This window comes from Oncorhynchus mykiss, chromosome 6 (assembly GCF_013265735.2).
Source record: "Oncorhynchus mykiss isolate Arlee chromosome 6, USDA_OmykA_1.1, whole genome shotgun sequence".
Lineage (NCBI taxonomy): Eukaryota > Metazoa > Chordata > Actinopteri > Salmoniformes > Salmonidae > Oncorhynchus > Oncorhynchus mykiss.
The window spans coordinates 49,523,834-49,595,922 of record NC_048570.1 but is presented as its reverse complement, the minus strand read 5'-3'; the positions used below and the strand labels follow the sequence as shown (position 1 = coordinate 49,595,922).

At 45.4% G+C, this 72,089-nt stretch overlaps 3 protein-coding genes and 1 long non-coding RNA gene across 6 annotated transcripts in view; 3 read left to right on the top strand and 1 right to left on the bottom strand.

Moving 5' to 3' along the window:
- Positions 1 to 1,559, top strand: part of LOC118964905 — a 4,407-nt gene extending 2,848 nt beyond the window's left edge. For all 3 annotated transcript variants that reach the window (XM_036980374.1, XM_036980373.1, XM_036980372.1), the window contains exon 3: positions 1 to 1,559. This exon is cut by the window's left edge. In XM_036980374.1, the coding sequence (XP_036836269.1) occupies positions 1 to 1,401 (1,401 nt within the window). In that variant the 3' untranslated portion in view covers positions 1,402 to 1,559.
- Positions 1,560 to 1,737: 178 nt separating this feature from the next.
- Positions 1,738 to 3,598, top strand: LOC118964906. Its single transcript, XR_005052149.1, has 3 exons — positions 1,738 to 2,396; positions 2,589 to 2,667; positions 2,912 to 3,598. It is a non-coding gene; the product is annotated as an uncharacterized LOC118964906 (long non-coding RNA).
- A 21,191-nt stretch (positions 3,599 to 24,789) lies between these two features.
- Positions 24,790 to 26,851, top strand: LOC118965034. The gene is made up of 4 exons (XM_036981759.1): positions 24,790 to 25,070; positions 25,603 to 26,122; positions 26,327 to 26,405; positions 26,650 to 26,851. The coding sequence occupies exons 1-4, from the start codon at positions 24,790 to 24,792 to the stop codon at positions 26,811 to 26,813; spliced, it is 1,044 nt and encodes a 347-aa protein (XP_036837654.1). The 3' UTR covers positions 26,814 to 26,851.
- A 2,432-nt stretch (positions 26,852 to 29,283) lies between these two features.
- Positions 29,284 to 42,894, bottom strand: LOC118965033. Its single transcript, XM_036981758.1, has 4 exons — positions 42,565 to 42,894; positions 39,614 to 42,139; positions 34,831 to 34,893; positions 29,284 to 29,296 (listed from the first exon to the last, which is right to left on the bottom strand). Exons 1-4 carry the CDS (start codon positions 42,852 to 42,854, stop codon positions 29,284 to 29,286), a joined length of 2,892 nt encoding a protein of 963 aa, XP_036837653.1. The 5' UTR covers positions 42,855 to 42,894.
- Between the last annotated feature and the right edge of the window lie 29,195 nt (positions 42,895 to 72,089).

Sequence of the window (72,089 nt, the reverse complement as noted above, 5' to 3'; positions counted from 1 at the left end):
TCTGGTGTAGCTCAAAACATTGTCAGGGACGATATGTCAACCAGCCCAGACATGGTCAAAGATGTCACACTTCCAACCCCATCCTCTGATAACTTGGGCAGTGATGATGACTTCACCGGCCTCATCAGCATGTTAGTAATGAGAATTCTAACAGAAATCCAAACCCCAGCAGAAGATTACCCAGTTGACGTCACACGCAAGTCACAAGACCTGATCCCTAAAGTTATGGAGGTCTTCTGTGCATGGTCAGGCTGCTCTGAGACACAAGCCTATCCAGAGAACTTGAGGATTCATAAAGTCTACAGAGTAGTCTATAAAAATCTGTTGGAGGAGTTTGACTTGGAGAAAATCCTCCAACAGGCCGTGTCGACTCAGGACTCTTCATTTGATAGGATTCTTGTCAAGTCTTTGAGTGAAGCGCTTCTCCACAGATGTAATGAGGCATTGAGGGCAGCCTCAAGAACGGAGCGACGCCTGGTGAAGAATCCTGAGCTTGCAGAAGTTCATAACCGAGAGATTCATAACCTTGTGAAGGCAGGCTTGTCCCAACCAGAGAACGAGTGGCCGACAGCCCCCAGGCGTACGGCCCCTCCGCAACCAACTGAAGCTTATGAGTTAAGGAGGTCCGCCCAATGCTACAGCATTTCTACGGAACCAACAACGGCTCTCCCTGACCTAACACAATCCCAAACACTGCCGGATCTGATCACTGCCACAAACCAGACCTCAGATGGGGTGGCTTCTATACCTACCTCCCTCGCGGCAGAGACACTACTCCAGCAAGCACAAGCAGTTAGCTTCCCTGAGGAGTTAAAAGCTCTGAAAGCCGGTAGGGAAGTGGCTAAGGACAGCCGTCTTCTCTCTCTTGCCCCAGAATATGATCCAATCCTTGGAGTGATCAGAGTCGGAGGGAGGCTGCGCCAAGCAGAGGTTTTGGACCCAGATGCTATCCACCCAATTATCATTGACTCCAAACCCTTGGGATATCTCTCTGCAGACATCGCTGACCCCGATCCGGTTACACCGAATATGCTCTTGATGGGACGCCGAGATGCGTCACTTCCTCAAGCCATGTATGCTGATACCAACCTCGTAGGCAGACGCCGGTGGCGACACAGCAAAATCTTAGCTGACCATTTTTGGGCCCGATTCATTCGGGATTACCTACCAAGTCTACAGCACAGAGGGAAATGGCGGAGAGAAATGGCCAGCCTGGAAACTGGCCAAGTAGTAATGATGGTGGACCCTCAGCTGCCTCGAGCCTCCTGGCCGGTGGGCCGTATAACTAAGACTATGCCTGGGACCGATGGTCGTGTTAGATCAGTGAAGAACCGGACATATATCCGGCCAGTTGCCCGACTAATTCCTCTCCCTGAGATGACAGAGGACGGGGAGCAATGAGCCTTTTTTGAGGAGTGTGGAATTTAACAAATTTCCGGGGTGGCTGTAGAAAAGGCCCATTGCCATTTACTCAGCTGGACCAGGGGCGCTCTAATTAGGTCAGGTGGAAATGTCCGACAGATCTCAACTCCATAAAAGGAGGAAATTGCCATCGCCTGATCTCGCTGCTTTCTCTTCCTTAACTCCATCTGATCCAGAAGTTCTGTGCGTCCATGAATCCACGTAAGTCCACCGACTATGTTACCTTTCATCTGAATTATCTGTGGCGATCGGGAGAGTGGGCCATTCAGTTATTGTTTATAGGTTTTACCGCGGAGCGCGGCTTGGAGCGCACGCTTCAAACATATTGTGTAATGTGAATTGTCAATGATCACGGCCCTACGGATCCTCATAGGCCAATTATGCAACCGATATGGTTCATATGTATTGAAATTGATTATATGTACACATGAAGATAATTGAAAGAGTGAAATGAGAAACGTCATTGTTTGCTAACTGATAGACTTTGATCATGGGGATTATAGATTGTATAACCATTCCCTGTTTGTATTCTTTCATGATTTATGATAAATAGTTACGAGCCTAAATGTCTCGCGGATGATTACTATTGACTTAATGAACTGAACTGTTGACCTCCCTAACTTGTGTTAATAATGAATGATATGATTTGATCTTTGATTATGAATCTGATTGGATACATGTTATTTGTTTCCTTTGTGATGCAGCACAGACTACTCAGTAAATATACCACTTTATGGTTAAAGGAATTCCTGCCTCAGTCTCATCCATTCCTCTGTCACCTGACACGTGACCACCTGTTCACCTTCACTGTCAGTCATCCTACCTGTCCAGCTACTCACACAGATTCCACTAATCTTTCAACATCAGTCAAAACCACCGGGCCTAAGGCTCTTCCACTGGCTGAGGATGTGAGGGCTAGCAGCGGGAAACTATCTTTTCTACAAAGGCTGGTCAGGCTGACAAGCAACTTAAAGGTACAGCAAACGTATTTAAATGAACAGTTGTGAGTAAACAATGCTATTCAGTGTAAAAATATAAAACCATCCGTTCATTCCAAAACCAATCATAAATGTTGTTGTGCTGGTGTGGTAGTTGTGATTGTTATCATCATGAGGTTGGTCAGCTGTGACATTTTTTAAAACATGTTTTTCTCTTTAAATACTTAGCTATTCAAGAAGGGGAACAAGAAGGATTCCCACCGCTCTGAATCAGAACAAGTACAGACCACTGCTGAAGATGGCATGCGTAAGTTCACACAACAGGACAACAGTCTGTTTGAGATATTGGTGTACAAATAAATGCTATTTCAAAATAACCTTACAAAGGTTATATACGCAATCAGTAGTCATCTCTTATGTAAAAGTAATTATATTCTCCAAAACTCAAGCTGTTGGTTCTCATTTATCAGTGTCAGTTATGTTGAGTTGTAACATACATTACATCATTTCTGAATTAAAGTGCATGTAAACGCTCTCTCTCTCTTCTGTAGTGCCCAGCATAGTGCCACATGCTGCCATGTCTGCACTGCCAAAGGATCTCCCCGCCAGCTCCCAACAGGAGACGCCTCACAAACGTCCACTTCTCGTCAGGATGTTTTCTGCCATCTCCAAAGGCCTGTTCAAGCCCTTCAAACAGTCCTTAAAGACCAAGTAACTTCAGACAATTAATTCAACGTCATTCATTGCATTAAATTGGCCTTTGTCTTCTTATGTGCTCCCGTTAACAGACCAGATTACAATACTGGTCTTTTAAATGTTAGCAGTGATAGCAACATTAACTATAGTGGTGTGTGTATAGCCCTTCTACACAGTCTGACCCTTCTGACACTGTGTGACATGCCCTCTGATCCAGTGATCTAGGATCTTCTGAGTGGCTTTAGGCCTGAATCTCTGCCCTCCTGCCCAAATAAATGTTTTCTCTTCTGATATATCTGCCACTGTCAGCAGCCAGCAGGGGAAAACAGACAACGCTGTTGAGAGCTTTCTTTTCTCCCTCATGACTAAAACACTGAGCAAGGCTTTTATCTATTGCAGCATATTCCATCTTTTGATTTAACCTATTATACGGTAGAAGTACCCATTATTTCCCAACGGTTATATCACAGGAAATGTGTTATAAAAAGTAAACTTACAGTGCATCCGGAAAGTATTCAGACCACTTGACTTTTTCTACATTGTTACATTACAGCCTTATTCTAAAATTGATACAATTATTTTTTCCTCATTAAGCTACACAAAACACCTCATGACAAAGCGAAAAGTGTAGAACATTTTAGCAAATTTATTAAGAATAAAAACAGAATTACCTTGTTTAAATAATTATTGAGACCTGAAATTGAGCTCGGGTGCGTCCTGTTTCCATTGATCATCCTTGAGATGTTTCTACAACTTGTTTGGAGTCCTGTGGTAAATTCAATTGATTGGACATGATTTGGAAAGAAACACAGACCTGGGGGAAGGGTATGAGAAACAATATTCTCTGATCTGATGATACCGAGATTGAACTCTTTGGCCTGAATCAGGATCCTGGGAAAGATGAACGGAGCAAAGTACAGAGATCCTTGATGAAAACCTGCTCCAGAGGTTCACCTTCCAACAGGACAACAACCTTAAGCACACAGCCAAGACAATGCAGCAGTGGATTCGGGACAAGTCTCGGAGCCCGGACTTGAACCCGATCGAACATCTCTGGAGAGACCTGAAAAAACAGTGCAGCGACGCTCCCCATCCAATCTGACAGAACTTGAGAGGATCTGCAGAGAAAAATGGGAGAAACTCCCCAAATACAGGTGTACCAAGCTTGTAGCGTCATACCCAAGAAGACTCGAGGCTGTAATCGCTGCCAAAGGTGCTTCAACAAAGTACTGAGTAAAGGGTCTGAATATTTGTAAATGTGATATCAGTATTTTATTTTTAGTACATTGTTTTATATATTTTTTAATCAAAAACCTGTTTTTGCTTTCTTTTTATGGGTTATTATCTGTAGAGGGGGGGTGGGGAACGATTGAATCAACTTTAGAGTAAGGCTGCAACGTAACAATGTGGAAAAGGTCAAGGGGTCTGAATACTTTCCGAATGCACTTTATGTAATGAAAATATTAGCTGGTTGCCACTATAGATAGCTAGGTTATCCAGTGCAGTGGTAATACTGCCTGCCTTGGGAGATAACGTAGGATGCGTGCTTATCCGGGTGCCAGAGACACAATCACAAGCTTTCTTCAGACTACATAGCTCAAACTTACAACGTAAAGATATGATTATCACTACATAGGTTTTTTTTAACAAGAAGGGTGTTTTCCATATCTACCAACTATGAAATTACAGACATCATAAACGGTAAGCATGAGAATAATATCATCAAGGCGGACAGGGACAATGTATGAATACACAAAACATTATTCAAATGGACATTCCCCAAATGAGCTATGCACCAGCCCATAGCCACAGGATATCTATGGAGTAACATTAATATATTCATCAATTTAAAAAAAGGCATGAATATTGTTTTTCTGCTTTTCTGATCTTAAACCTCCCCCTGGATGTTGGTCCAGGTTTCCTCCAGGGGAGACCTTCTGAAACAGTCGCGAAGGAAACAGCCGACAGTTACAGTACTGTGTTGAAGATAGATGATGACACTCTTAAAAGACAGGTCATTCCTTTACATGGAGCAGTTCCTTAAACCAGGTTAGATTCAACACAGCCACCTCAAACTGGACTCCACCACTCCTTCATAACGCTGGATCTCTTCATAATGCTGCTCCTCAGTCACTGAGTGCATTTACACTGATGAGATGTCCTGCTTAGCCTAGCTGAAAGGGGAGCTCTAACTAGTCCTGTGGGCACCTAGCTGCTGGGCTTGGACTGGGTCTTGCCCCTCATGGCCCCTCCGCGAGCCTGGCCCTTGGCTGGCTGCTGCTGTACTGGGGACTCTGCTGCAGCGGAAACTGGGGCCTGTTGGGCCGGGCTGTGAGGAGGGGCAGTCTGTATCTGAAGCGAGGCAGCTGCAGTCACCACCTGCTGCTGGAGGAGCTTCTGCTGAACCACCTAGGCTGTGCCTGCTGGAATCATCTGGACCTGGGGATGTAGTCTGGGTCAGGGCAACCGTCAGGGGCTGGATCTGTTACGAGACAGGAAGAGGATCACATTAAATCAACTATGACAGACAAAATGAGAAATTGTAGGATTTTTAATGAATTTATTTGAAATTATGGTGAAAAATAAGTATTTGGTCAATAACAAAAGTGTATCTCAATACTTTTGCAATGAGAGGTCAAACGTTTTCTGTAAGTCTTCACAAGGTTTTCACACACTGTTGCTGGTATTTTGGCCCATTCCTCCTTGCAGATCTCCTCTAGAGCAGTGATGTTTTGGGGCTGTTGCTGGGCAACACGGACTTTCAACTCCCTCCAAAGATTTTCTATGGGGTTGAGATCTGGAGACTGGCTAAGCCACTCCAGGACCTTGAAATGCTTCTTACGAAGCCACTCCTTTGTTGCCCGGGCGGTGTGTTTGAGATCATTGTCATACTGAAAGACCCAGCCACGTTTCATCTTCAATGCCCTTGCTGATGGTAGGTTTTGTTACTTTGGTCCCAGCTCTCTGCAGGTCATTCACTAGGTCCCCCCGTGTGGTTCTGGGATTTTTGCTCACCGTTCTTGTGAGATCGGGGTGAGATCTTGCATGGAGCCCCAGATCAGTGGTTTTGTATGCCTTCCATTTCCTAATATTTGCTCCCACTGTTGATTTCTTCAAACCAAGCTGCTTACCTATTGCAGATTCAGTCTTCCCAGCCTGGTGCAGGTCTACAATTTTGTTTCTGGTGTCCTTTGACAGCTCTTTGGTCTTGGCCATAGTGGAGTTTGGAGTGTGACTGTTTGAGGTTGTGGACAGGTGTCTTTTATACTGATAACAAGTTCAAACAGGTGCCATTAATACAGGTAATGAGTGGAGGACAGAGGAGCCTCTTAAAGAAGAAGTTGCAGGTCTGTGAGAGCCAGAAATCTTGCTTGTTTGTAGGTGACCAAATACTTATTTTCCACCATAATTTGCAAATAAATTCATTAAAAACAATGTGATTTTTCTGGATTTTCTTTTCTCATTTTGTCTGTCATAGTTGAAGTGTACCTATGATTTAAATTACAGGCCTCTCTCATCTTTTTAAGTGGGAGAACTTGCACAATTGGTGGCTGACTAAATACTTTTTTGCCCCACTGTATGTATGTATGAATGTATGTATGTATGTACACTGCTCAAAAAAAGAAAGGGAACACTAAAATAACACATCCTAGATCTGAATGAATGAAATATTCTTATTAAATACTTTTTTCTTTACATAGTTGAATGTGGTGACAACAAAATCACACAAAAAGTATCAATGGAAATCAAATGTATCAACCCATGGAGGTCTGGATTTGGAGTCACACTCAAAATTAAAGTGGAAAACCACACTACAGGCTGATCCAACTTTGATGTAATGTCCTTAAAACAAGTCAAAATGAGGCTCAGTTGTGTGTGTGGCCTCCACGTGCCTGTATGACCTCCCTACAACGCCTGGGCATGCTCCTGATGAGGTGGCGGATGGTCTCCAGAGGGATCTCCTCCCAGACCTGGACTAAAGCATCCGCCAACTCCTGGATAGTCTGTGGTGCAACGTGGCGTTGGTGGATGGAGCGAGACATGATGTCCCAGATGTGCTCAATTGGATTCAGGTCTGGGGAACGGGCGGGCCAGTCCATAGCATCAATGCCTTCCTATTGCAGGAACTGCTGACACACTCCAGCCACATGAGGTCTAGCATTGTCTTGCATTAGGAGGAACCCAGGGCCAACCGCACCAGCATATGGTCTCACAAGGGGTCTGAGGATCTCATCTCGGTACCTAATGGCAGTCAAGCTACCTCTGGTGAGCACATGGAGGGCTGTGCGCCCCCCCAAAGAAATGCCACCCCACACCATGACTGACCCATCGCCAAACCGGTCATGCTAGAGGATGTTGCAGGCAGCAGAACGTTCTCCACGGCGTCTCCAGACTCTGTCACGTCTGTCACGTGCTCAGTGTGAACTTGCTTTCATCTGTGAAGAGCACAGGGCGCCAGTGGCGAATTTGCCAATCTTGGTGTTCTCTGGCATATGCCAAACGTCCTGCACGGTGTTGGGCTGTAAGCACAACCCCCACCTGTGGACATCGGGCCCTCATACCACCCTCATGGAGTCTGTTTCTGACCGCTTGAGCAGACACATGCACATTTGTTGCCTGCTGGAGGTCATTTTGCAGAGCTCTGGCAGTGCTCCTCCTTGCACAAAGGCGGTGGTAGCGGTCCTGCTGCTGGGTTGTTGCCCTCCTACGGCCTCCTCCACGTCTCGTGATGTACTGGCCTGTCTCCTGGTAGCGCATCCATGCTCTGGACACTACGCTGACAGACACAGCAAACCTTCTTGCCACAGCTCGCATAGATTTTTCCATCCTGGATGAGCTGCACTACCTGAGCCACTTGTGTGGGTTGTAGACTCCGTCTCATGCTACCACTAGAGTGAAAGCACCGCCAGCATTCAAAAGTGACCAAAACATCAGCCAGGAAGCATAGGAACATGTGTGTGTGTGTGTGTTTGTGTGTGTGTGTGTGTGTGTGTGTGTGTGTGTGTGTGTGTGTGTGTGTTCTCTCACTGTCAACTGCAATTATTTTCAGCAAACGTAACACGTGTAAATATTTGTACGAACATAAGATTCAAAAACTGAGACAAACTGAATAAGTTCCACAGATATGTGACGAACAGAAATTGAATAATGTGTCCCTGAACGAAAGGAGAAGGGCAAAATCAAAAGTAACAGTCAGTATCTGGTGTGGCTACCATCAGCATTAAGTACTGCAGTGCATCTCCTCCTCATGGACTGCACCAGACTTGCCAGTTATTCCTGTGAGATGTTACCCCACTCTTCCACCAAGGCACCTGCAAGATCCCAGACATTTCTAGGGGGGAATGGCCCTGTCCTCTCCATCCGATCCAACAGGTCCTAGACATGCTCAATGGGATTGAGACCTGGGCTCTTTGCTGGCCATGGCAAAACACTGACATTTCTGTCTTGTAGGAAATCAGCCATACTGTTCGTTCTGTGCGTGGTGGCATTGTCATGCTGCAGGGTCATGTCAGGATGAGCCTGCAGGAAGGGTACCACATGAGGGAGGAGGATGTCTTCCCTGTAACACACAGCATTGAGATTGCCTGCAATGACAACAAGCTCAGTCCAATGATTCCGTGACACACCGCCCCAGCCCATGACGGACCCTCCAACTCCAAATCGATCCAGCTCCAGAGTACAGGCCTCTGTAACGCTCATTCTTTCGACGATAAACGCAAATCCGACCATCACCCCTGGTGAGACAAAACCGTGACTCGCAGTGAAGAACACTTTTTGCCAGTCCTGTCTGGTCCGGCGACGGTGGGTTTGTGCCCATAGGTGACGTTGTTGCTGGTGATGTCTGGTGAGGACCTTCCTTACAACAGGCCTACAAGCCCCCAGTCCAACCTCTCTCAGCCTATTATTCAGTCTATTAAGTCTGAGCACTGATGGAGGGATTGTGCTTTCCTGGTGTAACTCGGGCAGTTGTTGTTGCCATCCTGTACCTGTCCCGCAGGTGTGATGTTCGCATGTACCGATGCGGGTGTTGTTACACGTGGTCTGTGCAGGTGTTACACGTGGTCTGCCACTGCGAGGACCATCAGCTGTCCGTCCTGTCTCCCTGTAGCGCTGTCTTTGGCGTCTCACACTACGAACATTGCAATTTATTGCCCTGGCCACATCTGCAGTACTCATGCCTCCTTGCAGCATGCCTAAGGCATGTTCACGCAGATGAGCAGGGACCCTGGGCATCTTTCTTTTGGTGATTTTCAGAGTCAGTAGAAAGGCCTCTTTAGTGTCCTAAGTTTTCATAACTGTGACCTGAATTGCCTACCATCTGTAAGCTGTTAGTGTCTTAACGACCATTCTACAGGTGCATGTTCATTGTTTTGCGCCCCGGATAAACCTCCGGTAGTAGTTGGCAAACTCAAAAAATCACTGCACCTCCTTTACCGTGGTGGGAGTCGGCTAATTACGCACGGCTGCAACCCATACGGCATGACGAGGTACTCATAATGCCCTGAGGTGGTATTAAATGCGTCTTATGCTCTTCTCCCTTCCGAATACGCACCAGATTGTACGCACTCCTGAGATCCAGTTTATTGAAGAAGCGAGCCCTGTGCATTGACTCAATCGCCATAGCAATAAGAGGTAGCGGGGTAACTATACCTCACCGTGATTTTATTGAGACCTCGATAATCAATGCACAGGCACAAACCTCCATCCTTCTTCTTCACAAAAAATAAACTTGAGGAGACAGGTGAAATGGAGGGCTGAATGTACCCCTGACGCAGGGAATCGGAGATATATGTCTCCATAGCCACCGTCTCTGCTTGCGACAGGGGATACACGTGACTCCTGGGAAGTGCAGCGTCTACCAGGAGATCTATCGCACAATCCCCCCGTCGATGGGGTGGTAATTGAGTCGCCTTCCCTTTACAGGAGGCGAGAACCAAATCGGCATATTCTGGGGGAATGCGCACGGTGGAGACCTGGTCTGGACTTTCCACCGTAGTAGCACCAACGGAAACCCCTAAACACCTACCTGAGCACTCTCTTGACCACCCCGTGAGAGCCCTCTGTGGCCAAGAAACAGTGGGGTTATGACAAGCTAACCAGGGTAGGCCAAGCACCACGGAATACGCAGGAGAACATATAAGAAAAAGACTCATCTTTTCCCTGTGACCCCCTTGCGTTATCATACTCAAAGGAGCGGTTGCCTCCCTGATAAACCCTGACCCTAATGGTCGACTATCTAAGGCATGAACGGGGAAAGGCATATGCACAGGAACAATGGGGATCCCTAAACTATGAGCTAATCCTTTATTAAGGAAATTCCCAGCCACGCCTGAATCTACTAGCACCTTATGCTGGGAACGCAGGGAAAATTCAGAAAAGTAACAGAGACAAACATATGTGCAATAGAGGGCTCTGGATGAGAATGGTGCCTACTCACCTGGGGTGACGCCAGAGTGCCCTGCCTGCTACCTCAATTCCCAGAGGAACCAACCTGGCACCGACCAGCAGTGTGACCTCTGCGGCCACATATGGTGCACGAGAGGGAACCCCCTCCGGTCTCCCTGCGCACCGCACCTCCCAGCTCCATGGGTATCGGAGAGGGTGTGCGGGAGGATGGAACAACCAGACCCCGATCTGGACGTCTGCGAGTAGCCAGCAGGTTGTCCAGCCGGATGGACAGGTCCACCAGCTGGTCGAAGTTGAGGGTGGTGTCTCTGCAGACCAGCTCCCGATGGAGGTCCTCACGTAGACTACAGTGGTAATTGTCGATCAGGGCCCTGTTGCTCCATCCAGCGCCGGCAGCCAGGGTCCTTAAACTCCAGCGCAAACTTCTGGGCGCTCCTCATCTCCTGCCTAAGATGGTAGAGGCGCTCACCCGCCGCTCTGCCCTTGGGTGGGTGGTCGAATACTGTCCGGAAACAGCGGGTGAACTCCTCAAAATCGTCCAACGCCGCATCTCCCCCTACCGCAGAAGTTGTGACACCCACAGGGTGGGCTTTTTCCTACATGCAGGATTTTCTTCCCCAATGTACCTCTAAATGTATTCTGCTCAACCAGTATCTCCGTCTCAGACAGATGACAACAAATCCCCAGCCGTGATGCTATCCTGACTGAAGCAGTAGGGTATGTGTCAACACAAATATTGATAATATCTCTCTGACTGGAATAAGGTTCTCATTGGCAAGGCTTTTCTTCGTCAAAGAGAGACATCCATACAACGGTAAAAAAACACCCGGATCCCACTTTCTCTCACATTTGACACCGTTCAGAGGTAAATCAGGCACTCCTGAGATAAACAGTTCATAGGATGCCTGCCCTGTGCCTGAGCAGAAAGATGAAACTGACTCTGAAAGCCCCACCAGCACTACCCAGTACTGCTTTATCTGCTCTGTCGGAATGCGGGAGACACTGTCAAAGGAGATGAGGATACCAAAACACAATGCTACACTCCAAAGTGCTGCCGTGGGGCTTTCCTGAGCTGAACAAACTAGCTGTAAAACCTCTCGCTTTCACTGGCTTCTAGATCAGAGCGCTTGCGTCATTGCTATTTTACAAGAGAATGAGAAATCGACTGAAGGGAAACAGTCAACCATGTTTCTTGTTTGAGAAATTTGACTTCATCTTGCCTCATTCTTAAAAAGTTAGGGATGAAAATGATCTATTACAATAATAAAATGCTACAACAAACGAACGCACAATTCTGTATTTCATCACTTTCTACCTCTGTCAAACACACACACACACACACACACACACACACACACACACACACAGGGAACAAGAGCAAAAAAGTGCGGTCATTCATCTACTGTCCTTAACACCATGACAGCTCCTGTCCTCTGAGGTCTGCTCAAACTCCTCCTCTCCCAGGTTTAATGGGACCAGCCATTATGACCCTCAGAGGTTTCCTCTGTGCTGTGGTTTCTGGTTTTATGTCACGCCACAAAAACCCTTCATGCTTAGCTCTGCATTCACCCACATTGAAATCCTCCAATCCCTCACACTCATAACTACAATGACCTGTTACTCTGTTCATGTCTGTGATCAGCCTGATCTCATAGACTAGACGTAACATAGTAAATGTAAATCCGGGACACTCAAATTAGTATGTTATGTTTGGTATGGTTATATAAGACAAATGGTTATTTAAGGCAAAAACGAAAGTAGGGTGGTTGGTCAGGGTGGAGGGGTGGGCATACAGTATAACACGATGTCTAACGATCCAAAGGTTATGATTTTGAATCTCATCACAGACAACTTTAGCTAATTAGCAAACTTTCAACTACTTACTACTTTTTAGCTACTTTGTAACTACTTAGCATGTTAGCTAACCCTTCCCCTAACTCTAACCTTAACCCTTTAACCTAACTCCTAAACTTAACTCTAACCTTAACCCTAACCCCTAGCCTAACTAACTTTAACCAGGTAATTTGTTTTTGATGGAAGAGGGAGGTGCAGACATGGGATAGATGGTAGAAGAGCAATGATAGACGCTGCCATCGGTTTTCTGAAAAAAAGTGCCTGATTTTTATTTTGATTTTATTTCACCTTTATTTAACCAGGTAGGCTAGTTGAGATTAAATTCTCATATACAACTGCGACCTGGCCAAGATAAAGTATAGCAGTGTGAACAGACAACAACACAGAGTTACACATGGAGTAAACAATAAACAAGTCAATAACACAGTAGAAAAAAAAGAAAAAAATAGTCTATCTACATTGTGTGCAAAAGGCATGAGGAGGTAGGCGAATAATTACAATTTAGCAGATTAACACTGGAGTGATAAATGATCATCTGGTCATGTGCAGGTAAAGATACTGGTGAGCAAAAGAGCAGAAAAGTAAATAAATAAAAACAGTATGAAAACAATAGAATCTCACCATACCTTCTCTGCTATGCAATCTGGTTTCAGAGCTGGTCATGGGTGCACCTCAGCCACGCTCAAGGTCCTAAACGATATCTTAACCGCCATCGATAAGAAACATTACTGTGCAGCCGTATTCATTGATCTGGCCAAGGCTTTCGACTCTGTCAATCACCACATCCTCATCGGCAGACTCAACAGCCTTGGTTTCTCAAATAATTGCCTCGCCTGGTTCACCAACTACTTCTCTGATAGAGTTCAGTGTGTCAAATCGGAGGGTCTGCTGTCCGGACCTCTGGCAGTCTCTATGGGGGTGCCACAGGGTTCATTTCTTGGACCGACTCTCTTCTCTGTATACATCAATGATGTCGCTCTTGCTGCTGGTGAGTCTCTGGCCCTTCTTTGGACACTGTGTTAACAACCCTCCAGGCAAGCTTCAATGCCATACAACTCTACTTCCGTGGCCTCCAATTGCTCTTAAATACAAGTAAAACTAAATGCATGCTCTTCAACCGATCGCTGCCTGCACCTGCCCGCCTGTCCAACATCACTACTCTGGACGGCTCTGACTTAGAATACGTGGACACTACAAATATCTAGGTGTCTGGTTAGACTGTAAACTCTCCTTCCAGACCCACATCAAACATCTCCAATCCAAAGTTAAATCTAGAATTGGCTTCCTATTTCGCAACAAAGCATCCTTCACTCATGCTGCCAAACATACCCTTGTAAAACTGACCATCCTACCAATCCTTGTCATTTACAAAATAGCCTCCAATACCCTACTCAACAAATTGGATGCAGTCTATCACAGTGCAATCCGTTTTGTCACCAAAGCCCCATATACTACCCATCATTGCGACCTGTACGCTCTCATTGGCTGGCCCTCGCTTCATACTCGTCGCCAAACCCACTGGCTCCATGTCATCTACAAGAACCTGCTAGGTAAAGTCCCCCCTTATCTCAGCTCGCTGGTCACCATAGCATCACCCACCTGTAGCACGCGCTCCAGCAGGTATATCTCTCTGGTCAACCCCAAAACCAATTATTTCTTTGGCCACCTCTCCTTCCAGTTCTCTGCTGCCAATGACTGGGACGAACTACAAAAATCTCTGAAACTGGAAACACTTATCTTCCTCACTAGCTTTAAGCACCAACTGTCAGAGCAGCTCACAGATTACTGCACCTGTACATAGCCCACCTATAATTTAGCCCAATCAACTACCTCTTTCCCTACTGTATTTATTTTATTTATTTATTTAGCTCCTTTGCACCCCATTATTTTTTACTTCTACTTTGCACATTCTTCCACTGCAAATCTACCATTCCAGTGTTTTACTTGCTATATTGTATTTACTTTGCCACCATGGCTTTTTTTTGCCTTTACCTCCCTTATCTCACCTTATTTGCTCACATCGTATATAGACTTGTTTATACTGTATTATTGACTGTATGTTTGTTTTACTCCATGTGTAACTCTGTGTCGTTGTATGTGTCGAACTGCTTTGCTTTATCTTGGCCAGGTCGCAATTGTAAATGAGAACTTGTTCTCAACTTGCCTACCTGGTTAAATAAAGGTGAAATAAAAAATATAGAAAAAAAATATAGAAAGCATCTCAGAGGGTTGATCTAGCTGCAGATAGCTAATTCTCCTCTATGTGTTTTTCTTAAATGACAGCTTAGGAACAGTGGGTTAACTACCTTGTTCAGGAACAGAACGACATATTTTTACATGGCCAGCTCAGGGATCTGACATATCAACCTTTCGGTTACTGGCCCAATGCTCTAACCACAAGGCTACCTGACGCCCTATGTCCTGCCAACTCAAAAGCTGAACAATAAATGTGTAACCAAGGGGGAACTAGTGCATTTCTCTGAGAAAATCTGCTTCAGTATGATCAATCTTCCAAAACACTTGAAATTCTTGTAAAATCATTGGCATTTATTTGATCAAATAGACTTTGAAAGGTTAGACATGCAGAAATTCCTCTTGTCAAAAGTCTTGCTGTTACAAAAGTAGTTCTTCATGCAGCGTAACAGGTTACAGGTTCTTCTTGGTGAAGCGCCTGAATGGCTTCATCATTGCTGAAAAGACCCTGACAATCAAGGATCGTTTTTTGACAGGCTGAGATATGGAGGGAGAAACCTCTCCAACTGGAGCTAGAAACACAAGAGAAATGGATGGGGTAAGAGAGAGAGAGAGTGAGAGAGAGAGAGAGAGAGAGATGCAGTATAGTCACATTGAAAAATAACAGTGCTATGAGTTTGGTAGGCATTCCTATGTTTCTAACACACACCTAAACAAAACTACAAGCTATAGCAGAGCTCTAAAACATCCTTACCTATGCAATGTCCATCAGTAGAGGGAATCTCAGTCTGGTCTTGGACTGAATGGCAATACTTTTTGTTTCCTCTCTTGGAACGCTAACAGAAGAAAGGTAAAGAAAATGGTACAGAGAATAAATAAATGGAACACTTCTGAATCCAAGGCAACAATTTAGTGGTGAATAAAAAATATTTATTTCATGTATTTGTCTTATCATAGCCACATCAATAACATCAGCACCTAACTGGAACAAAAAACAAATGCTAACTCCCTGCTATACCTTGAAGTTGATCCTGAGTTTAGTCATTGAAAAGCAAAGGAAGCTCCTTCTTGCTTTCTGCTCAGCCCCCCTCTCCGTCTCAGCCTGGTCTGATGGGTTTGTTGCAGCAGAAGCTGGTCTTGACGCCTCCTTGCATCCCTGTACCAGCTGCTGGGTCAAGGACTTTACCAGGACTCTGTCAAATGCAGGGTCCTGGGAGGAAATAGCTGCTTGCAGGGTGTTATAAGAGCCAAACTCCTCCATGAGGTTTTTATGTACACCTCTGAACACCCTTTGGATGTTCAGGTTCTGGGAATATGCCTGTGTCCTGGAGAATCTGGATGCAGCACAGAACTCAGACAGGACTTGTCTGATGAGTTGCTGAGATGTTTCGGTCAGATCTGCTGCCTGTTGGGAGGGTCCATCTAGGGCTGAGGGTCTGATCTCCGATAGCAACCTTATCACCAGTATGGTGACAAAACAGATGCCATCATCTTTGCTGGAGTCCATCAAGTACTGCAGTGGGAATGCAGTGGCACTGTCCGGGATGATTAAGAGCTCCCTCAGATGGCCAGAGCTGCTGGGGATACACACCTCCTTCTCTTCAATGTCAATCCCCTCTCCCTTTGGTACCAAAGAGGTTCCCTTGCTGGTGAAAGACGGAGTGGAGGATCGAAAAGAGACTTTAGCACTCGGTGGTTGGCTGCTGTCAGTCATTGGACTGTTACGATGCAGGGGTTCATCTGTGTGTGCCATCATCTTGTCCCTGGTGTCGATGCAGGAGCTCCTGACGATGGGGCAGGTCAGATCAAAAGGCACTTTGTCAGGGATGGGAGTGCCAGGGAGGTTGATCTCTAACTCACACTCTGACCTAGGACCCTTTGAAGAGCTGGACAAGGAACTACGACCATTTAAAGAAGTGGATAAAGATGAACAGGTTCGAGGGATGTCTTGGCAGACTTGTTCACTGTCATCCTCACTTTTCTCAATCTCCTTCAGCATAGTTCCTACCATATCATTGATCTGAAGGAGCTCCCTGGAATCCTTCATTCGCCCGAAGTTTGAGATTTCACTCTGGATAGCAACCAGGATTTCCCCAAGGGTCTCTTTGGAAGAAGCCATTTCTGTCCTTTCGGATCCGGATGGCTTCAGCCCTGTGAAGAAATCCTTAAGTGTGTTCTTCATACTGACGCAGATGTTCTTAGCTGTTGACCAAAGCTTCTCCTCTGATATTTGAACACTCAATTCAGTATAATCCAGTTGGGAGCCCCCGTGGGAGCACTGTGAAACTCTCCCACTTCTTTCCAGTAGCACAGTGTCAGTGGACTCATTTTTCTGGAAAATAGTTGCCATTCCTTTGACAAAGGTTTCCACTAATCCAGAGGCTGTATTCTCAGAGGACATGGATTCTGAAAGGACATGGATCTCTGATGGTGAGCTAGATGATAAGCCAGCCTGCAGACTTTTCTGAAGACCAGTATGGCTGATCTGTGTGATAAAGGAATGACTGGATCTCATCAGCACTTTACTCACTGCCTCTTCTGCCTGAGTCTGAAAGTCATTGCTAGAGAGCTTCTTAATGCTCTGAATCAGACTAGTTGAGGACTCTGTGATTCTGACACTCTCTTCTGAGCTCAGTTGAGAATATTGAGTACTCACGCTCAAGTCTTCATTGGGTGAGGGTGACTGGGAAATAGTATAGTCATCGAGCTTTGATAGGACACCATCAACAAACCAACAAGCCTCTAGGGACTCATCAGATGAACTGACAACGGCCAAGGATTTACTCTCCACTTTTGATAACTCTGACTTGTAGATGGAAAAAACACTGCTAAGAACTTCTTGAGTACTGGTATCCAGATTGGAGAGACAGAGAGCTGGTATTGGTTGGCTCTCTCTGGGAACTCTACTGTGTTCGGTGCTGGGTAACTGGACCTCAACAGTTGAAACAGTTGCCTTTTCCAGGGTGTCTGAAGACTCCCGAAGAGAAGCATCCTTTGCCACACCTTCTTCTCGAGCGGCTAGAGTTAAAAGGTCCCTCAGCTTTGCTCGTATACGGCCATAGAGTGTACCGGCTAGAGAGAAGGTTATCTTCTGTGAAGACCCTGTTTTGTGGTCATTTACAGGAACTGGCCAATCAACTGCTTCACATGTGTCTTCAAATGATGCTATCGTCTCCATGCCTCCCACAAATGCCTTAACAATCACTGTGGCAGTGGAGGTTACAGATGTCAGGGCTGTGCAGCTGGTATTCAGCGGGACTTCAGTAAGGCTAGGAGCAGCACTAGAAGGCCTAGAGGAAGGAGCCATGCCAGAAGAGCTGCTGACTTTCCTTGTAAGGATGGTGCTCACCGCCTTCAGGGCTTTAGACTGAAAGTCGGGGCTAGAGAGGGTCTGAATCTTTCTGGCCACCACACTGGTAGAGGATCCAGTCTCTTTGAGAAAGTGAGTGGTCCCTTCCTTCCCAGATGGACACTCAACATCTAGGTCACATTGAAGATTGGTCAGAAATTTAGACCCCAAGATTGTCATCTTCTTGGCCAGATCCAATAGGATGTTGAAGTCCTGTGCCATTTTGTCCATTGTGCCGACAATGGCCTCCAGCACATCATCGGTCACAGGGTCCATGAGGGGCTCGATAAACCCTACCCACTCTGGCTCAGATGTTTGGCTCTGTAGCTCGGCCAGGATCTGAACCGAGGCTACCCGAATGACCTCCTTGCCTGCTGCTATGTCCTGACTGTCCATAGGGGGGCAACTCCCCGGGCTGGCCTGAATGGCCACTGAGAGGCCAGAGTTAAGCTGGTGTACCACCTCCCCCACGATAGCACAGCTCAACTCGGAGGAGCTGGAGGAGGTGGTGTTGGAGTGACCCTCAACCAGGGATATCAGAAGGCTCTCTTCCGTTACCCCAAAAAGAGCCTTCAGAGGCTCCTCCATGAGGGGAGCCTCTCTAGTTGCAGGCAAGCTCTGCAATGAGGTCTGGGACCTTGAAGATAAACACACAATCACCACTTAAGCCATGCAAATGTAACCAACTGTATCTAATCTGGGTCATTAGTGAGCCTGAAAACCAAATTAGAGCAATGATGGATTACTTCTCACACCACCGTAGTTCTAGAAGCCTAAAGCCAACTGACACGATTTTTTGCCTGATTTTTATGTTTGTACGACATCAGAATATGATTATTTCTGAAAGGCATGTACCTGATCTATTTATTCATAGATGACTTCATGGCTTACCCAGTTAAAAATGACTTTCACCTGGACCCACCCCCCCAAGTGGCAACATTTCTGACCAGAACTTAAAACTACAAGGTGTGAATTCCAAGTTAATAATTTATGATAAGTATGGATCAGGTCTTGCAATTATTATGTTGAAATATTGCTGTGAACATACCTCTTAGGCGAACAGCATGGTGATGAGGTTCTGCGAGTGGATTTTTGGCGGCATCCTGCACTGCCATTCCTCCTCCTCTCCTTAGTCCAGTAGTTCATCTCACTGATCAGCAGCCTTTTCTCTCTCTCATCCAGACCGCCTAAGGAATCCTCAGACCCTGTCAGAGAGCACTGGGATTCTGGGGAGGTTGCCCCACTCCTCAGGTTCACCCCCATGATACGAGCTAGCGCTGGTAGGAGAATGCGGAGGGCTGTCTGGGTCACCACTTTAACAATCTTCAGACACAGCATGGAGAGCTGCTCGAATGTGAGCTATGGCCAACAAACAGAGTAATGTTTTTGTCAATCAAGCAATTCCATGACACCATTCCCTATATAGCGCACAACTTTTGACCAGAACCTTATGTGGAGAGACTTACATTATTTTTCATGCCCTGCTGAATCACTCTCCATTGGCTAGAGAAAAGAAAAGAAAGGAAACATATTTTACCTGCACACTGGTGTTGAGTTAGTGGAGTCACTAGATAGCCATGTCAGGGAAAATAAGCGTGTATTTATTTAAGCAATTAGCAAGTCCATGAGATATTTTGTTCTTGATTTACAAGAAGAGTTAGGTGTGTGGTTACAGTGATGTTAGGGTTAGGTGTAGTGTTTGAAATCCCATTTGTGGTTAGAAGGTGCACTATGACTATAAATTCAGAGTTGTTGTATGTGAGGTTGGAAAAAGACATGGGACTTGCTCATCAGTTAGACTCCTCAGGAAGGAGAGGAGGATTGGGGCACAGCATGTCCCAATCTTGAGAGAAGGCATTAGAGTCCTCTGAGCCTCCTTCTCCAGCTGCTCAATGATAGATCCCCTTTCCCGGAAACCACACCCGGGTGTCTGAGAAGACTCTGGGAAACCGCAAAGAGAAATCTAAAGTTGAATCTGAACTTGATCCCTAATTTCCTTCACCTTTAGGGATTTGATTGCACTGGACAGGTAAAAGCACATCTCTCTGCGGGCCTCCACTATATTGCTTTCACCTATATAGATACTATCTACTCAGATCGGTGCTGATGAATTTGAACACAACCTGCACCCAACATGAAGTAATCTCGGACCTGCACCAATGCTGCTGTCCTCCTCCACGGAAGTCTTCTTGGCACCGCCACTGGACTTACGTTTAGCCTACATGACAACAGATTATAGGTCTAATAGCAGATCTAAGGTCAGTGTAGCGTCTCCTCCTAATGCTTTAAGGCTAGGATTTAGTGATAGTAAACTAATCCTAGATCTGTGCCTAAGTAGGCAGAGCATGTGTAAAGGACAGCATATTTCTTACCTTGCCTCCTGTCCTGTTCTTGTTGGTCTCATGTGTCTCTGTTTCATCCTTCATGTTCTCCACGACTTTATTTTGGTCATCCGGGGGATCCTCCCATTTCACGCTCTGGTGGATAAATAAGAGGTCAATATCAGTCCTAGGTTGTGACTTTATGAAACAACTTATTCGCTCCTATTTTAAACAAAACGGCAATAGTGGTCAGATTTCAGGCCATGGATCAAACCAGTGAGACCTATTGCTGTGTTAGTGATATTGTTAGTAATTTCTCCTCTAAACTCAAAATAGGCTAAATGACCATACCTTGCTGTCATCTGACATGATGAGTAGCTTATTGTTGTAGGCTGTTTAGAGGAAATACTAATACCTCCTTTGAAAAAACGTCAGTGAACCATCGGCAGACAACTGAAGTGAATATGAACGTCCTTGAATTATGCCAAAGCATTGTTGAATACTCGATTCCGATTGGCTGAAGCCAGAGCATTCTTCAAAGATGTCATACACACATGATGTCACAATTAGGCCTAAGTCTAATATCTATATGAATTGTCAATTTCATTAGAAAACAAATCAAAGCTTGTCAAAGTTTTGCCAAACGAAAATATGTCTAAGTGCACGTTTTTGCGTTTAATTTATGGTTTATCATGCATCGTCATTTCATCACCATATACAAAAACGTAACTCGCTGCCATCCATTAGCTATAATTCTGAGGTTGTAGAGCTGCAAAACTAGGACGTGCAATAAATTATAACCACTTGCAGAATAATTTCAAATCAAAGACGTTCCGCTGCACAGAGCTGACACGTTTCTTGGCGTCAGGGGACAGTGCCATGGTTCTGAAATGTTTCGAGTCTGGGCAGCACCTGAGACCGCGGCATGGTGCTGAAATGGAGCAGGGCTCAGTTCTATGGATATCTCATGCGGATTTTCCTGCTAGCCTATGTATAACGATACTATAATTACATTATTTTCATCCATCCGTCAACACAAATGGCATGTCAACGTTCCCCAAATAATAATGCAATGAAGCCAAGCCGAGATGTATGGTTCTTCATCCAGAGGACGAAGCACCACTGTATCATCTAAAACCTTCAGAGAGATCCCTTAAAACTGTAGTATAAATTCTCCACGGCTGTTATGGTAGCTAGGTTAATTTAGCGAGACATGGACAACACATAGCGTTTCTACTGAGTCCTGCTTAGAGGTGACTGACCGTCATGTTGCTAGTTGTAACGACGCTTTTAAAACAAGAATAGTTATTTGTAATTGCTCTGGGAGCTAATTATTGCAGAGCCCAGCTACACATCCTGCTCGCTGGGCTCATTATGGAACAAGATGGGATTAGGACAACTGTAAAGCTCATTAAACGTAGGCTAAAATGAACCTTACCTGGCTGTCGTCAGCCATTATGTGTAGCCCGTTAATTAAGGCTCTGCGCCTCTGATACGGCAGCTGTTCTGATAGGCTACTGTAGCTGTTCTGTAACTGTTAAACTAGTCTAATCGTATCCGTTGGAAACTGGTCAGTGAACCGTCCTCAAACACAATGAACTGATGTCAATATGGACATGAACCTTCACATAAAGATATCAAATACATGACGTCAGATATGCCTAGAGGTATTGTTGACTTATCATAGTGTCACAGTACGTGCTGTTGACAGCCTGCCCCGAAATCAAAAAGGAACATGGATTTTGTGAAATCTGTTGTGAATGTATCGGGAATGTTTTTACAATTATATAACTGCCTTCATTTTACTGGACTCCATGAAGAGTAACTGCTGCAGCTAAAGGGGATCCACAATAAATACAAACCCAATGCACCATGTATCAACTTGTTTTGACATATCACATGGGATATGACAGTTCCTGATTCTGAGATACTGTAAATCAACAGACCTTGAGAGGAGATAAAACATCATCTGTTGATCTATTTCACAGGTTTCTGGTGGTTTCTAAGCATTCTACATGTGTTGGGGAAGGAGGGTGGGATCTCTCCAGAGCATCTAATTACATCAATCATGTCTTGCCTTGCATGTGATATGAGATAATGTTATGCACCACGTAAATATACATTGCCTAAGGCTGCAGTGCTATACTCCATGGAGACAGTGCTCAATGTTCATTTTACATGATGGATATATGCTACTCCATTTCATACAATCAATCAGTACAATTTATTTATAAAGCCCTTTTTACATCAGCAGATGTCACAAAATGCTTATTCCGACACCCAGCTTAAAACCTCAAATAGCATGCAATGCAGATTTAGAAGCACGGTGGCTAGGAAAAACTCTCTAGAAAAACAGGAACCTAGGAAGAAACCTAGAGAGGAACCAGGCTCTGAGGGGTGGCTAGTCCTCTTCTGGCTGTGCCGGTGGAGATTATAAGCGTACATGGCCAGATCGTAAGGCCAGATCGTTCTTCAAGTACTGTAGTTCAAACATTCTTCATAGATGACCAGCAGAGTCAACAAAATAATGTGGTTACAGAGGGTGCAACAGGTCAGCACCTCCGGAGTAATTGTCAGTTGGCTTTTCATAGCCGAACATTCAGAGGTCGAGACAAAAGGTGTGGTAGAGGGAGAGAGAGAGGTGGGGGAGAGGGAGAGAGAGAGCGAAGATCGAAACAGCAGGTCCATGACAAGGTATCACGTCTGGAGAACACACATGCCTCTTCATGTGATACATAATGTTTGGCTGTGCTAAGTGTTATCTTATGGGTTTGGTGATTGTTCTGTGTGAAGCCGTATTCTGCATTGCATCATGGGCCTGGGCCTATGGCTGTTGAAGATACTCCACTGCACTGCCCTTCTCCCCCGATTGCTCAGTTCTAGGAAGAGTCTTGGTGGTTCCAGACTTCTTCCGTTTAAGAATGATGGAGGCCACTGTGTCCTTGGGGACCTTCAATATTGCAGAAACGTTTTGGTACCCTTCACCAGATCTGTGTCTTGACACAATCATGTCTCTGAGCTCTGGACAATTCCTTCGACCTCATGGCTTGGTTTTTGCTCTGACATACACTGTCAACTGTTGGACCTTATAGTTTCAACATATAGAAAACATCTCAGAGGGTTGATCTAGCTGCAGATAGCTAATTCTCCTCTATGTGTTTTCCCCTTGCTGCTAATAAGCTCTTACCAATCTAACTAAATTAATAGAGAACATCTGGTTATCTGACAGTCTATGCAGCAACTATTGTATTAGAGTCAAGCTGTGGTTATTTTATTTATTTTCCTAGACAAGTCAGTTCAGAACAAATTCTTATTTACAATGACAGCTTAGGAACAATGGGTTGTTCAGGAGCAGAACGTCATATTTTTACATGGTTAGCTCAGGGATCTGACCTAGCAACCTTTCAGTTACTGGCCCAATGCGCTAACCACAAGGCTACCTGCTGCCCCAAGTCCTGCCAACTCAAAAACTGCACAATAAATGTGTAACCAAGGGGGAACTAGTGCATTTATCTGAGAAAATCTGCTTCAGAAATTCCTCTTGTCAAAAGTCTTGCTGTTACATAAGTAGTTCTTCATGCAGCGTAACAGGTTACAGGTTCTTCTTGGTGAAGCGCCTGAATGGCTTCATCATTGCTGAAAAGACCCTGACAATCAAGGATCGTTTTTTGACAGACTGAGATATGGAGGGAGAAACCTCTCCAACTGGGGGGGAGAGAGAGATGCAGAATAGTAACGTTGAAAAATAACAAGTGCTATGAGTTTGGTAGGCATACCTATGTTTCTAACACACACCTAAAGCAAAACTACAAGCTATAGCAGAGCTCTTAAACATCCTTACCTATGCAATGTCCATCAGTAGAGGGAATCTCAGTCTGTTACTGGACTGAATGGCAGTCCAGCTGAGTAGGCCGGGTAGGCCGGGAGGTGGGCCTTAGGGATAGCTTCGATGGATGCCACGATGAGTGCAAGCTAGCTGTGAGCTAGTTAGCTGCAAGCTGTGATCTAGCTGTGAAGATCAGAAGTAGTGGTCCAGGGATTACGGCAGGAATCCGGCGTTGTTTTGGAGAGACAGTCCGATACTAGTAGACTGGCGACTATTATCCAGGCTAAGAACAGGGCTGGTATCTGTGCAGAAGGTAAAAGCCGCTAGCATTGGCTAACAATGACTAAATAGCTTGTAGCTAATTAGCTGGTTAGCTTCTGGAATGTGTTCTAAAATAAAATAAATAAAAAATAATAATAATAGCGATACCGTATCACATTGGGTGAAGCAGGTTACCGGAAGGTATAATCGAATTAAAAATCGAAAAGAGATTGAAAATAAAGTTGAAATATATATATATATAATATACAAAAAAATACGAAAAGTACACGAGACATGAACCCAATGCTGACAACACAATAGCCCCTTGCGGTGCATCAAATAATTACATCGCAAAGAGTGTTTAACCCTCTACTATTAAAGTGTATTGCTCTCTGTTTGAGACTGATAATAGGACGTAACACAGGGATGAGGAGAAAACAATCATTTTGTTCAATCTAGAATACTTTACATCAGCGTTTCATTGCCAAACCTGCTGTGTTCTGATTTGTTTGTGCAATGCAGATGACAAAGGAACAGCTTGCAAAATTGTGCAAGACCATTGTCAACTTCATTGCACAGACCACCCTGCAGATCCTGCTGCCGGCCCTGGCCCGCATTCTAGGGGTGACAGGCTTTTATGACAACACTGACTCACTCAAGAGGGGCGGCAGTGCAAGATCCTTCACTGCCTTTGAGCAGAAAAGACTGGAGCTCATCCAGGAAGTTAAATATTTGGCGAAGGAGATGTGTAACTGTGGCGGCAAGGCTCTCCAACCAAGGTCTAGCACACCCTCTTCCAAGAGGTACTGTATGTTCCCCATAATGTGTGTGCAGTTAATCCTAACCCTCAAACTGATGAACAATAATTTCTCCATTTCAATATTTTCCAACTTTCTAACAGGTGTGTTTTGCAATATCTAATGCACACATATAAATTACATTTAGAATACTCAATTATAATGCTTGTTAGATTTGTTAGCAGAAAGATATCGATTTTCCAACTTCAGACAGCAATTAACATGCTTTGCTTGTTCATTTTAAAGTTCCCAGACCTCACTGAAAGCCCACCTGGGAATGCCAGAGGACAGTATCATCAGCAGTGTCCAGGAGCAACTGTCAAAATCTGACCAAATGGTGGCTGCAGGACAGCTTTCACAAATAGATAAAGTGGTTGGAACTATGCTGGAGAACATTGAGAAGATAAGGAGCGAATGTGGCGAGGAATTGGTCTATCAAGAGTCACTGCGGTCTTCCTCCTCGTTGTCATTCTCAACTGCCAAATCACAGAAGACAGAGTGGGAATTTGTACTCCCTGGCACTCCCATTCCTTCTGAGTTTCCCAAGAGTACTTCCAACCCCATCCTCTGATAACTTGGGCAGTGATGATGACGTCACCGGCCTCATCAGCATGTTAGTAATGAGAATTCTAACAGAAATCCAAACCCCAGCAGAAGATTACCCAGTTGACGTCACACGCAAGTCACAAGACCTGATCCCTAAAGTTATGGAGGTCTTCTGTGCATGGTCAGGCTGCTCTGAGACACAAGCCTATCAAGGGGAATTGAGGATTCTTAAAGTCTACAGAGTCGTCTATAAAAATCTGTTGGAGGAGTTTGGCTCGGAGAAAATCCTCCAACAGGCCGTGTCGACTCAGGACTCTTCATTTGATAGGATTCTTGTCAAGTCTTTGAGTGAAGCGCTTCTCCACAGATGTAATGAGGCATTGAGGGCAGCCTCAAGAACATCAGTCAAAACCACCGGGCCTAAGGCTCTTCCACTGGCTGAGGATGTGAGGGCTAGCAGCGGGAAACTATCTTTTCTACAAAGGCTGGTCAGGCTGACAAGCAACTTAAAGGTACAGCAAACATATTTAAATGAACAGTTGTGGGAGATAATGTGAGTAAACAATGCTATTCAGTGTAAAAATATAAAACCATCCGTTCATTCCAAAACCAATCATAAATGTTGTTGTGCTGGTGTGGTAGGTGTGATTGTTATCATCATGAGGTTGGTCAGCTGTGACATTTTTTAAAACATGTTTTTCTCTTTAAATACTTAGCTATTCAAGAAGGGGAACAAGAAGGATTCCCACCGCTCTGAATCAGAACAAGTACAGACCACTGCTGAAGATGGCATGCGTAAGTTCACACAACAGGACAACAGTCTGTTTGAGATATTGGTGTACAAATAAATGCCATTTCAAAATAACCTTACAAAGGTTATATACGCAATCAGTAGTCATCTCTTATGTAAAAGTAATTATATTCTCCAAAACTCAAGCTGTTGGTTCTCATTTATCAGTGTCAGTTATGTTGAGTTGTAACATACATTACATAATTTCTGAATTAAAGTGCATGTAAACGCTCTCTCTCTCTTCTGTAGTGCCCAGCATAGTGCCACATGCTGCCATGTCTGCACTGCCAAAGGATCTCCCCGCCAGCTCCCAACAGGAGACGCCTCACAAACGTCCACTTCTCGTCAGGATGTTTTCTGCCATCTCCAAAGGCCTGTTCAAGCCCTTCAAACAGTCCTTAAAGACCAAGTAACTTCAGACAATTTATTAAACGTCATTCATTGCATTAAATTGGCCTTTGTCTTCTTATGTGCTCCCGTTAACAGACCAGATTACAATACTGGTCTTTTAAATGTTAGCAGTGATAGCAACATTAACTATAGTGGTGTGTGTATAGCCCTTCTACACAGTCTGACTCTTCTGACACTGTGTGACATGCCCTCTGATCCAGTGATCTAGGATCTTCTGAGTGGCTTTAGGCCTGAATCTCTGCCCTCCGGCCCAAATAAATGTTTTCTCTTCTGATATATCTGCCACTGTCAGCAGCCAGCAGGGGAAAACAGACAACGCTGTTGAGAGCTTTCTTTTCTCCCTCATGACTAAAACACTGAGAAAGGCTTTTATCTATTGCAGCATATTCCATCTTTTGATTTAACCTATTATACGGTAGAAGTACCCATTAATTCCCAACGGTTATATCACAGGAAATGTGTTATAAAAAGTAAACTTACAGTGCATCCGGAAAGTATTCAGACCACTTGACTTTTTCCACATTGTTACATTACAGCCTTATTCTAAAATTGATACAATTAATTTTTCCTCATTAAGCTACACAAAACACCTCATGACAAAGCGAAAAGTGTAGAACATTTTAGCAAATTTATTAAGAATAAAAACAGAATTAACTTATTTAAATAATTATTGAGACCCTTTGCTATGAGACTCGAAATTGATCTCAGGTGCATCCTGTTTCCATTGATCATCCTTGAGATGTTTCTACAACTTGTTTGGAGTCCTGTGGTAAATTCAATTGATTGGACATGATTTGGAAAGAAACACAGACCTGGGGGAAGGGTATGAGAAACAATATTCTCTGATCTGATGATACCGAGATTGAACTCTTTGGCCTGAATCAGGATCCTGGGAAAGGAGGAGCAAAGTACAGAGATCCTTGATGAAAACCTGTTCCAGAGGTTCACCTTCCAACAGGACAACGACCCTAAGCACACAGCCAAGACAATGCAGGAGTGGATTTGGGACAAGTCTCTGAATGTCCATGAATGGCCCAGCCAGAGTCCGGACCTGAACCCAATCGAACATCTCTGGAGAGACCTGAAAAAACTGCAGCGACTCTCCCCATCCAATCCGACAGAACATGAGAGGATCTGCAGAGAAAAATGGGAGAAACTCCCCAAATACAGGTGTACCAAGCTTGTAGCGTCATACCCAAGAAGACTCGAGGCTGTAATCGCTACCAAAGGTGCTTCAACAAAGTAGTGAGTAAAGGGTCTGAATATTTGTAAATGTGATCAGTATTTTATTTTTAGTACATAGGTTTTTGATTAAAAAAATCAGTTTTTGCTTTCTTATTATGGGTTATTATCTGTAGAAGGGGGGGACGATTTAATCCATTTTAGAATAAGGCTGTAACATAACAATGTGGAAAAGGTCAAGGGGTCTGAATACTTTCTGAATGCACTTTATGTAATGAAAATATCAGCTGGTTGCCACTAGATAGCTAGGTTATCCAGTGCAGTGGTAATACTGCCTGCCTTGGGAGATAACGTAGGATGCGTGCTTATCCGGGTGCCAGAGACACAATCACAAGCTTTCTTCAGACTACATAGCTCAAACTTACAATGTAAAGATATGATTATCACTACATAGGTTTTTTTAACAAGAAGGGTCTTTTCTATATCTACCAACTATGAAATTACAGACATCATAAACGGTAAGCATGAGAATAATATCATCAAGGCGGACAGGGACAATGTATGAATACACAAAACATTATTCAAATGGACATTCCCCAAATGAGCTATGCACCAGCCCATAGCCACAGGATATCTATGGAGTAACATTAATATATTCATCAATTTAAAAAAAGGCATGAATATTGTTTTTCTGCTTTTCTGATCTTAAACCCTGGATGTTGGTCCAGGTTTCCTCCAGGGGAGACCTTCTGAAACAGTCGCGAAGGAAACAGCCGACAGTTACAGTACTGTGTTGAAGATAGATGATGACACTCTTAAAAGACAGGTCATTCCTTTACATGGAGCAGTTTCTTAAACCAGGTTAGATTCAACACAGCCACCTCAAACTGGACTCCACCACTCCTTCATAACGCTGGATCTCTTCATAATGCTGCTCCTCAGTCACTGAGTGCATTTACACTGATGAGATGTCCTGCTTAGCCTAGCTGAAAGGGGAGCTCTAACTAGTCCTGTGGGCACCTAGCTGCTGCCCCCGCTGGGCTTGGACTGGGTCTTGCCCCTCATGGCCCCTCCGCGAGCCTGGCCCTTGGCTGGCTGCTGCTGTACTGGGGACTCTGCTGCAGCGGAAACTGGGGCCTGTTGGGCCGGGCTGTGAGGAGGGGGGGTCTGTATCTGAAACGAGGCAGCTGCAGTCACCACCTGCTGCTGGAGGAGCCTCTGCTGAACCACCTGGGCTGTGCCTGCTGGAATCATCTGGACCTGGGGATGTAGTCTGGGTCAGGTCAACCGTCAGGGGCTGGATCTGTTACGAGACAGGAAGAGGGTCACATTAAATCAACTATGACAGACAAAATGAGAAATTGTAGGATTTTTAATGAATTTATTTGAAATTATGGTGAAAAATAAGTATTTGGTCAATAACAAAAGTGTATCTCAATACTTTTGCAATGACAGAGGTCAAACGTTTTCTGTAAGTCTTCACAAGGTTTTCACACACTGTTGCTGGTATTTTGGCCCATTCCTCCATGCAGATCTCCTCTAGAGCAGTGATGTTTTGGGGCTGTTGCTGGGCAACACAGACTTTCAACTCCCTCCAAAGATTTTCTATGGGGTTGAGATCTGGAGACTGGCTAGGCCACTCCAGGACCTTGAAATGCTTCTTACGAAGCCACTCCTTTGTTGCCCGGGCGGTTTGTTTGGGATCATTTTCATACTGAAAGACCCAGCCACGTTTCATCTTCAATGCCCTTGCTGATGGTAGGTTTTGTTACTTTGGTCCCAGCTCTCTGCAGGTCATTCACTAGGTCCCCCCGTGTGGTTCTGGGATTTTTGCTCACCGTTCTTGTGATCATTTTGACCCCACGGGGTGAGATCTTGCGTGGAGACCCAGATCAGTAGTTTTGTATGCCTTCCATTTCCTAATATTTGCTCCCACAGTTGATTTCTTCAAACCAAGCTGCTTACCTATTGCAGATTCAGTCTTCCCAGCCTGGTGCAGGTCTACAATTTTGTTTCTGGTGTCCTTTGACAGCTCTTTGGTCTTGGCCATAGTGGAGTTTGGAGTGTGACTGTTTGAGGTTGTGAACAGGTGTCTTTTATACTGATAACAAGTTCAAACAGGTGCCATTAATACAGGTAACGAGTGGAGGACAGAGGAGCCTCTTAAAGAAGAAGTTGCAAGTCTGTGAGAGCCAGAAATCTTGCTTGTTTGTAGGTGACCAAATACTTATTTTCTACCATAATTTGCAAATAAATTCATTAGAAATCCTACAATGTGATTTTCTGGATTTTCTTTTCTCATTTTGTCTGTCATAGTTGAAGTGTACCTATGATTTAAATTACAGGCCTCTCTCATCTTTTAAGAGGGAGAACTTGCACAATTGGTGGCTGACTAAATACTTTTTTGCCCCACTGTATGTATGTATGTATGTATGTATGTATGTATGTACACTGCTCAAAAAAAGAAAGGGAACACTAAAATAACACATCCTAGATCTGAATGAATGAAATATTCTTATTAAATACTTTTTTCTTTACATAGGTGAATGTGCTGACAACAAAATCACACAAAAATTATCAATGGAAATCAAATGTATCAACCCATGGAGGTCTGGATTTGGAGTTACACTCAAAATTAAAGTGGAAAACCACACTACAGGCTGATCCAACTTTGATGTAATGTCCTTAAAACAAGTCAAAATGAGGCTCAGTAGTGTGTGTGGCCTCCACGTGCCTGTATGACCTCCCTACAACGCCTGGGCATGCTCCTGATGAGGTGGCGGATGGTCTCCTGAGGGATCTCCTCCCAGACCTGGACTAAAGCATCCGCCAACTCCTGGACAGTCTGTGGTGCAACGTGGCGTTGGTGGATGGAGCGAGACATGATGTCCCAGATGTGCTCAATTGGATTCAGGTCTGGGGAACGGGCGGGCCACTCTGAAACACTCCAGCCACATGAAGTCTAGCATTGTCTTGCATTAGGAGGAACCCAGGGCCAACCGCACCAGCATATGGTCTCACAAGGGGTCTGAGGATCTCATCTCGGTACCTAATGGCAGTCAAGCTACCTCTGGTGAGCACATGGAGGGCTGTGCGCCCCCCCCAAAGAAATGCCACCCCACACCATGACTGACCCATCGCCAAACCAGTCATGCTGGAGGATGTTGCAGGCAGCAGAACGTTCTCCACGGCGTCTCCGGACTCTGTCACATCTGTCACGAGCTCAGTGTGAATCTGCTTTCATCTGTGAAGAGCACAGGGCACCAGTGGCGAATTTGCCAATCTTGGTGTTCTCTGGCAAATGCCAAACGTCCTGCACGGTGTTGGGCTGTAAGCACAACCCCCACCTGTGGACATCGAGCCCTCATACCACCCTCATGGAGTCTGTTTCTGACCGTTTGAGCAGACACATGCACATTTGTGGCCTGCTGGAGGTCATTTTGCAGGGCTCTGGCAGTGCTCCTCCTTGCACAAAGGCGGTGGTAGCGGTCCTGCTGCTGGGTTGTTGCCCTCCTACGGCCTCCTCCACGTCTCCTGATGTACTGGCCTGTCTCCTTGTAGCGCATCCATGCTCTGGACACTACGCTGACAGACACAGCAAACCTTCTTGCCACAGCTCGCATTGATTTTTCCATCCTGGATGAGCTGCACTACCTGAGCCACTTGTGTGGGTTGTAGACTCCGTCTCATGCTACCACTAGAGTGAAAGCACCGCCAGCATTCAAAAGTGACCAAAACATCAGCCAGGAAGCATAGGAACTGAGAAGTGGTCTGTGGTCCCCACCTGCAGAACCACTCCTTTATTGGGGGTGTCTTGCTAATTGCCTATCATTTCCACCTGTTGTCTATTCCATTTGTACAACAGCATGTGAAATGTATTGTCAATCAGTGTTGCTTCCTAAGTGGACAGTTTGATTTCACAGAAGTGTGATTGACTTGGAGTTACATTGTGTTGTTTAAGTGTTCCCTTTATTTTTTTGAGCAGTGTATGTATGTATGTATGTATATATGTGTGTGTGTGTGTGTGTGTGTGTGTGTGTGTGTGTGTGTGTGTGTGTGTGTGTGTGTGTGTGTGTGTGTGTGTGTGTGTGCGTGTGTGTGTGTGTGTGTGTGTGTATGTATGTCCTCTCACTGTCAACTGCAATTATTTTCAGCAAACGTAATACGTGTAAATATTTGTACGAACATAAGATTCAAAAACTGAGACAAACTGAATAAGTTCCACAGATATGTGGCGAACAGAAATTTAATATTGTGTCCCTGAACGAAAGGCGATGGGCAAAATCAAAAGTAACAGTCAGTATCTGGTTTGGCCACCAGCAGCATTAAGTACTGCAGTGCATCTCCTCCTCATGGGCTGCACCAGACTTGCCAGTTATTCCTGTGAGATGTTACCCCACTCTTCCATCAAGGCACCTGCAAGATCCCAGACATTTCTAGGGGGGAATGGCCCTGTCCTCTCCATCCGATCTAACAGGTCCTAGACATGCTCAATGGGATTGAGATCCGGGCTCTTTGCTGGCCATGGCAAAACACTGACATTCCTGTCTTGTAGGAAATCAGCCATACTGCTCGTTCTGTGCGTGGTTGCATTGTCATGCTGCAGGGTCATGTCAAGATGAGCCTGCAGGAAGGGTACCACATGAGGGAGGAGGATGTCTTCCCTGTAACGCACAGCATTGAGATTGCCTGCAATGACATCAAGCTCAGTCCGATGATGCTGTGACACACCGCCCCAGCCCATGACGGACCTTCCAACTCCAAATCGATCCCGCTGCAGAGTACAGGCCTCTGTAACGCTCATTCTTTCGACGATAAACGCAAATCCGACCATCACCCCTGGTGAAACAAAACCGCGAATCGTCAGTGAAGAACACTTTTTGCCAGTCCTGTCTGGTCCAGCGACGGTGGGTTTGTGCCCATAGGTGACGTTGTTGCCGGTGATGTCTGGTGAGGACCTGCCTTACAACAGGCCTACAAGCCCCCAGTCCAGCCTCTCTCAGCCTATAATTCAGTCTATTCAGTCTGAGCACTGATAGAGGGATTGTGCTTTCCTGGTGTAACTCGGGCAGTTGTTGTTGCCATCCTGTACCTGTCCCGCAGGTGTGATGTTCGCATGTACCGATGCGGGTGTTGTTACACGTGGTCTGTGCAGGTGTTACACGTGGTCTGCCACTGCGAGGACCATCAGCTGTCCGTCCTGTCTCCCTGTAGCGCTGTCTTCGGCGTCTCACACTACGAACATTGCAATTTATTGCCCTGGCCACATCTTCAGTCCTCATGCCTCCTTGCAGCATGCCTAAGGCATGTTCACGCAGATGAGCGGGAACCCTGGACATCTGTCTTTTGGTGATTTTCAGAGTCAGTAGAAAGGCCTCTTTAGTGTCCTAAGTTTTCATAACTGTGACCTGAATTGCCTACCATCTGTAAGCTGTTTGTTTCTTAACGACCATTCTACAGGTGCATGTTCATTGTTTGGCGCCCCGGATAAACCTCCAGTAGCCGGATGGACAGGTCCACCAGCTGGTCGAAGGTGAGGATGGTGTCTCTGCAGACCAGCTCCCGATGGAGGTCCTTACGTAGACTACAGCGGTAACGGTCGATCAGGGCCCTGTTGCTCCATCCAGCGCCGGCAGCCAGGGTCCTAAACTCCAGCGCAAACTTCTGTGCGCTCCTCATCTCCTGCCTCAGATGGTAGAGTTGCTCACCCACCGCTCTGCCCTCGGGTGGGTGGTCGAATACTGTCCGGAAACAGCGGGTGAACTCCTCAAAATCGTCCAACGCCGCATCTCCCCCTCCACACACAGCGCTGGCCCACTCCAGGGCTTTCCCAGTGAGGCACGAGACGAGGGCGAAACTCTTCTCACGGTCCGATGGAGCTGGGTGGACCGTGACCAGGTACATGCTTAGTTTTTGGAGGAAACCCTGGCATCCGGCAGCATCTCCGTCGTATCCCTGTGGTATGGATAGATGGATCCTGCTAGGTTCAGGTGGGAAAGGGGTGTTCAGGGTAGACCCCGGTTGTGCTGGTAGAGGCGCTGGGAAAACTCCCTGTGTCTCCCAGCGGTCCATATTCTGGACAACGCGATCCATGGCTGCGCTCAGTTTGGAAATCATCGCCGCATGTTCCATGACGCGCTCCTCCACCTCCACGGCTGGGGTACCTTCTCCTGCTGACTTCATTTTGGTCAGAGATTCTATCACAGTCGTGTGTATAGGTGGCAGGGAAGTCAGGCACAGGATAATTAAAACTTGGTGGAATGGAGTAGTTTAATAACTTAAAACACATAACTCCAAAACCATGAAATACAATGAAACAAAGTGGGTACGAGGACCCGTCGCGCACCAAATACAAAACACGAATACTGAACATAAAACAATCTCTGACAAAGACATGAGGGAAAACAGACGGTTAAATACACAACAGGTAATGAATGGGATTGAAACCAGGTGTGTAGTAAGACAAGATAAATCCAATGGAAAATGAAAAATGGATCAATGATGGCTAGAAGACCGGTGACGTCAACCGCCGAGCACCGCCCGAACAATGAGAGGCTTCGACTTCCGCAGAAGTTGTGACACCCACAGGGTGGGCTTTTTCATACATGCAGGATTTTCTTTCCCAATGTACCTCTAAATGTATTCTGCTCAACCAGTATCTCCGTCTCAGACAGATGACAACAAATCCCCAGCCGCGATGCTATCCTGACTGAAGCAGTAGGGTATGTGTCAACACAAATATTGATAATATCTCTCTGACTGGAATAAGGTTGTCAATGGCAAGGCTTTTCTTCGGCAAAGAGAGACATCCATACAACGGTAAAAGAGCAAACTGACTCTGAAAGCCCCACCAGCTCTACCCAGTACTGCTTTATCTGCTCCGTCGTTATGCGGGAGACTCTGTCAAAAGAGATGAGGATATCAAAACACAATGCTACACTCCAAAGTGCTGCCGTGGGGCCTTCCTGAGCTGAACAAACTAGCTGTAAAACCTCTCGCTTTCACTGGCTTCTAGATCAGAGCGCTTGCATCATTGCTATTTTACAAGAGAATGAGAAATTGACTGAAGGGAAACAGTCAACCATGTTTCTTGTTTGAGAAATTTGACTTCATCTTGCCTCATTCTTAAAAAGTTAGGGATGAAAATGATCTAATACAACAATAAAAAGCTACAACAAACGAACGCACAATTCTGTATTTCATCACGTTCTACCTCTGTCAAGACACACACACACACACACACACACACACACACACACACACACACACACACACACACACACACACACACACACACACACACACACACACACACACACACACACACACACACACACACACACACACAGGGAACAAGAGCAAAAAAGTGCGGTGATTCATCTACTGTCCTTAACACCATGTCAGCTCCTGTCCTCTGAGGTCTGCTCAAACTCCTCCCCCAGGTTTAATGGGACCAGCCATTATGACCCTCAGAGGTTTCCTCTGTGCTGTGGTTTCTGGTTTTATGTCATGCCACAAAAATCCTTCATGCTTAGCTCTGCATTGACCCACAGTGAAATCCTCAAATCCCTCTCTAACACTCACACTCATAACTACAATGACCTGTTACTCTGTTCATGCCTGTGATCAGCCTGATCTCATAGACTAGACATAACATAGTAAATGTAAATCCGGGACACTCAAATTAGTATAATATGTTATGTTTGGTATGGTTATATAAGACAAATGGTTATTTAAGGCAAAAACGAAAGTAGGGTGGTTGGTCAGGGTGGAGGGGTGGGCATACAGTATAACACGGATGTCTAACGATCCAAAGGTTATGATTTTGAATCTCATCACAGACAACTTTAGCTAATTAGCAAACTTTCAACTACTTACCACTTTTTAGCTACTTTGTAACTACTTAGCATGTTAGCTAACCCTTCCCCTAACCCTTATAGCTAACCCTTCCCCTAACTCTAACCTTAACCCTTTAACCTAACTCCTAAACTTAACTCTAACCTTAACCCTTTAACCTAACTCCTAAACTTAACTCTAACCTTAACCCTAACCCCTAGCCTAACTAACTTTAACCAGGTAATTTGTTTTTGATGGAAGAGGGAGGTGCAGACATGGGATAGATGGTAGAAGAGCAATGATAGACGCTGCCATCGGTTTTCTGAAAAAAAGTGCCTGATTTTTATTTTTATTTCACCTTTATTTAACCAGGTAGGCTAGTTGAGATTAAATTCTCAAATACAACTGCGACCTGGCCAAGATAAAGTATAGCAGTGTGAACAGACAACAACACAGAGTTACACATGGAGTAAACAATAAACAAGTCAATAACACAGTAGAAAAAAAAGAAAAAAAGAGTCTATCTACATTGTGTGCAAAAGGCATGAGGAGGTAGGCGAATAATTACAATTTAGCAGATTAACACTGGAGTGATAAATGATCAGCTGGTCATGTGCAGGTAAAGATACTGGTGAGCAAAAGAGCAGAAAAGTAAATAAATAAAAACAGTATGAAAACAATAGAATCTCACCATACCTTCTCTGCTATGCAATCTGGTTTCAGAGCTGATCATGGGTGCACCTCAGCCACGCTCAAGGTCCTAAACGATATCTTAACCGCCATCGATAAGAAACATTACTGTGCAGCCGTATTCATTGATCTGGCCAAGGCTTTCGACTCTGTCAATCACCACATCCTCATCGGCAGACTCGACAGCCTTGGTTTCTCAAATGATTGCCTCGCCTGGTTCACCAACTACTTCTCTGATAGAGTTCAGTGTGTCAAATCGGAGGGTCTGCTGTCCGGACCTCTGGCAGTCTCTATGGGGGTGCCACAGGGTTCAATTCTTGGACCGACTCTCTTCTCTGTATACATCAATGATGTCGCTCTTGCTGCTGGTGAGTCTCTGGCCCTTCTTTGGACACTGTGTTAACAACCCTCCAGGCAAGCTTCAATGCCATACAACTCTCCTTCCGTGGCCTCCAATTGCTCTTAAATACAAGTAAAACTAAATGCATGCTCTTCAACCGATCGCTGCCTGCACCTGCCCGCCTGTCCAACATCACTACTCTGGACGGCTCTGACTTAGAATACGTGGACAACAACAAATACCTAGGTGTCTGGTTAGACTGTAAACTCTCCTTCCAGACCCACATCAAACATCTCCAATCCAAAGTTAAATCTAGAATTGGCTTCCTATTTCGCAACAAAGCATCCTTCACTCATGCTGCCAAACATACCCTTGTAAAACTGACCACCCTACCAATCCTCGACTTTGGCGATGTCATTTACAAAATAGCCTCCAATACCCTACTCAACAAATTGGATGCAGTCTATCACAGTGCAATCCGTTTTGTCACCAAAGCCCCATATACTACCCATCATTGCGACCTGTACGCTCTCATTGGCTGGCCCTCGCTTCATACTCGTCGCCAAACCCACTGGCTCCATGTCATCTACAAGACCCTGCTAGGTAAAGTCCCCCCTTATCTCAGCTCGCTGGTCACCATAGCATCACCCACCTGTAGCACGCGCTCCAGCAGGTATATCTCTCTGGTCACCCCCAAAACCAATTCTTTCTTTGGCCACCTCTCCTTCCAGTTCTCTGCTGCCAATGACTGGAACGAACTACAAAAATCTCTGAAACTGGAAACACTTATCTCCCTCACTAGCTTTAAGCACCAACTGTCAGAGCAGCTCACAGATTACTGCACCTGTACATAGCCCACCTATAATTTAGCCCAATCAACTACCTCTTTCCCTACTGTATTTATTTTATTTTATTTATTTATTTAGCTCCTTTGCACCCCATTATTTTTTACTTCTACTTTGCACATTCTTCCACTGCAAATCTACCATTCCAGTGTTTTACTTGCTATATTGTATTTGCCACCATGGCCTTTTTTTGCCTTTACCTCCCTTATCTCACCTTATTTGCTCACATCGTATATAGACTTGTTTATACTGTATTATTGACTGTATGTTTGTTTTACTCCATGTGTAACTCTGTGTCGTTGTATGTGTCGAACTGCTTTGCTTTATCTTGGCCAGGTCGCAATTGTAAATGAGAACTTGTTCTCAACTTGCCTACCTGGTTAAATAAAGGTGAAATAAAAAATATAGAAAAAAAATATAGAAAGCATCTCAGAGGGTTGATCTAGCTGCAGATAGCTAATTCTCCTCTATGTGTTTTTCTTATTTACAATGACAGCTTAGGAACAGTGGGTTAACTACCTTGTTCAGGAACAGAACGACATATTTTTACATGGCCAGCTCAGGGATCTGACCTAGCAACCTTTCGGTTACTGGCCCAATGCTCTAACCACAAGGCTACCTGACGCCCTATGTCCTGCCAACTCAAAAGCTGAACAATAAATGTGTAACCAAGGGGGAACTAGTGCATTTCTCTGAGAAAATCTGCTTCAGTATTATCAATCTTCCAAAACACTTGAAATTCTTGTAAAATCATTGGCATTTATTTGATCAAATAGACTTTGAAAGGTTAGACATGCAGAAATTCCTCTTGTCAAAAGTCTTGCTGTTACAAAAGTAGTTCTTCATGCAGCGTAACAGGTTACAGGTTCTTCTTGGTGAAGCGCCAGAATGGCTTCATCATTGCTGAAAAGACCCTGACAATCAAGGATCGTTTTTTGACACGCTGAGATATGGAGGGAGAAACCTCTCCAACTGGAGCTAGAAACACAAGAGAAATGGATGGGGTAAGAGAGAGAGAGAGAGAGAGAGAGAGAGAGAGATGCAGTATAGTAACGTTGAAAAATAACAGCGCTATGAGTTTGGTAGGCATTCCTATGTTTCTAACACACACCTAAACAAAACTACAAGCTATAGCAGAGCTCTAAAACATCCTTACCTATGCAATGTCCATCAGTAGAGGGAATCTCAGTCTGGTCCTGGACTGAATGGCAGTCCTTTTTGTTTCCTCTCTTGGAACGCTAACAAAGAAAGGTAAAGAAAATGGTACAGAGAATAAATAAATGGAACACTTCTGAATCCAAGGCAACAATTTAGTGGTGAATAAAAAATATTTATTTCATGTATTTGTCTTATCATAGCCACATCGATAACATCAGCACCTAACTGGAACAAAAAACAAATGCTAACTCCCTGCTATACCTTGAAGTTGATCCTGAGTTTGGTCATTGAAAAGCAAAGGAAGCTCCTTCTTGCTTTCTGCTCAGCCCCCCTCTCAGCCTGGTCTGATGCGTTTGTTGCAGCAGAAGCTGGTCTTGACGCCTCCTTGCATCCCTGTACCAGCTGCTGGGTCAAGGACTTTACCAGGACTCTGTCAAATGCAGGGTCCTGGGAGGACATAGCTGCTTGCAGGGTGTAATAAGAGCCAAACTCCTCAATGAGGTTTTTATGTACACCTCTGAACACCCTTTGGATGTTCAGGTTCTGGGAATATGCCTGTGTCCTGGATAATCTGGATGCAGCACAGAACTCAGACAGGACTTGTCTGATGAGTTGCTGAGATGTTTCTGTCAGATCTGCTGCCTGTTGGGAGGGTCCACCTAGGGCTGAGGGTCTGATCTCCGATAGCAACCTTATCACCAGTATGGTGACAAAACAGATGCCATCATCTTTGCTGGAGTCCATCAAGTACTGCAGTGGGAATGCAGTGGCACTGCTGATGTCCGGGATGATTAAGAGCTCCCTCAGATGGCCAGAGCTGCTGGGGATACACACCTCCTTCTCTTCAATGTCAATCCCCTCTCCCTTTGGTACCAAAGAGGTTCCCTTGCTGGTAAAATACGGAGAGGAGGATCGAAAAGAGACTTTAGCACTCGGTGGTCGGCTGCTGTCAGTCATTGGACTGTTACGATGCAGGGGTTCATCTGTGTGTGCCATCATCTTTGTCTTTAGGTCACTTGTAGAAATCTCTGGCATTTTAGAGTCCCTGGTGTCGATGCAGGAGCTCCTGACGATGGGGCAGGTCAGATCAAAAGGCACTTCGTCAGGGATGGGAGTGCCAGGGAGGTTGATCTCTAACTCACACTCTGACCTAGGACCCTTTGAAGAGCTGGACAAGGAACTACGACCATTTAAAGAAGTGGATAAAGATGAACAGGCTCGAGGGATGTCTTGGCAGACTTGTTCACTGTCATCCTCACTTTTCTCAATCTCCTTCAGCATAGTTCCTACCATATCATTGATCTGAAGGAGCTCCCTGGAATCCTTCATTCGCCCGAAGTTTGAGATTTCACTCTGGATAGCAACCAGGATTTCCCCAAGGGTCTCTTTGGAAGAAGCCATTTCTGTCCTTTCGGATTCGGATGGCTTCAGCCCTGTGAAGAAATCCTTAAGTGTGTTCTTCATACTGACGCAGATGTTCTTAGCTGTTGACCAAAGCTTCTCCTCTGATATTTTAACACTCAATTCAGTATAATCCAGTTGGGAGCCCCCGTGGGAGCACTGTGAAACTCTCCCACTTCTTTCCAGTAGCACAGTGTCAGTGGACTCATTTTTCTGGAAAATAGTCACCATTCCTTTGACAAAGGTTTCCACTAATCCAGAGGCTGTATTCTGAGAGGACATGGAGGACATGGATTCTGAAAGGACATGGATCTCTGATGGTGAGCTAGATGATAAGCCAGCCTGCAGACTTTTCTGAAGACCAGTATGGCTGATCTGTGTGATAAAGGAATGACTGGATCTCATCAGCACTTTACTCACTGCCTCTTCTGCCTGAGTCTGAAAGTCATTGCTAGAGAGCTTCTTAATGCTCTGAATCAGACTAGTTGAGGACTCTGTCAGAATCACACTCTCTTCTGAGCTCAGTTGAGAATACTGAGTACTCACGCTCAAGTCTTCATTGGGTGAGGGTGACTGGGAAATAGTATAGTCATCAAGCTTTGATAGGACACCATCAACAAACCAACAAGCCTCTAGGGACTCATCAGATGAACTGACAACGGCTAAGGATTTACTCTCCACTTTTGATAACTCTGACTTGTAGATGGAAAAAACACTGCTAAGAACTTCTTGAGTACTGGTATCCAGATTGGAGAGACAGAGAGCTGGTATTGGTTGGCTCTCTCTGGGAACTCTACTGTGTTCGGTGCTGGGTAACTGGACCTCAACAGTTGAAACAGTTGCCTTTTCCAGGGTGTCTGAAGACTCCCGAAGAGAAGCATCCTTTGCCACACCTTCTTCTCGAGCGGCTAGAGTTAAAAGGTCCCTCAGCTTTGCTCGTATACGGCCATAGAGTGTGCCGGCTAGAGAGAAGGTTATCTTCTGTGAAGACCCTGTTTTGTGGTCATTTACAGGAACTGGCCAATCAACTGCTTCACATGTGTCTTCAAATGATGCTATCGTCTCCATGCCTCCCACAAATGCCTTAACAATCACTGTGGCAGTGGAGGTTACAGATGTCAGGGCTGTGCAGCTGGTATTCAGCGGGGCTTCAGTAAGGCTAGGAGCAGCACTAGAAGGCCTAGAGGAAGGAGCCATGCCAGAAGAGCTGCTGACTTTCCTTGTAAGGATGGTGCTCACCGCCTTCAGGGCTTTAGACTGAAAGTCGGGGCTAGAGAGGGTCTGAATCTTTCTGGCCACCACACTGGTAGAGGATCCAGTCTCTTTGAGAAAGTGAGTGGTCCCTTCCTTCCCAGATGGACACTCAACATCTAGGTCACATTGAAGATTGGTCAGAAATTTAGACCCCAAGATTGTCATCTTCTTGGCCAGATCCAATAGGATGTTGAAGTCCTGTGCCATTTTGTCCATTGTGCCGACAATGGCCTCCAGCACATCATCGGTCACAGGGTCCATGAGGGGCTCGATAAACCCTACCCACTCTGGCTCAGATGTTTGGCTCTGTAGCTCGGCCAGGATCTGAACCGAGGCTACCCGAATGACCTCCTTGCCTGCTGCTATGTCCTGACTGTCCATAGGGGGGCAACTCCCCGGGCTGGCCTGAATGGCCACTGAGAGGCCAGAGTTAAGCTGGTGTACCACCTCCCCCACGATAGCACAGCTCAACTCGGAGGAGCTGGAGGAGGTGGGGTTGGAGTGACCCTCAACCAGGGATATCAGAAGGCTCTCTTCCGTTACCCCAAAAAGAGCCTTCAGAGGCTCCTCCATGAGGGGAGCCTCTCTAGTTGCAGGCAAGCTCTGCAATGAGGTCTGGGACCTTGAAGATAAACACACAATCACCACTTAAGCCATGCAAATGTAACCAACTGTATCTAATCTGGGTCATTAGTGAGCCTGAAAACCAAATTAGAGCAATGATGGATTACTTCTCATACCACCGTAGTTCTAGAAGCCTAAAGCCAACTGACACGATTTTTTGCCTGATTTTTATGTTTATACGACATCAGAATATGATTATTTCTGAAAGGCATGTACCTGATCTATTTATTCATAGATGACTTCATGGCTTACCCAGTTAAAAATGACTTTCACCTGGACCCCCCCCCCCCCCCCCCCCCCCCCCAGTGGCAACATTTCTGACCAGAACTTAAAACTACAAGGTGTGAATTCCAAGTTAATAATTTATGATAAGTATGGATCAGGTCTTGCAATTATTATGTTGAAATATTGCTGTGAACATACCTCTTAGGCGAACAGCATGGTGATGAGGTCCTGTGAGTGGATTTTTGGCGGCATCCTGCACTGCCATTCCTCCTCCTCTCCTTAGTCCAGTAGTTCATCTCACTGATCAGTAGCCTTTTCTCTCTCTCATCCAGACCGCCTAAGGAATCCTCAGACCCTGTCAGAGAGCACTGGGATTCTGGGGAGGTTGCCCCACTCCTCAGGTTCACCCCCATGATACGAGCTAGTGCTGGTAGGAGAATGCGGAGGGCTGTCTGGGTCACGACTTTAACAATCTTCAGACACAGCATGGAGAGCTGCTCGAATGTGAGCTATGGCCAACAAACAGAGTAATGTTTTTTTCAATCAAGCAATTCCATGACACCATTCCCTATATAGCGCACAACTTTTGACCAGAACCTTATGTGGAGAGACTTACATTATTTTTCATGCCCTGCTGAATCACTCTCCATTGGCTAGAGAAAAGAAAAGAAAGGAAACATATTTTACCTGCACACTGGTGTTGAGTTAGTGGAGTCACTAGATAGCCATGTCAGGGAAAATAAACGTGTTTTTATTTAAGCAATTAGCAAGTCCATGAGATATTTTGTTCTTGATTTACAGGAAGAGTTAGGTGTGTGGTTACAGTGATGTTAGGGTTAAGTGTAGTGTTTGAAATCCCATTTGTGGGTAGAAGGTGCACTATGACTATAAATTCAGAGTTGTTGTATGTGAGGTTGGAAAAAGACATGGGACTTGCTCATCAGTTAGACTCCTCAGGAAGGAGAGGAGGATTGGGGCACAGCATGTCCCAATCTTGAGAGAAGGCATTAGAGTCCTCTGAGCCTCCTTCTCCAGCTGCTCAATGATAGATCCCCTTTCCCGGAAACCACACCCGGGTGTCTGAGAAGACTCTGGGAAACCGCAAAGAGAAATCTAAAGTTGAATCTGAACTTGATCCCTAATTTCCTTCACCTTTAGGGATTTGATTGCACTGGACAGGTAAAAGCACATCTCTCTGCGGGCCTCCACTATATTGCTTTCACCTATATAGATACTATCTACTCAGATCGGTGCTGATGAATTTGAACACAACCTGCACCCAACATGAAGTAATCTCGGACCTGCACCAATGCTGCTGTCCTCCTCCACGGAAGTCTTCTTGGCACCGCCACTGGACTTACGTTTAGCCTACATGACAACAGATTATAGGTCTAATAGCAGATCTAAGGTCAGTGTAGCGTCTCCTCCTAATGCTTTAAGGCTAGGATTTAGTGATAGTAAACTAATCCTAGATCTGTGCCTAAGTAGGCAGAGCATGTGTAAAGGACAGCATATTTCTTACCTTGCCTCCTGTCCTTTTCTTGTTGGTCTCATGTGTCTCTGTTTCATCCTTCATGTTCTCCACGACTTTATTTTGGTCATCCGGGGGATCCTCCCATTTCACGCTCTGGTGGATAAATAAGAGGTCAATATCAGTCCTAGGTTGTGACTTTATGAAACAACTTATTCGCTCCTATTTTAAACAAAACGGCAATAGTGGTCAGATTTCAGGCCATGGATCAAACCAGTGAGACCTATTGCTGTGTTAGTGATATTGTTAGTAATTTCTCCTCTAAACTCACAATAGGCAAATGAACCATACCTTGCTGTCATCTGACATGATGAGTAGCTTATTGTTGTAGGCTGTTTAGAGGAAATACTAATACCTCCTTTGAAAAAACGTCAGTGAACCATCGGCAGACAACTGAAGTGAATATGAACGTCCTTGAATTATGCCAAAGCATTGTTGAATACTCGATTCCGATTGGCTGAAGCCAGAGCATTCTTCAAAGATGTCATACACACATGATGTCACAATTAGGCCTAAGTCTAATATCTATATGAATTGTCAATTTCATTAGAAAACAAATCAAAGCTTGTCAAAGTTCTGCTAAACGAAAATATGTCTAAGTGCACGTTTTTGCGTTTAATTTATGGTTTATCATGCATCGTCATTCATCACCATATACAAAAACGTAACTCGCTGCCATCCATTAGCTATAATTCTGAGGTTGTAAAGCTGCAAAACTAGGACGTGCAATAAATTATAACCACTTGCAGAATAATTTCAAATCAAAGACGTTCCGCTGCACAGAGCTGACACGTTTCTTGGCGTCAGGGGACAGTGCCATGGTGCTGAAATGTTTCGAGTCTGGGCAGCACCTGAGACCACGGCATGGTGCTGAAATGGAGCAGGGCTCAGTTCTATGGATATCTCATGCGGATTTTCCTGCTAGCCTATGTATAACGATACTATAATTACATTATTTTCATCCATCCGTCAACACAAATGGCATGTCAACGTTCCCCAAATAATAATGCAATGAAGCCAAGCCGAGATGTATGGTTCTTCATCCAGAGGACGAAGCACCACTGTATCATCTAAAACCTTCAGAGAGATCCCTTAAAACTGTAGTATAAATTCTCCACGGCTGTTATGGTAGCTAGGTTAATTTAGCGAGACATGGACAAATCCAACACATAGCGTTTCTACTGAGTCCTGCTTAGAGGTGACTGACCGTCATGTTGCTAGTTGTAATGACGCTTTTAAAACAAGAATAGTTATTTGTAATTGCTCTGGGAGCTAATTATTGCAGAGCCCAGCTACACATCCTGCTCGCTGGGCTCATTATGGACAGCCAATGAGCAGTTCAGGTGAAAAAGTCAGCCAGATCTGATCCCTATAACATACATGATACTAGGATCCTGTAGCAACCTGCCGGCCTGCACAATCCTCCATGGCACGAATGCTAACATCCCACAACAATTCCCCAATTGGAATTACTTGCCTAAACTTCCAATCATACTTATTTTCTAATATCAACCATAGTTTCTGCACTTAAGGCAGACTTGCCATTAGAACAAGATGGGATTAGGACAACTGTAAAGCTCATTAAACGTAGGCTAAAATGAACCTTACCTGGCTGTCGTCAGCCATTATGTGTAGCCCGTTAATTAAGGCTCTGCGCCTCTGATACTGCAACTGTAGCTGTTCTGTAACTGTTAAACTAGTCTAATCGTATCCGTTGGAAACTGGTCAGTGAACCGTCCTCAAACACAATGAACTGATGTCAATATGGACATGAACCTTCACATAAAGATATCAAATACATGACGTCAGATATGCCTAGAGGTATTGTTGACTTATCATAGTGTCACAGTACTTGCTGTTGACAGCCTACCCCGAAATCAAAAAGGAACATGGATTTTGTGAAATCTCTTGTGAATGTATCGGGAATGTTTTTACAATTATATAACTGCCTTCATTTTACTGGACACCATGAAGAGTAACTGCTGCAGCTAAAGGGGATCCACAATAAATACAAACCCAATGCACCATGTATCAACTTGTTTTGACATATCACATGGGATATGACAGTTCCTGATTCTGAGATACTGTAAATCAACAGACCTTGAGAGGAGATAAAACATCATCTGTTGATCTATTTCACAGGTTGCCATGCATGAGATAATGTTATGAACCACGTAAATATACATTGCCTAAGGCTGCAGTGCTATACTCCATGGAGACAGTGCTCAATGTTCATTTTACATGATGGATATATGCTACTCCATTTCATACAATCAATCATCAATCAATCAGTACAATTTATTTATAAAGCCCTTTTTACATCAGCAGATGTCACAAAATGCTTATTCCGACACCCAGCTTAAAACCTCAAATAGCATGCAATGCAGATTTAGAAGCACGGTGGCTAGGAAAAACTCTCTAGAAAAACAGGAACCTAGGAAGAAACCTAGAGAGGAACCAGGCTCTGAGGGGTGGCTAGTCCTCTTCTGGCTGTGCCGGTGGAGATTATAAGTGTACATGGCCAGATCGTAAGGCCAGATCGTTCTTCAAGTACTGTAGTTCAAACATTCTTCATAGATGACCAGCAGAGTCAACAAAATAATGTGGTTACAGAGGGTGCAACAGGTCAGCACCTCCGGAGTAATTGTCAGTTGGCTTTTCATAGCCGAACATTCAGAGGTCGAGACAAAAGGTGTGGTAGAGGGAGAGAGAGAGGTGTGGGAGAGGGAGAGAGAGAGCGAAGATCGAAACAGCAGGTCCATGACAAGGTATCACGTCTGGAGAACACACATGCCTCTTCATGTGATACATGATGTTTGGCTGTGCTAAGTGTTATCTTATGGGTTTGGTGATTGTTCTGTGTGAAGCCATATTCTGCATTGCATCATGGAATGTGATGTGAAATCCCTGGGCCTATGGCTGTTGAAGATACTCCACTGCACTGCCCTTCTCCCCCGATTGCTCAGTTTGGCCTGGCGGCCAGCTCTAGGAAGAGTCTTGGTGGTTCCAGACTTCTTCCGTTTAAGAATGATGGGGGCCACTGTGTCCTTGGGGACCTTCAATATTGCAGAAACGTTTTGGTACCCTTCACCAGATCTGTGTCTTGACACAATCATGTCTCTGAGCTCTGGACAATTCCTTCGACCTCATGGCTTGGTTTTTGCTCTGACAATTCAGAACTTTGGTCCCAGCTCTCTGCAGGTCATTCACTAGGTCCCCCCGTGAGGTTCTGGAATTTTTGCTCACCGTTCTTGTGATCATTTTGACCCCACGGGGTGAGATCTTGCGTGGAGCCCCAGATCGAGAGAGATTATCAGTGGTTTTGTATGCCTTCCATTTCTTCAAACCAAGCTGCTTACCTATTGCAGATTCACTCTTCCCAGCCTGGTGCAGGTCTACAATTTTGTTTCTGGTGTCCTTTGACAGCTCTTTGGTCTTGGCCATAGTGGAGTTTGGAATGTGACTGTTTGAGATTGTGGACAGGTGTCTTTTATACTGATAACAAGTTCAAACATTAATACAAACATTAATACAGGTAACGAGTGGAGGACAGAGGAGCCTCTTAAAGAAGAAGTTACAGGTCTGTGAAAGCCAGAAATCTTGCTTGTTTGTAGGTGACCAAATACTTATTTTCCACCATAATTTATGTATGTATGTATGTATGTATGTACACTGCTCAAAAAAAGAAAGGGATCACTAAAATAACACATCCTAGATCTGAATGAATGAAATATTCTTATGAAATACTTTTTTCTTTACATAGTTGAATGTGCTGACAACAAAATCACACAAAAATTATCAATGGAAATCAAATTTATCAACCCATGGAGGTCTGGATTTGGAGTCACACTCAAAATTAAAGTGGAAAACCACACTACAGGCTGATCCAACTTTGATGTAATGTCCTTAAAATAAGTCAAAATGAGGCTCAGTAGTGTGCCTGTATGACCTCCCTACAACGCCTGGGCATGCTCCTGATGAGGTGGCAGATGGTCTCCTGAGGGATCTCCTCCCAGTCCTGGACTAAAGCATCCGCCAACTCCTGGACAGTCTGTGATGTCCCAGATGTGCTCAATTGGATTCAGGTCTGGGGAACGGGCGGGCCAGTCCATAGCATCAATGCCTTCCGCTTGCAGGAACTGCTGACACACTCCAGCCACATGAGGTCTAGCATTGTCTTGCATTAGGAGGAACCCAGGGCCAACCGCACCAGCATATGGTCTCACAAGAGGTCTGAGGATCTCATCTCGGTACCTAATGGCAGTCAGGTTACCTTACATGGAGGGCTGTGCGCCCCCCCCCTCCCCCAAAGAAATGCCACCCCACACCCTGACTGACCCACCGCCAAACCGGTCATGCTGGAGGATGTTGCAGGCAGCAGAACGTTCTCCACGGTGTCTCCAGACTCTGTCACGTCTGTCACGTGCTCAGTGTGAACCTGCTTTCATCTGTGAAGAGCACAGGGCGCCAGTGGCGAATTTGCCAATCTTGGTGTTCTCTGGCAAATGCCAAACGTCCTGCACGGTGTTGGGCTGTAAGCACAACCCCCACCTGTGGACATCGGGCCCTCATACCACCCTCATGGAGTCTGTTTCTGACCGCTTGAGCAGACACATGCACATTTGTGGCCTGCTGGAGGTCAATTTGCAGGGCTCTGGCAGTGCTCCTCCTTGCACAAAGGCGGTGGTAGCGATCCTGCTGCTGGGTTGTTGCCCTCCTACGGCCTCCTCCACGTCTCCTGATGTACTGGCCTGTCTCCTGGTAGCGCATCCATGCTCTGGACACTACGCTGACAGACACAGCAAACCTTCTTGCCACAGCTCGCATTGATTTTTCCATCCTGGATGAGCTGCACTACCTGAGCCACTTGTGTGGGTTGTAGACTCCGTCTCATGCTACCACTAGAGTGAAAGCACCGCCAGCATTCAAAAGTGACCAAAACATCAGCCAGGAAGCATAGGAACTGAGAAGTGGTCTGTGGTCCCCACCTGCAGAACCACTCCTTTATTGGGGGTGTCTTGCTAATTGCCTATAATTTCCACGTGTTGTCTATTCCATTTGTACAACAGCATGTGAAATGTATTGTCAATCAGTGTTGCTTCCTAAGTGGACAGTTTGATTTCACAGAAGTGTGATTGACTTGGAGTTACATTGTGTTGTTTAAGTGTTCCCTTTATTTTTTTGAGCAGTGTATGTGTGTGTGTGTGTGTGTGTGTGTGTGTGTGTGTGTGTGTGTGTGTGTGTGTGTGTGTGTGTGTGTATGTATGTCCTCTCACTGTCAACTGCAATTATTTTCAGCAAACGTAACACGTGTAAATATTTGTACGAACATAAGATTCAAAAACTGAGACAAACTGAATAAGTTCCACAGATATGTGACGAACAAAAATTGAATAATGTGTCCCTGAACGAAATGAGAAAAATGAGAAAAAAAATCCAGAAAATCACATTGTAGGATTTTTTATGAATTTATTTGAAATTATCGTGGAAAAAAAGTATTTGGTCAATAACAAAAGTTTATCTCAATACTTTGTTATATACCCTTTGTTGGCATTGACAGAGGTCAAACGTTTTCTGTAAGTCTTCACAAGGTTTTCACACACTGTTGCTGGTATTTTGGCCCATTCCTCCATGCAGACCTCCTCCGTAGCAGTGATGTTTTGGGGCTGTTGCTGGGCAACACGGACTTTCAACTCCCTCCAAAGATTTTCTATGGGGTTGAGATCTGGAGACTGGCTAGGCCACTCCAGGACCTTGAAATGCTTCTTACGAAGCCACTCCTTCGTTGCCCGGGCGGTGTGTTTGGGATCATTGTCATACTGAAAGACCCAGCAACGTTTCATCTTCAATGCCCTTGCTGATGGAAGGAGGTTTTCACTCAAAATCTCACGATACATGGCCCCATTCATTCTCTCCTTTACACGGAGCACTCGTCCTGGTCCATTTGCAGAAAAACAGCCCCAAAGCATGATGTTTCCACCCCCATGCTTCACAGTAGGTATGGTGTTCTTTGGATGCAACTCAGCATTCTTTGTCCTCCAAACACGACGAGTTGAGTTTTTACCAAAAAGTTATATTTTGGTTTCATCTGACCATATGACATTCTCCCAATCTTCTTGTGGATCATCCAAATGCTCTCTAGCAAACTTCAGACGGGCCTGGACATGTACTGGCTTAAGCAGGGGGACACGTCTGGCACTGCAGGATTTGAGTCCCTGGCGGCGTAGTGTGTGGTAGGCTTTGTGTGTGTGTGTGTGTGTGTGTGTGTGTGTGTGTGTGTGTGTATGTATGTCCGCTCACTGTCAACTGCAATTATTTTCAGCAAACGTAACACGTGTAAATATTTGTATGAACATAAGATTCAAAAACTGAGACAAACTGAACAAGTTCCACAGATATGTGACGAACAGAAATTGAATAATGTGTCCCTGAACGAAAGGCGAAGGGCAAAATCAAAAGTAACAGTCAGTATCTGGTGTGGCCACCAGCAGCATTAAGTACTGCAGTGCATCTCCTCCTCATGGACTGCACCAGACTTGCCAGATATTCCTGTGAGATGTTACCCCACTCTTCCACCAAGGCACCTGCAAGATCCCAGACATTTCTAGGGGGGAATGGCCCTGTCCTCTCCATCCGATCCAACAGGTCCTAGACATGCTCAATGGGATTGAGATCCGGGCTCTTTGCTGGCCATGGCGAAACACTGACATTCCTGTCTTGTGGGAAATCAGCCATACTGCTCGTTCTGTGCGTGGTGGCATTGTCATGCTGCAGGGTCATGTCAGGATGAGCCTGCAGGAAGGGTACCACATGAGGGAGGAGGATGTCTTCCCTGTAACGCACAGCATTGAGATTGCCTGCAATGACAACAAGCTCAGTCCAATGATGCTGTGACACACCGCCCCAGCCCATGACGGACCCTCCAACTCAAATCGATCCCGCTGCAGAGTACAGGCCTCTAACGCTCCATCTTTCGACGATAAACGCAAATCCGACCATCACCCCTGGTGAGACAAAACCGCGACTCGTCAGTGAAGAACACTTTTTGCCAGTCCTGTCTGGTCCAGCGACGGTGGGTTTGTGCCCAGAGGTGACGTTGTTGCTGGTGATGTCTGGTGAGGACCTGCCTTACTACAACAGGCCTACAAGCCCCCAGTCCAGCCTCTCTCAGCCTATTATTCAGTCTATTCAGTCTGAGCACTGATGGAGGGATTGTGCTTTCCTGGTGTAACTCGGGCAGTTGTTGTTGCCATCCTGTACCTGTCCTGCAGGTGTGATGTTCGCATGTACCGATGCGGGTGTTGTTACACGTGGTCTGTGCAGGTGTTACACGTGGTCTGCCACTGCGAGGACCATCAGCTGTCCGTCCTGTCTCCCTGTAGCGCTGTCTTCGGCGTCTCACACTACGAACATTGCAATTTATTGCCCTGGCCACATCTTCAGTCCTCATAACTCCTTGCAGCATGCCTAAGGCATGTTCACGCAGATGAGCAGGGACCCTGGGCATCTTTCTTTTGGTGATTTTCAGAGTCAGTAGAAAGGCCTCTTTAGTGTCCTAAGTTTTCATAATTGTGACCTGAATTGCCTACCATCTGTAAGCTGTTAGTGTCTTAACGACCATTCTACAGGTGCATGTTCATTGTTTGGCGCCCCGGATAAACCTCCGGTAGTAGTTGGCAAACTCTAAAAGTCAATGCACCTCCTTTACCTTGGTGGGAGTCGGCTAATTACGCACGGCTGCAACCCATACGGCATGACGAGGTACTCATAATGCCCTGAGGTGGTACTAAATGCCGTCTTACGCTCGTCTCCCTTCCGAATACACACCAGAGTGTACGCACTCCTGAGATCCAGTTTATTGAAGAAGCGAGCCCTGTGCATTGACTCAATCGCCATAGCAATAAGAGGTAGCGGGTAACTATACCTCACTGTGATTTTATTGAGACCTCGATAATCAATCCACGGGCACAAACCTCTATCCTTCTTCTTCACAAACAAGAAACTCAAGGAGACAGGTGAAATGGAATGAAATGTACCCCTGACGCAGGGATTCGGAGACATATGTCTCCATAGCCACCGTCTCCGCTTGCGACAGGGGATACACGTGACTCCTGGGAAGTGCAGCGTCAACCAGGAGATCTATCGCACAATCCCCCCGTCGATGGGGTGGTAATTGAGTCGCCTTCTTTTTACAGAAGGTGAGAGCCAAATCGGCCTGTTTCTGGGGGAATGCGCACTGTGGAGACCTGGTCTGGACTTTCCACCGTAGTAGCACCAACGGAAACCCCTAAACACCTACCTGAGCACTCTCTCGACCACCCCATGAGAGCCCTCTGTGGCCAAGAAACAGTGGGGTTATGACAAGCTAACCAGGGTAGGCCCAGCACCACGGAATACGCAGGAGATTCAATAAGAAAAAGACTCATCTTTTCCCTGTGACCCCCCTGCGTTACCATACTCAAAGGAGCGGTTGCCTCCCTGATAAACCCTGACCCTAATGGTCGACTATCTAAGGCATGAACGGGGAAAGGCATATGCACAGGAACAATGGGGATCCCTAAACTATGAGCTAATCCTTTATTAAGGAAATTCCCAGCCGCGCCTGAATCTACTAGCACCTTATGCTGGGAACGCGGGGAAAATTCAGAAAAAATAACAGAGATAAAGATATGTAAAACAGAGGGCTCTGGATGAGAATGGTGCCTACTCACCTGGGGTGACGCCAGATTGCCCTGCCTGCTACCTCGATTCCCAGAGGAACCAACCCGGCACCGACCAGCAGTGTGACCTCTGCGGCCACATATGGTGCACGAGAGAGAACCCCCTCCGGTCTCCCTGCGCTCCGCACCACCCAGCTACATGGGTATCGGAGAGGGTGTGCGGGAGGATGGAACAACCAGACCCCGATCTGGACGTCCGCGAGTAGCCAGCAGGTTGTCCAGCCGGATGGACAGGTCCACCAGCTGGTCGAAGGTGAGGGTGGTGTCTCTGCAGACCAGCTCCCGACGGAGGTCCTCACGTAGACTACAGCGGTAATGGTCGATCAGGGCCCTGTTGCTCCATCCAGCGCCGGCAGCCAGGGTCCTAAACTCCAGCGCAAACTTCTGTGGGCTCCTCATCTCCTGCCTCAGATGGTAGAGGCGCTCACCCGCCGCTCTGCCCTCGGGTGGGTGGTCGAATACTGTCCGGAAACAGCAGGTGAACTCCTCAAAATCGTCCAATGCCTCATCTCCCCCTCCACACACAGCGCTGGCCCACTCCAGGGCTTTCTCGGTGAGGCACGAGACGAGGGCGAAACTCTTCTCACGGTCCGATGGAGCTGGGTGGACCGTGGCCAGGTACATGCTTAGTTTTAGGAGGAAACCCTGGCATCCGGCAGAATCTCCGTCGTATCCCTGTGGTATGGATAGATGGATCCTGCTAGGTTCAGGTGGGAAAGGGGTGTTCAGGGTAGACCCCGGTTGTGCTGGTAGAGGCACTGGAAAAACTCCCTGTGTCTCCCAGCGGTCCATATTCTGGACAACGCGATCCATGGCTGCGCTCAGTTTGGAAATCATCGCCGTATGTTCCATGACGCGCTCCTCTACCTCCACGGCTGGGGTACCTTCTCCTGCTGACTTCATTTTGGTCAGAGATTCTATCACAGTTGTGTGTATAGGTGGCAGGGAAGTCAGGCGCAGGATAATTAAAACTTGGTGGAATGGAGTAGTTTAATAACTTAAAACACATAACTCCAAAACCATGAAATACAATGAAACAAAGTGGGTACAAGGACCCGTCGCGCACCAAATACAAAACACGAATCCCTGAACATAAAACAATCTCTGACAAAGACATGAGGGAAAACAGACGGTTAAATACACAATAGGTAATGAATGGGATTGAAACCAGGTGTGTAGTAAGACAAGATAAAACCAATGGAAAATGAAAAATGGATCAATGATGGCAAAAAGACCGGTGACGTCGATCGCCAACCACCGCCCGAACAAGGAGAGGCTTCGACTTCCGCAGACGTTGTGACACCCACAGGGTGGGATTTTTCATACATGCAGGATTTTCTTTCCCAATGTACCTCTAAATGTATTCTGCTCAACCAGTATCTCCGTCTCAGACAGATGACAACAAATCCCCAGCCGTGATGCTATCCTGACTGAAGCATTGTCAACACAAATATTGATAATATCTCTCTGACTGGAATAAGGTTCTCATTGGCAAGGCTTTTCTTCGTCAAAGGGAGACATCCATACAATGGTAAAAGAACACCCGGATCCCACTTTCTCTCACATTTGACACCGTTCAGAGGTAAATCAGGCACTCCTGAGATAAACAGATCATAGGATGCCAGCCCTGTGCCTGAACAGAAAGATGAAACTGACTCTGAAAGCCCCACCAGCTCTACCCAGTACTGCTTTATCTGCTCTGTCGGAATGCGGGAGACACTGTCAAAGGAGATGAGGATATCAAAACACAATGCTACACTCCAAAGTGCTGCCGTGGGGCCTTCCTGAGCTGAACAAACTAGCTGTAAAACCTCTCGCTTTCACTGGCTTCTAGATCAGAGCGCTTGCATCATTGCTATTTTACAAGAGAATGAGAAATCGACTGAAGGGAAACAGTCAACCATGTTTCTTGTTTGAGAATTTTGACTTCATCTTGCCTCATTCTTAAAAAGTTAGGGATGAAAATGATCTATTACAATAATAAAAAGCTACAACAAACGAACGCACAATTCTGTATTTCATCACGTTCTACCTCTGTCAGACACACACACACAGACACACACACACACACACACACACACACACACACACACACACACAGAGAACAAGAGCAAAAAAGTGTGGTGATTCATCTACTGTCCTTAACACCATGACAGCTCCTGTCCTCTGAGGTCTGCTCAAACTCCTCCTCCCCCAGGTTTAATGGGACCAGCCATTATGACCCTCAGAGGTATCCTCTGTGCTGTGGTTTCTGGTTTTATGTCACGCCACAAAAATCCTTCATGCTTAGCTCTGCATTGACCCACAGTGAAATCCTCCAATCCCTTACACTCATAACTACAATGACCTGTTACTCTGTTCATGTCTGTGATCAGCCTGATCTCATAGACTAGACATAACATAGTAAATGTAAATCCGGGACACTCAAATTAGTATAATATGTTATGTTTGGTATGGTTATATAAGGCAAAAACGAAAGTAGGGTGGTTGGTCAGGGTGGAGGGTTGGGCATACAGTATAACACGGATGTCTAACGATCCAAAGGTTATGATTTTGAATCTCATCACAGACAACTTTAGCTAATTAGCAAACGTTCAACTACTTACTACTGTTTAGCTACTTTGTAACTACTTAGCATGTTAGCTAACCCTTCCCCTAACCCTTATAGCTAACCCTTGCCCTAACTCTAACCTTAACCTTTTAACCTAACTCCTAAACGTAACTCTAACCTTAACCCTAACCCCTAGCCTAACTACCTTTAACCAGGTAATTTGTTTTTGATGGAAGAGGGAGGTGCAGACATGGGATAGATGGTAGAAGAGCAATGATAGACGCTGCCATCGGTTTTCTGAAAAAAAGTGCCAGATTTTTATTTTTAATTTATTTCACCTTTATTTAACCAGGTAGGCTAGTTGAGAACAAGTTCTCATTTACAACTGCGACCTGGCCAAGATAAAGCATAGCAGTGTGAACAGACAACAACACAGAGTTACACATGGAGTAAACAATAAACAAGTCAATAACACAGTAGAAAAAAAAGAAAAAAATAGTCTATATATATTGTGTGCAAAATGCATGAGGAGGTAGGCGAATAATTACAACTTAGCAGATAAACACTGGAGTGATAAATGATCAGATGGTCATGTGCAGGTAGAGATACTGGTGTGCAAAAGAGCAGAAAAGTAAATAAATAAAAACAGTATGGGGATGAGGTAGGTCAATTGGGTGGGCTATATACCGATGGACTATGTACAGCTGCAGCGATCGGTTAGCTGCTCAGATAGCAGATGTTTAAAGTTGGTGAGGGAAATAAAAGTCTCCAACTTCATCGATTTTTGCAATTCGTTCCAGTCACAGGCAGCAGAGAACTGGAAGGAAAGGCGGCCAAATGAGGTGTTGGCTTTAGGGATGATCAGTGAGATACACCTGCTGGAGCGCGTGCTACGGGTGGGTATTGCCATCGTGACCAGTGAACTGAGATAAGACGGAGCTTTACCTAGCTTGGACTTGTAGATGACCTGGAGCCAGTGGGTCTGGCGACGAATATGTAGCGAGGGCCAGCCGACTAGAGTATACAGGTCGCAGTGGTGGGTGGTATAAGGTGCTTTAGTAAAAAAACGGATGGCACTGTGATAAACTGCATCCAGTTTGCTGAGTAGATTATTGGAAGCTATTTTGTAGATGACATCGCCGAAGTCGAGGATCGGTAGGATAGTCAGTTTTACTAGGGTAAGTTTGGCGGCGTGAGTGAAGGAGGCTTTGTTGTGGAATAGAAAGCCGACTCTAGATTTGATTTTAGATTGGAGATGTTTGATATGAGTCTGGAAGGAGAGTTTACAATCTAGCCAGACACCTAGGTACTTATAGATGTCCACATATTCTAGGTCGGAACCATCCAGGGTGGTGATGCTAGTCGGGCGTGCGGGTGCAGGCAGAGAACGGTTGAAATGCATGCATTTGGTTTTACTAGCTTTTAAGAACAGTTGGAGGCCACGGAAGGAGTGTTGTATGGCATTGAAGCTCGTTTGGAGGTTAGATAGCACAGTGTCCAAGGAAGGTCCAGAAGTATACAGAATGGTGTCGTCTGCATAGAGGTGGATCAGGGAATCGCCCGCAGTAAGAGCAACATCATTGATATATACAGAGAAAAGAGTCGGCCCGAGAATTGAGGCCGAGGTTGGAGTAGCCAGGAGGAAGGCATGGCCAGCCGTTGAGAAATGCTTGTTGAAGTTTTCGATTATCATAGATTTATCGGTGGTGACCGTGTTACCTAGCCTCAGTGCAGTGAGCAGCTGGGAGGAGGTGCTCTTGTTCTCCATGGACTTTACAGTGTCCCAGAATTTTTGGAGTCAGAGCTACAGGATGCACATTTCTGCTTGAAAAAGCTAGCCTTTGCTTTCCTGACTGACTGCCTGTATTGGTTCCTGACTTCCCTGAACAGTTGCATATCGCGAGGACTATTCGATGCTATTGCAGTCCGCCACAGGATGTTTTTGTGCTGGTCGAGGGCAGTCAGGTCTGGAGTGAACCAAGGGCTATATCTGTTCTTAGTTCTGCATTTTTTGAAAGGAGCATGCTTATCTAAGATGGTGAGGAAGTTACTTTTAAAGAATGACCAGGCATCCTCAACTGACGGGATGAGGTCAATATCCTTCCAGGATACCCGGGCCAGGTCGATTAGAAAGGCCTGCTCGCATAAGTGTTTTTGACTGCGGACCAGTAGCGGATACAGGCAATGAGGCAGTCATCGCTGAGATCCTGATTGAAGACAGCGGAGGTGTATTTGGAGGGCCAGTTGGTCAGGATAACGTCTATGAGGGTGCCCTTGTTTACAGATGTAGGGTTGTACCTGGTGGGTTCCTTGATGATTTGTGTGAGATTGAGGGCATCTAGCTTAGATTGTAGGACTGCCGGGGTGTTAAGCATATCCCAGTTTAGGTCACCTAACAGAACAAACTCTGAAGCTAGATGGGGGGGGGGGGCGATAAATTCACAAATGGTGTCCAGGGCACAGCTGGGAGCTGAGGGGGGTCGGTAGCAGGCGGCAACAGTGAGAGACTTATTTCTGGAGAGACGGTTCGAACGGTTTGGGTATGGACCTGGAAAGTATGACATTACTTTGCAGGCTAACTCCTCCCCCTTTGGCAGTTCTATCTTGACGGAAAATGTTATAGTTGGGTATGGAAATCTCAGAATTTTTGGTGGCCTTCCTAAGCCAGGATTCAGACACGGCAAGGACATCAGGGTTGGCAGTGTGCTAAAGCAGTGAGTAAAACAAACTTAGGGAGAGAGAGAGCGAAGATTGAAACAGCAGGTCCGTGACAAGGCATCTCGTCCGGAGCACACACATTTCTCTTCATGTGATACATGATGTTTGGCTGTGCTGTGCGAAGTGTTATCTTATGGGTTTGGTGATTGTTCTGTGTGAAGCCGTATTCTGCATTGCATCATGGAATGTGATGTGAAATCCCTGGGCCTATGGCTGTTGAAGATACTCCACTGCACTGCTGCTGTGAGCAGGAGTGGGAGAGAAGTCATGCTTTTATTATACTCTTGTTCTGTCACTCCTTCTCCTGCCTCTCCATCTCAAAGGCTGCCAAATATTTTGAAGAGTGGTTAAAGAGGTGGCTGTGTGTACACACACTCAGACTCCAACTCTATGTAGGTTTGTCTTATTCCAGAATACACCAATAATTGTGATCCACACAGTATGGTTCTATGTTTTCCACTCTGTGATTAAAAGTAGTTCTCAGAGTAGAGCTATTTTGAATTGACCAAAGCCCTTCTCCCCCGATTGCTCAGTTTTGCTCAGAGTCTTGGTGGTTCCAAACTTCTTCCGTTTAAGAATGATGGAGGTCATTCTGGTCCTTGGGGACCTTCAATATTGCAGAAATGTTTTGGTACCCTTCACCAGATCTGTGTCTTGACACAATCATGTCTCTGAGCTCATCTGACAATTCCTTCGACCTCATGGCTTGGTTTTTGCTCTGACATACACTGTCAACTGTTGGACCTTATATTTTCAACATATAGAAAACATCTCAGAGGGTTGATCTAGCTACAGATATTTAATTCTCCTCTATGTGTTTTCCCCTTGATGCTAATAAGCTCTTACCAATCTAACTAAATTAATAGAGAACATCTGGTTATCTGACTGTCTATGCAGCAACTATTGTATTAGAGTCGAGCTCTGGTTATTTTACTTATTTTACTAGACAAGGCAGTTAATAACAAATTCTTATTTACAATGACAGCTTAGGAACAGTGGGTTAACCAACACAAAAACATCCTATGGCGTTCTGCATTAGCATCGAACATCCCCCGTGATATGCAACTGTTCAGGGAAGCTAGAAACCAGGCAGTTAGAAAAGCCAAGGCTAGCTTTTAAAAAAAATACATATATTATTTTTTTACCCCTTTTTCTCCCCAATTTTCATGGTATCCAATTGTTGTAGTAGCTACTATCTTGTCTCATCGCTACAACTCCCGTACGGGCTCGGGAGAGACGAAGGTTGAAAGTCATGCGTCCTCCGATACACAACCCAACCAAGCCGCACTGCTTCTTAACACAGCGCGCATCCAACCCGGAAGCCAGCCGCACCAATGTGTCAGAGGAAACACTGTGAACCTGGCAACCTTGGTTAGCGCGCACTGCGCCCGGCCCGCCACAGGAGTCGCTGGTGCGAGATGAGACAAGGACATCCCTACCGACCAAGCGCTCCCTAACACGGACGACGCTAGGACAATTGTGCGTCGCACCACGGACCTCCCGGTCGCAGCCGGTTACGACAGAGCCTGGGCGCGAACCCAGGGACTCTGATGGCGCTGCAGTACAGCGCCCTTAACCACTGCGCCACCCGGGAGGCCAAAGCTAGCTTTTTCAAGCAGAAATTTGCTTCCTGCAACACCAACTCAAAAAAGTTCTGGGACAATGTAAAGTCCATGGAGAATAAGAACACCTCATCCCAGCTGCCCACTACACTGAAGATAGGAAACACTGTCACCACTGATAAATCCACTGTAATGAGAATTCTAACAGAAATCCAAACCCCAGCAGAAGATTACCCAGTTGACGTCACACGCAAGTCACAAGACCTGATCCCTAAAGTTATGGAGGTCTTCTGTGCATGGTCAGGCTGCTCTGAGACACAAGCCTATCCAGAGAACTTGAGGATTCATAAAGTCTACAGAGTCGTCTATAAAAATCTGTTGGAGGAGTTTGGCTCGGAGAAAATCCTCCAACAGGCCGTGTCGACTCAGGACTCTTCATTTGATAGGATTCTTGTCAAGTCTTTGAGTGAAGCGCTTCTCCACAGATGTAATGAGGCATTGAGGGCAGCCTCAAGAACATCAGTCAAAACCACCGGGCCTAAGGCTCTTCCACTGGCTGAGGATGTGAGGGCTAGCAGCGGGAAACTATCTTTTCTACAAAGGCTGGTCAGGCTGACAAGCAACTTAAAGGTACAGCAAACATATTTAAATGAACAGTTGTGAGTAAACAATGCTATTTAGTGTAAAAATATAAAACCATCCGTTCATTCCAAAACCAATCATAAATGTTGTTGTGCTGGTGTGGTAGGTGTGATTGTTATCATCATGAGGTTGTTCAGCTGTGACATTTTTTAAAACATGTTTTTCTCTTTAAATACTTAGCTATTCAAGAAGGGGAACAAGAAGGATTCCCACCGCTCTGAATCAGAACAAGTACAGACCACTGCTGAAGATGGCATGCGTAAGTTCACACAACAGGACAACAGTCTGTTTGAGAGATTGGTGTACAAATAAATGCCATTTCAAAATAACCTTACAAAGGTTATATACGCAATCAGTAGTCATCTCTTATGTAAAAGTAATTATATTCTCCAAAACTCAAGCTGTTGGTTCTCATTTTATCAGTGTCAGTTATGTTGAGTTGTAACATACATTACATCATTTCTGAATTAAAGTGCATGTAAACGCTCTCTCTCTCTTCTGTAGTGCCCAGCATAGTGCCACATGCTGCCATGTCTGCACTGCCAAAGGATCTCCCCGCCAGCTCCCAACAGGAGACGCCTCACAAACGTCCACTTCTCGTCAGGATGTTTTCTGCCATCTACAAAGGCCTGTTCAAGCCCTTCAAACAGTCCTTAAAGACCAAGTAACTTCAGACAATTTATTAAACGTCATTTATTGCAATAAATTGGCCTTTGTCTTCTTATGTGCTCCCGTTAACAGACCAGATTACAATACTGGTCTTTTAAATGTTAGCAGTGATAGCAACATTAACTATAGTGGTGTGTGTATAGCCCTTCTACACAGTCTGACTCTTCTGACACTGTGTGACATGCCCTCTGATCCAGTGATCTAGGATCTTCTGAGTGGCTTTAGGCCTGAATCTCTGCCCTCCGGCCCAAATAAAGGTTTTCTCTTCTGATATATCTGCCACTGTCAGCAGCCAGCAGGGGAAAACAGACAGCGCTGTTGAGAGCTTTCTTTTCTCCCTCATGACTAAAACACTGAGAAAGGCTTTTATCTATTGCAGCATATTCCATCTTTTGATTTAACCTATTATACGGTAGAAGTACCCATTATTTCCCAACGGTTATATCACAGGAAATGTGTTATAAAAAGTAAACTTACAGTGCATCCGGAAAGTATTCAGACCACTTGACTTTTTCCACATTGTTACGTTACAGCCTTATTCTAAAATGGATACAAATATTTTTTCCTCTCATTAAGCTACACAAAACACCTCATGACAAAGCGAAAAGTGTAGAACATTTTAGCAAATTTATTAAGAATAAAAACAGAATTACCTTATTTAAATAATTATTGAGACCCTTTGCTATGAGACTCGAAATTGATCTCAGGTGCATCCTGTTTCCATTGATCATCCTTGAGATGTTTCTACAACTTGTTTGGAGTCCTGTGGTAAATTCAATTGATTGGACATGATTTGGAAAGAAACACAGACCTGGGGGAAGGGTATGAGAAACAATATTCTCTGATCTGATGATACCGAGATTGAACTCTTTGGCCTGAATCAGGATCCTGGGAAAGATGAACGGAGCAAAGTACAGAGATCCTTGATGAAAACCTGCTCCAGAGGTTCACCTTCCAACAGGACAACGACCCTAAGCACACAGCCAAGACAATGCAGGAGTGGATTCGGGACAAGTCTCTGAATGTCCATGAATGGCTCAGCCAGAGCCCGGACCTGAACCCAATCGAACATCTCTGGAGAGACCTGAAAAAACTGCAGCGACTCTCCCCATCCAATCCGACAGAACATGAGAGGATCTGCAGAGAAAAATGGGAGAAACTCCCCAAATACAGGTGTACCAAGCTTGTAGCGTCATACCCAAGAAGACTCGAGGCTGTAATCGCTACCAAAGGTGCTTCAACAAAGTACTGAGTAAAGGGTCTGAATATTTGTAAATGTGATATCAGTATTTTATTTTTAGTACATAGGTTTTTGATTAAAAAAATAATAGAACAGTTTTTGCTTTCTTATTATGGGTTATTATCTGTAGGGGGGGGGGGGGGGGGACGATTGAATCAATTTTAGAATAAGCCTGTAACGTAACAATGTGGAAAAGGTCAACGGGTCTGAATACTTTCCGAATGCACTTTATGTAATGAAAATATTAGCTGGTTGCCACTATAGATAGCTAGGTTATCCAGTGCAGTGGTAATACTGCCTGCCTTGGGAGATAACGTAGGATGCGTGCTTATCCGGGTGCCAGAGACACAATCACAAGCTTTCTTCAGACTACATAGCTCAAACTTACAACGTAAAGATATGATTATCACTACATAGGTTTTTTTTAACAAGAAGGGTCTTTTCTATATCTACCAACTATGAAATTACAGACATCATAAACGGTAAGCATGAGAATAATATCATCAAGGCGGACAGGGACAATGTATGAATACACAAAACATTATTCAAATGGACATTCCCCAAATGAGCTATGCACCAGCCCATAGCCACAGGATATCTATGGAGTAACATTAATATATTCATCAATTTAAAAAAAGGCATGAATATTGTTTTTCTGCTTTTCTGATCTTAAACCTCCCCCTGGATGTTGGTCCAGGTTTCCTCCAGGGGAGACCTTCTGAAACAGTCGCGAAGGAAACAGCCGACAGTTACAGTACTGTGTTGAAGATAGATGATGACACTCTTAAAAGACAGGTCATTCCTTTACATGGATCAGTTCCTTAAACCAGGTTAGATTCAACACAGCCACCTCAAACTGGACTCCACCACTCCTTCATAACGCTGGATCTCTTCATAATGCTGCTCCTCAGTCACTGAGTGCATTTACACTGATGAGATGTCCTGCTTAGCCTAGCTGAAAGGGGAGCTCTAACTAGTCCTGTGGGCACCTAGCTGCTGCCCCCGCCAGGCTTGGACTGGGTCTTGCCCCTCATAGCCCCTTCGCGAGCCTGGCCCTTGGCTGGCTGCTGCTGTACTGGGGACTCTGCTGCAGCGGAAACTGGGGCCTGTTGGGCCGGGCTGTGAGGAACGACTGATTTTTACCTTGTCAGCTCGGGGATTTGATCTGGCAACCTCTCGGTTACTGGCCCAATGCTCTAACCACGAGGCTACCTGCAGCCCCACATACATACATACATACATACATACATTGTATGTATGTATGTATGTATGTATGTTATGTATGTATGTATGTATGTATGTATGTATGTATGTATGTATGTATGTATGTATGTATGGTGGAAAATAAGAATTTGGTCAATAACAAAAGTTTATCTCAATACTTTGTTATATACCCTTTGTTGGCAATGACAGAGGTCAAACGTTTTCTGTAAGTCTTCACAAGGTTTTCACACACTGTTGCTGGTATTTTGGCCCATTCCTCCATGCAGATCTCCTCTAGAGCAGTGATGTTTTGGGGCTGTTGCTGGGCAACACAGACTTTCAACTCCCTCCAAAGATTTTCTATGGGGTTGAGATCTGGAGACTTCAGGACCTTGAAATGATTCTTACGAAGCCACTCCTTTGTTGCCCGGGCGGTGTGTTTGGGATCATTGTCATACTGAAAGACCCAGCCACGTTTCATCTTCAATGCCCTTGCTGATGGAAGGAGGTTTTCACTCAAAATCTCACGATACATGGCCCCATTCATTCTTTCCTTTACACGGAGCAGTCGTCCTGGTCCCTTTGCAGAAAAACAGCCCCAAAGCATGCTGTTTCCACCCCCATGCTTCACAGTAGGTATGGTGTTCTTTGGATGCAACTCAGCATTCTTTGTTCTTTGAGTTTTTACCAAAAAGTTATATTTTGGTTTCATCTGACCATGACATTCTCCCAATCTTCTTCTGAATCATCCAAATGCTCTCTAGCAAACTTCAGACGGGCCTGGACATGTACTGGTTTAAGCAGGGGGACACGTCTGGCACTGCAGGATTTGAGTCCCTGGCGGCGTAGTGTGTTACTGATGGTAGGCTTTGTGTGTGTGTGTGTGTGTGTGTATGTATGTCCTCTCACTGTCAACTGCAATTATTTTCAGGAAACGTAACACTTGTAAATATTTGTACGAACATAAGATTCAAAAACTGAGACAAACTGAACAAGTTCCAAAGATATGTGACGAACAGAAATTGAATAATGTGTCCCTGAACGAAAGGGGAAGGGCAAAATCAAAAGTAACAGTCAGTATCTGGTGTGGCCACCAGCAGCATTAAGTACTGCAGTGCATCTCCTCCTCATGGACTGCACCAGACTTGCCAGTTATTCCTGTGAGATGTTACCCCACTCTTCCACCAAGGCACCTGCAAGATCCCAGACATTTCTAGGGGGGAATGGCCCTGTCCTCTCCATCCGATCCAACAGGGCCTAGACATGCTCAATGTGATTGAGATCCGGGCTCTTTGCTGGCCATGGAAAAACACTGACATTCCTGTCTTGTAGGAAATCAGCCATACTGCTCGTTCTGTGCGTGGTGGCATTGTCATGCTGCAGGGTCATGTCAGGATGAGCCTGCAGGAAGGGTACCACATGAGGGAGGAGGATGTCTTCCCTGTAACGCACAGCATTGAGATTGCCTGCAATGACAACAAGCTCAGTCCAATGATGCTGTGACACACCGCCCCAGCCCATGACGGACCCTCCAACTCCAAATCGATCCCGCTGCAGAGTACAGGCTTCTGTAACGCTCATTCTTTCGACGATAAGCGCAAATCCGACCATCTCCCCTGGTGAGACAAAACCGCGACTCGCCAGCGACGGTGGGTTTGTGCCCATAGGTGACGTTGTTGCCGGTGATGTCTGGTGAGGACCTGCCTTACAACAGGCTTACAAGCCCCCAGTCCAGCCTCTCTCAGCCTATTATTCAGTCTATTCAGTCTGAGCACTGATGGAGGGATTTTGCTTTCCTGGTGTAACTCGGGCAGTTGTTGTTGCCATCCTGTACCTGTCCCGCAGGTGTGATGTTCGCATGTACCGATGCGGGTGTTGTTACACGTGGTCTGTGCAGGTGTTACACGTGGTCTGCCACTGCGAGGACCATCAGCTGTCCGTCCTGTCTCCCTGTAGCGCTGTCTTCGGCGTCTCACACTACGAACATTGCAATTTATTGCCCTGGCCACATCTTCAGTCCTCATAACTCCTTGCAGCATGCCTAAGGCATGTTCACGCAGATGAGCAGGGACCCTGGGCATCTTTCTTTTGGTGATTTTCAGAGTCAGTAGAAAGGCCTCTTTAGTGTCCTAAGTTTTCATAATTGTGACCTGAATTTCCTACCATCTGTAAGCTGTTAGTGTCTTAACGACCATTCTACAGGTGCATGTTCATTGTTTGGCGCCCCGGATAAACCTCCAGTATAAAGGATAAACCTCTAGTAGTTGGCAAACTCTAAAAATCACTGCACCTCTTTTACCGTGGTGGGAGTCGGCTAATTACGCACGGCTGCAACCCATACGGCATGACGAGGTACTCATAATGCCCTGAGGTGGTACTAAATTCGGTCTTACGCTCGTCTCCCTTCCGAATACGCACCAGATTGTACGCACTCCTGAGATCCAGTTTATTGAAGAAGCGAGCCCTGTGCATTGACTCAATCGCCATAGCAATAAGAGGTAGCGGGTAACTATACCTCACCGTGATTTTATTGAGACCTCGATAATCAATGCACGGGCACAAACCGCCATCCTTCTTCTTCACAAAAAAGAAACTCAAGGAGACAGGTGAAATGGAGGGCTGAATGTACCCCTGACGCAGGGATTCGGAGACATATGTCTCCATAGCCACCGTCTCCGCTTGCGACAGGGGATACACGTGACTCCTGGGAAGTGCAGCGTCTACCAGGAGATCTATCGCACAATCCCCCCGTCGATGGGGTGGTAATTGAGTCGCCTTCTTTTTACAGAAGGCGAGAGCCAAATCGGCATATTCTAGGGGAATGCGCATGGTGGAGACATGGTCTGGACTTTCCACCATAGTAGCACCAACGGAAACCCCTAAACACCTACATGAATACTCTCGCGACCACCCCGTGAGAGCCCTCTGTGGCCAAGAAACAGTGGGGTTATGACAAGCTAACCAGGGTAGGCCAAGCACCACGGAATACGCAGGAGAATCAATGAGAAAAATATTCATCTTTTCCCTGTGACCCCCCTGCGTTACCATACTCAAAGGAGCGGTTGCCTCCCTGATAAACCCTGACCCTAATGGTCGACTATCTAAGGCATGAACGGGGAAAGGCATATGCACAGGAACAATGGGGATCCCTAAACTATGAGCTAATCCTTTATTACTGAAATTCCCAGCCGCGCCTGAATCTACTAGCACCTTATGCTGGGAACACAGGGAAAATTCAGGAAAAGTAACAGAGACAAACATATGTGCAACAGCGGGCTCTGGATGAGAATGGTGCTTACTCACCTGGGGTGACGCCAGAGTGCCCTGCCTTCTACCTCGATTCCCAGAGGAACCAACCCGGCACCGACCAGCAGTGTGACCTCTGCGGCCACATATGGTGCACGAGAGGGAACCCCCTCCGGTCTCCCTGCGCACCGCACCTCCCAGCTCCATGGGTATCGGAGAGGGTGTGCGGGAGGATGGAACAACCAGACCCCGATCCTGACATCCGCGAGTAGCCAGCAGGTTGTCCAGCCGGATGGACAGGTCCACCAGCTGGTCGAAGGTGAGGGTGGTGTCTCTGCAGACCAGCTCCCGATGGACGTCCTCACATAGACTACAGCGGTAATTGTCGATCAGGGCCCTGTTGCTCCATCCAGCGCCGGCAGCCAGGGTCCTAAAGCCAGGGTATTTGGTCCTAAACTCCAGCTCAAACTTCTGTGCGCTCCTCATCTCCTGCCTCAGATGGTAGAGGCGCTCACCTGCCGCTCTGCCCTCGGGTGGGTGGTCGAATACTGTCCGGAAACAGCGGGTGAACTCCTCAAAATCTTCCAACTTCGCATCTCCCCCTCCACACACAGCTCCATCTCTGGGGTACCTTCTCCTGCTGACTTCATTTTGGTCGGAGATTCTATCACAGTCGTGTTTACACGTGGCAGGGAAGTCAGGCGCAGGATAATTAACACTTGGTGGAATGGAGTAGTTTAATAACTTAAAACACATAACTCCAAAACCATGAAATACAATGAAACAAAGTGGGTACGAGGACCCGTCGCGCACCAAATACAAAACACGAATACTGAACATAAAACAATCTCTGACAAAGACATGAGGGAAAACAGACGGTTAAATACACAACAGGTAATGAATGGGATTGAAACCAGGTGTATAGTAAGACAAGATAAAACCAATGGAAAATTAAAAATGGATCAATGATGGCTAGAAGACCGGTGACTTCGACCGCCGAGCACCACCCGAACAAGGAGAGGCTTCGACTTCCGCAGACGTTGTGACACCCACAGGGTGGGCTTTTTCATACATGCAGGATTTTCTTTCCCAATGTACCTCTAAATGTATTCTGCTCAACCAGTATCTCCGTCTCAGACAGATGACAACAAATCCCCAGCCGTGATACTATCCTGACTGAAGCAGTAGGGTATGTGTCAACACAAATATTGATAATATCTCTCTGACTGGAATAAGGTTCTCATTGGCAAGGCTTTTCTTCGTCAAAGAGAGACATCCATACAACGGTAAAAAAACACCCGGATCCCACTTTCTCTCACATTTGACACCGTTCAGAGGTAAATCAGGCACTCCTGAGATAAACACTTCATAGGATGCCTGCCCTGTGCCTGAGCAGAAAGATGAAACTGACTCTGAAAGCCCCACCAGCTCTACCCAGTACTGCTTTATCTGCTCTGTCGGAATGCGGGAGACACTGTCAAAGGAGATGAGGATATCAAAACACAATGCTACACTCCAAAGTGCTGCCGTGGGGCCTTCCTGAGCTGAACAAACTAGCTGTAAAACCTCTCGCTTTCACTGGCTTCTAGATCAGAGCGCTTGCATCATTGCTATTTTACAAGAGAATGAGAAATCGACTGAAGGGAAACAGTCAACCATGTTTCTTGTTTGAGAAATTTGACTTCATCTTGCCTCATTCTTAAAAAGCTAGGGATGAAAATGATCTATTACAATAATAAAAAGCTACAACAAACGAACGCACAATTCTGTATTTCATCACTTTCTACCTCTGTCAGACACACACACACACACGCACACACACACACACACACACACACACACACACACACACACACACACACACACACACACACACACACACACACACACACACACACACACACACACACACACACACACACACACACACGCACACACACACACACACACACACACACAGGGAACAAGAGCAAAAAAGTGCGGTGATTCATCTACTGTCCTTAACACCATGACAGCTCCTGTCCTCTGAGGTCTGCTCAAACTGCTCCTATCCCAGGTTTAATGGGACCAGCCATTATGACCCTCAGAGGTTTCCTCTGTGCTGTGGTTTCTGGTTTTATGTCATGCCACAAAAACCCTTCATGCTTGCCTCTGCATTGACCCACAGTGAAATCCTCCAATCCCTCACACTAATAACTACAATGACCTGTTACTCTGTTCATGTCTGTGATCAGCCTGATCTCATAGACTAGACGGAACATAGTAAATGTAAATCCGGGACACTCAAATTAGTATAATATGTTATGTTTGGTATGGTTATATAAGACAAATGGTTATTTAAGGCAAAAACGAAAGTAGGGTGGTTGGTCAGGGTGGAGGGGTGGGCATACAGTATAACACGGATGTCTAACGATCCAAAGGTTATGATTTTGAATCTCATCACAGAGGACTTTAGCTAATTAGCAAACTTTCAACTACTTACTACTTTTTAGCTACTTTGTAACTACTTAGCATGTTAGCTAACCCTTCCCCTAACCCTTACAGCTAACCCTTCCCCTAACTCTAACCTTAACCCTTTAACCTAACTCCTAAACTTAACTCTAACCTTAACCCTAACCCCTAGCCTAACTAACTTTAACCAGGTAATTTGTTTTTGATGGAAGAGGGAGGTGCAGACATGGGATAGATGGTAGAAGAGCAATGATAGACGCTGCCATCGGTTTTCTGAAAAAAAGTGCCTGATTTTTATTTTTATTTTATTTCACCTTTATTTAACCAGGTAGGCTAGTTGAGATTAAATTCTCATTTACAACTGCGACCTGGCCAAGATAAAGCATAGCAGTGTGAACAGACAACAACACAGAGTTACACATGGAGTAAACAATAAACAAGTCAATAACACAGTAGGAAAAAAAGAGTATCTACATTGTGTGCAAAAGGCATGAGGAGGTAGGCGAATAATTACAATTTAGCAGATTAACACTGGAGTGATAAATGATCAGCTGGTCATGTGCAGGTAAAGATACTGGTGTGCAAAAGAGCAGAAAAGTAAATAAATAAAAACAGTATGAAAACAATGGAATCTCACCATACCTTCTCTGCTATGCAATCTGGTTTCAGAGCTGGTCATGGGTGCACCTCAGCCACGCGCAAGGTCCTAAACGCCATCGATAAGAAACAGTACTGTGCAGCCGTATTCATTGATCTGGCCAAGGCTTTCGACTCTGTCAATCACCACATCCTCATCGGCAGACTCGACAGCCTTGGTTTCTCAAAAGATTGCCTCGCCTGATTCACCAACTACTTCTCTGATAGAGTTCAGTGTGTCAAATCGGAGGGTCTGCTGTCCGGACCTCTGGCAGTCTCTATGGGGGTGCCACAGGGTTCAATTCTTGGACTGACTCTTTTCTCTGTATACATCAATGATGTCGCTCTTGCTGCTGGTGAGTCTCTGGCCCTTCTTTGGACACTGTGTTAACAACCCTCCAGGCAAGCTTCAATGCCATACAACTCTACTTCCGTGGCCTCCAATTGCTCTTAAATACAAGTAAAACTAAATGCATGCTCTTCAACCGATCGCTGCCTGCACCTGCCCGCCTGTCCAACATCACTACTCTGGACGGCTCTGACTTAGAATACGTGGACACTACAAATATCTAGGTGTCTGGTTAGACTGTAAACTCTCCTTCCAGACCCACATCAAACATCTCCAATCCAAAGTTAAATCTAGAATTGGCTTCCTATTTCGCAACAAAGCATCCTTCACTCATGCTGCCAAACATACCCTTGTAAAACTGACCATCCTACCAATCCTTGTCATTTACAAAATAGCCTCCAAAACCCTACTCAACAAATTGGATGCAGTCTATCACAGTGCAATCCGTTTTGTCACCAAAGCCCCATATACAGTGCCTTGCGAAAGTATTCGGCCCCCTTGAACTTTGCGACCTTTTGCCACATTTCAGGCTTCAAACATAAAGATATAAAACTGTATTTTTTTGTGAAGAATCAACAACAAGTGGGACACAATCATGAAGTGGAACGACATTTATTGGATATTTCAAACTTTTTTAACAAATCAAAAACTGAAAAATTGGGCGTGTAAAATTATTCAGCCCCCTTAAGTTAATACTTTGTAGCGCCACCTTTTGCTGCGATTACAGCTGTTAGTCGCTTGGGGTATGTCTCTATCAGTTTTGCACATCGAGAGACTGAAATTTTTTCCCATTCCTCCTTGCAAAACAGCTCGAGCTCAGTGAGGTTGGATGGAGAGCATTTGTGAACAGCAGTTTTCAGTTCTTTCCACAGATTCTTGATTGGATTCAGGTCTGGACTTTGACTTGGCCATTCTAACACCTGGATATGTTTATTTACTACCATTCCATTGTAGATTTTGCTTTATGTTTTGGATCATTGTCTTGTTGGAAGACAAATCTCCGTCCCAGTCTCAGGTCTTTTGCAGACTCCATCGGGTTTTCTTCCAGAATGGTCCTGTATTTGGCTCCATCCATCTTCCCATCAATTTTAACCATCTTCCCTGTCCCTGCTGAAGAAAAGCAGGCCCAAACCATGATGCTGCCACCACCATGTTTGACAGTGGGGATGGTGTGTTCAGCTGTGTTGCTTTTACGCCAAACATAACTTTTTGGCAACAATGCAAAACGTTACATTTTGGTTTCATCTGACCAGAGCACCTTCTTCCACATGTTTGGAGTGTCTCCCAGGTGGCTTGTGGCAAACTTTAAATGACACTTTTTATGAATATCTTTAAGAAATGGCTTTCTTCTTGCCACTCTTCCATAAAGGCCAGATTTGTGCAATATACGACTGATTGTTGACCTATGGACAGAGTCTCCCACCTCAGCTGTAGATCTCTGCAGTTCATCCAGAGTGATCATAGGCCTCTTGGCTGCATCTCTGATCAGTCTTCTCCTTGTATGAGCTGAAAGTTTAGAGGGACGGCCAGGTCTTGATAGATTTGCAGTGGTCTGATACTCCTTCCATTTCAATATTATCGCTTGCACAGTGCTCCTTGGGATGTTTAAAGCTTGGGAAATATTTTTGTATCCAAATCCGGCTTTAAACTTCTTCACAACAGTATCTCGGACCTGCCTGGTGTGTTCCTTGTTCTTCATGATGCTCTCTGCGCTTTTAACGGACCTCTGAGACTATCACAGTGCAGGTGCATTTATACGGAGACTTGATTACACACAGGTGGATTGTATTTATCATCATTAGTCATTTAGGTCAACATTGGATCATTCAGAGATCCTCACTGAACTTCTGGAGAGAGTTTGCTGCACTGAAAGTAAAGGGGCTGAATCATTTTGCACGCCCAATTTTTCAGTTTTTGATTTGTTAAAAAAGTTTGAAATATCCAATAAATGTCGTTCCACTTCATGATTGTGTCCCACTTGTTTTTGATTCTTCACAAAAAAATACAGTTTTATATCTTTATGTTTGAAGCCTGAAATGTGGCAAAAGGTCGCAAAGTTCAAGGGGGCCGAATACTTTCGCAAGGCACTGTACTACCCATCATTGCGACCTGTACGCTCTCATTGGCTGGCCCTCGCTTCATACTCGTCGCCAAACCCACTGGCTCCATGTCATCTACAAGACCCTGCTAGGTAAAGTCCCCCCT

Excerpts from the sequence above, each read along its gene's own strand:
- LOC118965033 (XM_036981758.1), bottom strand. The coding sequence starts at position 42,854 with ATGCTGTGTCTGAAGATTGTTAAAGTCGTGACCCAGACAGCCCTCCGC. Across the intron at positions 42,140-42,564 it reads CCATGCTGTTCGCCTAAGAG|GTCCCAGACCTCATTGCAGA; the intron begins GTATGTTCACAG and ends TTTATCTTCAAG. Across the intron at positions 34,894-39,613 it reads GCCACTGCATTCCCACTGCA|AGTCTCCCGCATAACGACGG; the intron begins GTACTTGATGGA and ends CTCTTTTGACAG.
- LOC118965034 (XM_036981759.1), top strand. The coding sequence starts at position 24,790 with ATGACAAAGGAACAGCTTGCAAAATTGTGCAAGACCATTGTCAACTTC. Across the intron at positions 25,071-25,602 it reads AGCACACCCTCTTCCAAGAG|TTTCCCAAGAGTACTTCCAA; the intron begins GTACTGTATGTT and ends ATTCCTTCTGAG. Across the intron at positions 26,406-26,649 it reads CACTGCTGAAGATGGCATGC|TGCCCAGCATAGTGCCACAT; the intron begins GTAAGTTCACAC and ends TCTCTTCTGTAG.